General features: G+C 44.5%; 2 protein-coding genes across 9 annotated transcripts; both read right to left on the minus strand.

The window, feature by feature from the left end:
• Positions 1-4,094: 4,094 nt before the first annotated feature.
• CLEC19A (C-type lectin domain containing 19A) lies at positions 4,095-16,993 on the minus strand. Its single transcript, XM_083585432.1, has 5 exons — positions 15,880-16,993; positions 10,473-10,638; positions 8,910-9,003; positions 7,667-7,799; positions 4,095-6,604 (listed from the first exon to the last, which is right to left on the minus strand). Exons 1-5 carry the CDS (start codon positions 15,968-15,970, stop codon positions 6,525-6,527), a joined length of 564 nt encoding a protein of 187 aa, XP_083441558.1. The 5' UTR covers positions 15,971-16,993; the 3' UTR covers positions 4,095-6,524.
• Positions 16,994-21,395: 4,402 nt separating this feature from the next.
• On the minus strand, positions 21,396-57,016 carry SYT17 (synaptotagmin 17). Of its 8 annotated transcripts, none has more exons than XM_083585266.1 (9): positions 56,390-57,016; positions 41,571-41,588; positions 38,428-38,576; positions 35,641-35,792; positions 34,517-35,136; positions 32,392-32,512; positions 29,925-30,080; positions 23,955-24,762; positions 21,396-23,575 (listed from the first exon to the last, which is right to left on the minus strand). In XM_083585266.1, the coding sequence occupies exons 1-8, from the start codon at positions 56,483-56,485 to the stop codon at positions 24,566-24,568; spliced, it is 1,509 nt and encodes a 502-aa protein (XP_083441392.1). In that variant the 5' UTR covers positions 56,486-57,016; the 3' UTR covers positions 21,396-23,575; positions 23,955-24,565. The 8 variants fall into 8 exon arrangements, with proteins under 8 accessions (XP_083441392.1, XP_083441397.1, XP_083441398.1 ...); XM_083585271.1 differs by having other exon boundaries at positions 38,428-38,538; positions 41,571-41,593; positions 56,390-56,452; XM_083585272.1 differs by having other exon boundaries at positions 38,428-38,538; positions 56,390-56,408.
• Positions 57,017-63,710: the final 6,694 nt, after the last annotated feature.

Consider the following 63,710-nt stretch of genomic DNA (forward strand, 5'->3'; position numbering starts at 1 on the left):
TTAATGAGGGTGGATTTCTGTATTGGGGGTGGGGGTTATGTTGTAAATAAAATTTCCAATAAAAAATTAAATTAAAAATAGAAACAACAACTTGATGACAGGTGGGCATGCTTGCTAGTAGTCACAGAATGCTGCCTGTCAGTTGGAAAACAAAAGCCGGGAACTATTGGGAAATGATTTATAATAAACTGGGGAAAATGTTCAAAATTACTTCCCCCCCAAAAAAAAACCAGAGTCATTTTTGTTGGGGATAATCTAGACTTAAATGCCCAGGTGTCACAAAAGGTTATTTATGTATGCAACAACTGTGGCCCATGTTTTGTTAGCCCAAAAATGGAAAGTTAGTGAAGTCCCAACTAAAGACTAAATTGAAAGAATATGCACAACTTGCAGATTTAACATATAGAATAAGAGAGCAAGAAGAACATACGTTTAAAGAAGAATGGAAAACATTTATTGAATATGTGGAAAATAACTGTATACAGCTGAAAACGCTGGCAGCATTAAGATAAATCCAACAGAGTAAATAATTTTTGATGGATGTAAAAGTGGGAAACTGATTTGAATGGTTATAGTAAAAAAATGCTGGGATGTATGATATGTAAAATGAACCAGGGAAAGAGAAGATGGGAAGTCATTGGATATTTTAAAGTTTGTAAAATGTTTATTTGAAATTGTAAAATGGAAAATCTAATAAAAATTATTATATATAAAAAAAGAAAAACCGAAAACTTGCAGCAGGCAAGACAGGAAGGAAACAAAACAGCATGTTGGACAGCAGCATGACTGGGTGGCTGGAGCCCTGAATACAAGTACTGTATGCCTATTAAGAGGTGAGAATACACTCTGGCATTTTGTCGCAGGTTCCCCTTGTAGCCTTCTAATTGCAGCTGCCACATTTTAAACAAGCAGCAGAAGGAAACCTGTACCGTAAAACCAATAGTGCAACTCGGGTTTTTAATGCAGCACAAACAAGGTTCTTAAAGAGGTACAATTTGGCAATCAAAGTGACAGTGCGAAATGAGGTCACATTCACCGCAAGGCCTGGCCCTGTCAGACACACTCAGACCGGTTCCAATCAGGTCAATTAAATGGGAACCCAATAGCTTCCTCTTTTTACAGGAGTCAACGCAAATTACCAGTTCATTCGTAGAAGAGCTTAAAATTGGGGTGGGTGTGTGAATAAATACTGCATCCATTTAAGTCCATATCCCTTGCCACAAAATATAGTTTCTAGTAAAATAGTTGGGGGAGGGGAGGACACCATGTCTGTGCTATAAAAGTGTAAAAGCACCAAAGAGGATATTGTGTAGACTTTTCCAGTTTAGAAAGGACAGAAACCTCCAGACTGATTTGCGAAAATAAAGGCTGTATGGTATAGCAGTTAGATTGTTGGTACAGGACTCAGGAGTAGGGAAGGATAGGACTCTCTGCTTCGTTCAGTTATCCTCTCTCTGTCTAACCTAACCTAAGAAAGCAAGAAGAATTTGAGATCGTTCACATTTTAACGAGAAACTTCCTAATTCGCACTTATTGAACCAATTCACGAAACACAGTCCTCCTTTGGAACTCACACTTCTCTGAATTTCACAATACACTTCTCCATACAAATATTTTCGTATGATTCTCACAAAACATTTTGCAAAGTAAATTGCCTACATCATGCAATTGCAACAATTACTAGGCAATCACCATGACTGTCTGCGATGCTTGTAATTACTCCATGCATTGGATACGGCCTCCATTAAAAAAAATCAATCATCATCAACGTTGGAGGGGTTTGGCAGAGAAATTCATCCCTTCCCCAAGTTTCTCAAACAGCAGCCAAGAAGATGCAAACATTAAGCGATCAGGCAGCAAGTCGTACCTTCAGCAAAAGCAGATGGCTGTGAGAAAGAACCTTTATTATTACTATTAAGAGGTCTGGATCAGGCACAGTTTGCCTCTGCCTCATTTAGTAAATTATACAGAAAGGCAATGCCAAGTCATCTGGAAACTCAAGCTCTGTCATTTTCTGCCTCCACTACTACTGCTGTTTGTTGCCATGGTAGGGATACAGGTCAGCTTCTAAGTATGAGCAATACCAGCCAAAACAAGCCCTTCGTGAACACTGGCCTACAGAACACTGCCCAAAAGTACCTCATGCTCCACCAAATGGATCCTGTCACAAAATGGCGGCTGAGCTGATCTCAAAATGAGGAGGCAGCGATGTCCACTGGCTTGGATGCCTTTAAAAGCAGATTGGACAAATTCATGGAGAATAAGGCTATCAATTGCTACTAGTTTTTTTTTATTATTTTTTATTATTATTTTTTTTTTTGCTAATTTTGCCATTGCAACCCAAAGCAACTTCCAACAATAAATAAATAACATACAGTGATACCTCGGGTTACAGACGCTTCAGGTTACAGACTCCGCTAACCCAGAAATAGTACTTCGGGTTAAAAACTTTGCTTCAGGATGAGAACAGAAATCGCACAGTGGCGACGCGGCGGCAGTGAGAGGCCTCATTAGCTAAAGTGGTACCTCAGGTTAAGAACAGTTTCAGGTTAAGAATGGACCTTCAGAACAAATTAAGTTCTTAACTCTGGGACTCCACCTCTCTATCTGGTAGCACATACTATGTCAGGAGTAGGGCAGGAGGAAATGACTTGACTGCAACAGCCTAGCAGGCCAAAGGAGGAGATCTGGCAGGCCAAATTTGCACATGGGCCAGAGGTTCCCCACTCCTGTGCTAAAGGAACAGGATACCTGCTCTCCATCCCAAAAGAAGCAATTTTACCTCCAAGGATATCCAAGGTAAACTCAGTGACAACCACTCAAGGAAAGCCAGACACTGATCAAACATCTTCAACAGAGGCTATGGGGAGCTGCTCTATTTCCTTAGATCCCTGGCTATTGCCCATAAAGCGCTTGTCCTAAAATTAATCTTACTGCTATTGCAGCTTGGCTCTACTAAAGAAACATCTCCCAAAGCTGCAGGGGGGGAAGAAACAAAACAAACTCAAGATCCGGGTAGGTCTCCTTCCAGTTTGGCTCCAGCGTTAGATGTGACACTTTAAGGCAGGAGTTTTTGCGTGTGTGTGAGTCAGATGCCAAGATATTGCAATCAAGGGTCGCTGCTTAGTTACAAAACAAGCCCGCAGGTGCCGAAACCGGATGAATTCCCTCTTCTCTGCACTAGTTGTGAAGTGACCTCAGCAAATGAGCTTGGCCTGAATTTCTTATTTCAGCTTTTCTGGAGTTGGAGAGAGAGATCAGCCTGCAAGACGAGTGGGGCTGATATGATTGAATGCTGCTTTTCTAGTGCTTGTGCTAGTGCTACTGGACAGCTTTTAAGAGCATTAGACAGCTGCTTGTCATGAGAGCTGTGTAGTCAGTTCACTATCAGAGGAACCACAAGTCAGGAGAGGGCTGTCTGCTCAAGGCCTGCTGGGGGCCTCTCAAATGCCTCTAATCAGCTCTGAAGAACAGGATGCTGGACTAGGTAATCCAGCTAGAAACTCCTTAAAGCACCGGATTTAGGGTGGTGTGGTCCATTCCCCAGCATAGGGTGACAAGCCAAGGGGCCATAAAATATTATTATTATTAATGTAAGCCACTGAGAACATCCGTTCAAAAAGCAATTGTCCTAAAATGAATTGTGATGAAAATAAGAAATATGGGAGGGGGCCACCAAATGTTGTCCTCATTCAAGGTGCCGTATTACCAAAGTCTGCCCCTGCTCCTTATGTTCTTTAAGCTGGTAAGAGGAAAGTCCTCATTCACATGTAAGGCCCCTGAGATGTTACGATGAAGGGAGGTATATAAATGTAATAAATAATAAGGCATACTACAGTTACAGACCAAAGAGGGGCTGTACTTTTGATTGTGCCAACCACATCAGAACCACATTTCCCCCCCCCCCCTCAAACAACCAGACATGGAGCTCAGCTGTCAATATCGGAAGAGCAATGTGTGAGCACCTCTGGGCATGAATAAGCACCATGTGATCAGGACACCGAGATGCACAAAGGGAATATGTGCATATAGTAGCGAAAGCAGCATATGAAATACATTGCTTGCAAAAAAATGTATACATGCGGCCAAAACTGCTTACAAAAGTGTGTTTATTAGGAGGAATTTGCACGGAAATGCTGGTGATTTTTCATGAGGATTTGTTGCCATTGTTGTTGCAGATTGCTGCAGAAATGTGGAGAAACAGAGAGAACTGAAATTGACAGGTCCTCCCACCCCTACCTGGAGAGTGTCTTGAGGGCCCGAAAGAAATGCCCAGAGGGCCACATTTGGCCCCCAACCATGGGGGTTTTCCGCTCCTGGAGCAGATTTGCCATTGGTCTGGTTAAGGAGTCTTCTTATACCCCCCCACCCAAAGTTTCCCCCAATGTTATTAGGTGACCTCTCACTTTCACATTGTTTAAGGCCAGGTTCAGGCTGCAAGCCATTGGGATTACATCGAATCATAGCATTGCAGAGTTGGCAGGGACACCCAAGAGCCATCTAGTCCAACCCCTTGCAATGCAGGAATCAAAGCATCTTTCAAGCAATAAACATATGCCTTGGTGAACTCAAAGGCATCTCAAAGGACAACAGCACCTAACAGCATCCCAAGGTAGACCACAGCATTTTGTTATTCTGCAAGGAGACAGAACAGTAAAAAGCTGGAGAGACAAATCAGCAGAAAACACATTAAGTTTCAGTTCATTCATTTAATGTTGATTGTCTTGTTTGGTTAAGGTCTTAAGTCACTGTTAAACCAGGTTGATCTTTTTTTATGTTTCAGAAAAGCAGAAAGACAAGAAGGATCCTTTTAATTATGAGAAAGAAGCAGCAATCATGTAATAAGGGTGCTTCTGTGGAACATTCACACTCTAAACAGGGGAGGTTTGGTTCCATTCCCCCCCGTTTTGGCTTTTAGCTAAACAAATAAAAGTGTTGCTCCTACTACCTAACAGGACGTGCTATTCCTTCATTTCCCAGCCCTGGTTACACATCATGTCACCACTGGGCTTCAGCCCAGAAAGCCCATTCAGCGTCTGCATTCAGCTGCACCTGAGTATGAGTCAGCACCAAGAGTCGAGAGGGGCAGAAAGCTCTTGACATTAGCAGTGCAACAAACTGCTATGAAACAACACGGCACTTCTACACAAGGGAAGGCTGATCTAACCATATGGATGTTGATCAATTTTCCATTTGGCCCGCTGATTCATCTCGAAATAATCATGCCAGCGCTAATTGCCATCCACTCCGTCTAACATCTTGACACAGACATAAAATCAGAACTGTTTCCTATTTAACATGGGCTGACTGAGAAGGGGACTGTTGCTTTTTTACTCTGTTCCCACCCACCCACCCTGCCACCATGGCTCAAAACTAACTCGTTCATTGGCCCCAATATGAAAAAGTCGCTCGGGACAATCTGATTGTGCTGTGCTTCTCAGCAAGATCCAGGGATTCAAAAAGATGTGGGGAACCTCTGGTCCTCCAGGTGTTCCCGAACTACAACTCCCATCAGCCCTGGGAAAGCATGAGCAACGGGCAGGGATGATGGGAGCTGTAGTCAGCATCATCTAAATGTTCAAACTCTGCCCAAGAAAATAAGAGGTCCAAGCAGAAATAGGCACAGTGGTGCACACCCAAACAGCATGGCCAATGATAAGGGAAGAGATGGGAACTGTATTCCACAACACCTGGAGGGTACCATATTGCCTAGCTCTGGGGCCACAAACCAAGAAAGCAAACCTTAATAAAAACAACAGCAACAACAAAAAAAAAAACAATAACCACAACCCAAATCCTTAAAATTAAACCTGAAGTTGGTTTGGAAAGCAAAAACTGCCAGTTGCTAAAATCCAAGTGTGGGGAACATTTGGCCCTTGGAATGTTGCTGAACTACAACTCCCATCATCCCCAACCATTGGTCATGCTTGCTGCAACTGATGGGAATTATAGTTCAGCCACACACAGAGGGCTAAAGGTTCCCCACACCTGCTATAATCAATCTCACAATCTAAAAACAATGGCATTGGAAGATGCAGTCTGTTCATTGATGACAGCTGCACATTGCATACCGGTGGCAAATGTACCCCCTGCAAAAAATTACCTGGATGCAGCTGGGCCCCAGTGAATACACCAGATATGGGGCAGCCGTGGCCCTCCAGATGTTCCTTGACTCCAGCTCCCATCATCCCTGAGCATTGACCAGGTACAGAACATACACACACACACACACAAACTTGGTCATGATGACTAGCTGGAGCCTTCATTGAGTCAGATACAGAAATATGTTTATTAGAGGTGAGAGAATTATGCCTTAGAATAGCCTCCCACTAATCTAGTGCTCTTCAGATGGTTTGAACTATGGCTCCCAACCCCAATGGGATTTGGGGTCCAAAACATCTGGAGGGCACGAGATCGGGGTGCAGTGGGATGGGGAGGCAGGCTTAGAAAAAAAGTTGTAGATCCATTTCATTCCATGTTGTTTGGACAGAAGTTGAGTTGTTGCTTTTGTTTTGGGCAAACACTTAATCAGCAGCCAGGGATGGGATCTTGCACACAAATGGAAATTCTCTGCTGCAGCTATTGTCATTCCAAGACCTTAAAGCTATGAAAAAGAAATTGGGTGGGTGGGGAGGGAGGGAGGGAGGGAGAGGGAGAGGGAAAGAGTGAGAAATAAGGAGTGTGTTGGGCGGAGTTTTAAACCCCAGTTTCCAAGGAAGGAAGCAATGGCAGCATATTGAAGAGGCAAAGCTTCTGCTAGCTCAAACTCAGAGGCAATGTTCCACTGTACCCAATATGAATAATAATAATCCTGCACACAGGAAAGTAGCATGTCATGGAGAATACAAGACTTGAATGTAATCACTTTCTAACTTTAAGAACAGGTTCTGTTCTTAAGAACAGAACAGAAATTCGCTCACTTTCCTCTCCCCTCTAGCTCCCATTTTCCTTTCGTGTCAAACTTTGTGAGATCACTTCCCCTTTGTGCCCTGACAGGAAGAGGGCATGGCTATATATGGTCCTCGCTGCTAATGGTGGACCTATATTTGGGGGGCCCTGAAGCTTGAACTGTTATGGGGGGGAGCCCATCACAACCAGCAACAAGGTCTGAATAACCACTTTTGTATCTGCTTCAGTACTTTTGTGAACTCATGGTTATTCCTCTAGGGTCTTGACCTCTGCTAATAAGGGGGGCGGGGGTAGGATACATTTGCCACAGCCAACTTACCACAATGTTCCACATTTACAACATCTGTGCCGCTGATTCGCAAACTTTGGAATTGCTGAAATATACACAGCAAAAAAATCAACCCATTTGAGTCATGCGACTCAAATTGGGTCTACTAGACCCCCAAAATTTAAGTAATGTGGACTAAAGTCATTAGTTTCATAGTAGATTCGCCCCTGCTCCCTGCCTGGGTAGACTCTCTTTCTGCTTTTTTTCCACCATATCTGCAACATGACAACATCTGCATCTCATAAGCATGTGCTCTGTCGCTGAGTTGTGAGGCACTCAGGAAACAACAACTCTGCTCCATCATTTGTGTGACAGCCACTCAGATATCTGAAGGTGGCAATCATATTGCCTCTTGCCTCTTCTCCTGCCTGAGCATCCCCGGCTCCTGGGAAGAGGCCATCTCTGAGATACATCTACTGTACCACCTACCACTGCTGTATCTGTACCAGATCTGCACACAGTCTTCATCTTCCGGTTTAGAGTGGATCCCGTCATCTGGTTGATTGCCATCCCAGTAGTTATAGTCATATGAGGAGCCATCTGTCCATTCAAAATTGCTTTCCTACCAAATACATCACCAGGGAGTTAGTGCTAGGGAAACAGACAGGAAATGGCACATATTCAATCTTTGCTGTTAACCAGCATAGATGGAAGCATTTGGAGCAAGGGATGGAGAAGAAATGCCATTCAGTTTACATTTCAAGGCGAACCTAGCTAACTCACGCTTTCCAAAGCGATACACAAGCCAACCGCGGTCATTTTTTCAAAACTTCTCTGAATTTTGACAATGCAGTTCTCAAGCGAAGTTGTGGGTACAAAAACGCACGTACAGTGGCAAAGTGTGCATAAACGTGCATGTATTGGTGGAAAAACTGCATTATATTAGGAGAAAATGCTTTGCAAAAAAATGGTCAAAAATCACATACAAATGTATGTATTAGGAGAAACCCACATTCCATTGCTGGTGAATTTTCATGAGGATTTTTTTAAAAACAAGCAGGTGTGGAAATGTGTAGAACTGAATTTAAGGCTGGAAAATGGAGAAACGGAGAAAAATCAAAATGAGCAGATTCACCTCTTCTTGGTTTTGAGATACCATTTCAGCTGTCATTACAGCTGCTCAGCAAACCTGCACAATTGGTTTTGAAAAGCAAATGCCTTGCCCAAGAAGGCAACTTTGTCAGTGTGTGTGGTACATATTTGTTGACTGAATAAATGACTGTTGTTTCATTTCGAGACCAGCATCTGTATCAATTACAGGTGGGACTTCCGTCATGGGGCTTCTGTATTATCAAAAACCCAGAAACGAGATGGCAAACTGATTTGCGGGCATGAGTCATCTTCGTGTACTTTTTAATGTACTGAAATCAGTTGGTTGGATCCAGGCTAAATTGGCTGAAGATAAATTCAATTAAATCAATGGGGCGTGGTTGTGATTTTAACTTAATTTGCATTAAATCCAATAGGTTTAACCAACCTATTCGCCTAATATACCGTATTGGCCCAAATATAAGCCGCACCCACATCTTTAAAACTGGGGGGGGGGGGGAGGAAAAAAAAGAAAAAATACCCGAATATAAGCCACTACATTCCTCGCTGTTCCTGGCTGCAAACAGGCCTGATTTTATGTGCCTGATGAGAGGTGCAGCATCTGGTACAGTTAGGTTCTTACCTGTCTTAGATCATTAAGTCCCATCCAAACATCCGTCGGTATTCCAGGCACTCGACTGTTTACCAGGTCGTAGACGAATACATTCTCTTCCCAGCTGCCAATAGTCGTATGTAATTAGGAATGCAAAGATCTGTTAATACTTATTTCTTTCTTTCATTGCATTTACACCCCCACCTTTCCTGCAAGGAGCTCAAGGTGGCGGATATGGCTCTCCCTCTCCTCATTTAATCCCCACAGCAACACTGCAAGGTAGGTTAGGCTGAGAGGCAGTGACTAGCCCCCAAGGTCACCCCAAGGTGAGTGCAGATTCAAACCCTTACTTCCCCAGGTCCTAGTCCAACGCTTTAACCACTATGCTGTGCTAGCTCTTTCTTTTTAGTTCTCTATGCTTCTCATTTTTCTAACCTCAAATTTCAGCACTCTGCCTTTTGCAGCAATGTGCAATTTCAAATTCCTCTCAAAAGTCTTCAGCATTTTAGTGCAACAATCTCCTAATAAACAACTTTTTATGCACTGTTTTGACTCATGCACGCCACTTCTGCAAGACTTTTCTCCTAATATGATGCGTCTTTGTAGGTTATTTTCACTAAGATATTCATCTTAAGCACATGTTGACCTGACATGTGCATTTCTGTAAACACGGGTTGGTTGGAGAACAGCATCGCAAAAACCATGACGGACTTGGGCTAACCAGGGTAAATAGCGATATTGCTGCCAGGTAATCAATGAATCATATAGTTAGGAGGGGGACCTCAAGGTTCATGTAGTCCCACCCTCAGTTGATGCAGGAAGTCAGGACTACATTCTATGCTTAAAGGTAAAGGGACCCCTGACCATTAGGTCCAGTCGTGACCGACTCTGGGGTTGCGGTGCTCATCTCAATTTACTGGCCAAGGGAGCCAGCGTACAGCTTCCGGGTCATGTGGCCAGCATGACTAAGCTGCTTCTGGCGAACCAGAGCAGCGCATGGAAATACCGTTTACCTTCCCGCTGGAGCAGTACCTATTTATCTACTTGCACTTTTATGTGCTTTGGAACTGCTAGGTTGGCAGGAGCAGGGACTGAGCAACGGGAGCTCACCCCATCACAGGGATTCGAACTGCCAACCTACTGATCGGCAAGCCCTAGGCTCAGTGGTTTAGACCACAGCGCCATCCGCGTCCCCATTCTATGCTTAAAAACCTCTAAAAATCCACCAACTTCCAGTGCAGCCTGTCCCACTGTCAAACAGCTCATACCATCAGGAAGTACTTCCTAAGGTTAATCTAAATCCTTTCCCTTGCCATTTGAAGCTACTGGAGCAACAGGAAAACAAATTTGTTCTGCCTATACAACAGTCCTCTGGATATCTGAGGATAGTATAGTCTCACCTTTCAATTGTTTCTTTTCCAAACGAACCATCTCCAACTCCTTCAACCTTTCCCTCACAGGACTTGGTCCCTAAACCGCTCGCCATTTTTGTCTCCATCCTCTGAACACATCCCAAGTGTTCCACAGCAACAAGGCACCAGCGAAGGATGATGCATTAGGGCAAATGGGGCAACGTTATTGCGTGATTCTTACCTGTGAATGGAAGCTAATTTGGCTGATTTTAGGCCGATGGAGAACTCTGCGCAATACAAGTCAGCCTCCGCCCATGTTTTATTGATTGGAAAGTATCTATAGCAAAAGCCTTCATATTCAGTCCAAAAGAGAGGGCAAGAGTAAGAGAGAATTGGCTCTGGCAAAGCTAGAGAGAGAGAGGAAGGAAATAGGTTAGAGAGGCACATATCTCAATACACTTCCACTTGTCAGATTCACTTGCTATCAGTCCTGGGAGCCCAGAAGATTACAAAGGTCAGGAAAGCCACCTCTGTCTCAACAACAGTTGTCAAAAGAGACGAGCAACAGCTGTCATTTCCATGCATCTTGACACCATTGGCTGCAGGCAATGCAGAGCTGGGAGGGGGAAGTGCTCAGGAGAGGCATGTGGAACGAAGCCCACAAAAGAGGAGATTAGATAAAACCCACCATGCTGGATAAACAGCCTTGTCCTCCTATCCCCTCTAGCAAATACCACTTCAGCAGGCGACGTCATGTCTCTTAACGTGGGAAAGAAGGACCAGAATTGTGTCCCCCACCCATCCCAATGTCCCTGACTCATTGCCAGTTTGCTACCAAGCTAGGCTCCTGTTCTTGCGCTAATTCACAAAGATCTAGCCCACCTTGGTAGCTCAGTTGGTAGAGAGCATGAGACTCTTAAATCTCAGGGTCGTGGGTTTGAGCCCCAAGTTGGGCAAAAGATTCCTGCATTGCAGGGGGTTGGACTAGATGACTCTTATGTTCCCTTCCAATTCTATGGTTTTATAAACGGGGATCCAAAGCACCTAAGGAATTCTTGATTCCTTATGTTCTACCTTGATAATTGAGAGTTTCATCTAGCCCCTGAGGTTCGGTCAGCCTTTAACTAAAGACCAAGTTTTTAGTGTGGCAGGACCTGCCCTGTGGAACTCCCTGCCACTACAGATTCAGCACAAATCATCCCTGCCTTCTTTCAGCCATCTCAAAAAAAGCTGTGCTATTCAGACAGGTCTTTCCAATGTGAATTTCTTTTTATTGCCTGCTGTTTATTGATGTTTGTTATTTATCTTTCGGTGAGTTTGTATACTGCCTGGCTGTATCTTTTTTTTAAAAAAATGAAAGTGTGGTCTATAAATATTTCAGTCAGTGAATCAATCAATGAATGACACCACTAAAAGCAGGGAGGGTATGTTTCTGGAGTGTGGCGAAGACATGAGACAGAAAGTTCATTCTCAGTATTAAATATCAAGGGCAGATTGGGGATACTTTTGGTCCTCCAGATCTGGCCAAACTACAACTCCCATCAGCTCAGCAAGCACAGCCAATGGCCAGGGATGATGGGAGTTGTAGTTCAGCCAAAGGTTCTGCACACCTTACTGGAAGGATGAGTCAGGCCCCAGTCGAAGCTTTCAAGCTGGTTTTCCCCCTCCAAATTCCTCTTCAGAAAACAGACCATCGTCTGATGGAAAATGAAGCTGTCTGAACCATTCAGCTTGTTGAAATTCTGTACCACTTGCCCCAGTAGGTAACATTAATTTGATTAGCTCCAGTGCACCAGAGGTGCCTGAAAGAATTTTAAGGTTAAATGTGCAAGAGGAGAGAAGGCGAAGCAGGTCAACCCCCTAATTAGCACCTTTCCTGTTCAGTTGCCAATGGCTGCGTTGGCCCAGTCTTTGAACGATCGGCCAGTAAGCTTTCAACTCCCAGGGCTGAGGTAAATCAAGGATGTCATATTCGCCTCAGGGTTTCTTTGCTAGCTGTACTTTTAAAAGGAGAAAATAATATAATATGCTAGTCAGAGGCACCAGCTTGCAAGGGTGATTGGGGAGGGGGGCAGGCGCCACACGTGTGATCTTGCGATGTCCCAACGTCATGCGTGTGACGTCAGGAGGAGCCAGGGGTGGAGCCAAACATGGCGGACACACGGCTCAATGGCCAGCAGCTCCTCCTCCGCCTCTTCTTGGTGCCGCCACTGGCAGGAGGCTGCTTCAACCCTTCTGCCCCTCTGTGGCAGGAGGAGGAAGGGCACTCAGCTCCACGCTTATGGGACATCGGGGGGCAGCCCCTACCCCAAAAATATGGGGGGCCCTAAAGGGTTTGGCAACTAGGAACCAGTGCTCCTGATGCAAGTTAAAAGGTCTGCAAAATTTGATGGGTTAAGGTAGTCACATGTCACATGAAGAAACAGGACAAATAGGTACTGATGGAAATAAAGAAGTAGCAATGATATCTATTATTTGTTTATTTATGTGCTGGGCATGTGGGCTCTGGGAGTATGGGGATTTTCTTTCTCTCTCTCTCTGCCTTCCTGGTAGCTTTGGGGCGCCTCCAATGGTTGTCACATAGAGGAGGGAGAAAGGTTGTTTTCTGCTGCTCCAGAGAAGCGGACACGGAGCAATGGATCCAAACTACAAGAAAGAAGATTCCACCTAAACATTAGGAAGAACTTCCTGACAGTAAGATCTGTTTGACAGTGGAATTTGCTGCCAAGGAGTGTGGTGGAGTCTCCTTCTTTGGAGGTCTTTAAGCAGAGGCTTGACAACCATATGTCAGGAGTGCTCTGATGGTGTTTCCTGCTTGGCAGGGGGTTGGACTCGATGGCCCTTGTGGTCTCTTCCAACTCTATGATTCTATGATTCTATTCTATGATTCTATGATTCTATGGTTTGGGTATATGCTATTTTTATGTATACGCAGGACCCTTAGAACCAAACCCCCGCATTAGATGAGATCATACGGTATTTCAGTGAAGCTCAGATGTACTCACTTTCTCTAGAATATGTTCCACCAACTTCAGTGGCTGAACTGTGCCAACACCGAAAGAAAGTGAAATTAATTCCTTCCATCTTTGGTCACATGGCATCAAGAGATAGGGGAGAAATTCGATTCTGGCCTCATTTGAAGCCAGAGCTATTCAATCTACAACTTATAAAATTTCATGAGAACAGAAACACAGCTATCCTTTGAAATTTGCCCTTATCCAATTTTGCAATGCAGATCGCCAATTGAAGAATGTTTACAAAAATGCAAAAATTGAGAAATTGTTTGAAAAATGGTTATTAGGAGAAATTTGAAATAAAATCCTGATTAATTTTCAGGATGTTTTTTTAATTGCAAATTTCTGCAAATGTTAGAATAGGAAAAATGAGAAACTGAAAGCCAAAATGAGCAGATCCTTCAATCCCTAAATCCATCCAAAGTAAGGTTAGTTATATTGCAGTGGAGCTCAGACACTTCTCACCTTTTTCTACTTTACACCCCAGCAGTTGAATCCATAATAAGTTAGTTGTGTTTAATTCCCATTCATTTCAGTGAAAATTACCGTATTTTTCACTCTATAACACGCACCAGACCATAACACGCACATAGTTTTTAGAGGAGGAAAACAAGAAAAAAAATATTCTAAACGAAACAGTGGATGTATTATTTTTGTGGTTCATGCTGTGGCCACAGACATGTGATCTGATAGTGAGTTTGGAGTAGCCCAATGCAAAAATCCTGAGGATCCATGTGGATCCATGCTTTGTAACCACGTTTTAAGTGGGGAGGGAAGGAAAAGCACTCAAGGGACAAGGAGCACGCATGGGGTGTGTGGAGAAGGATGCTGCTAATAATGCTATTTAGCGAGCTGAGTGGGGAGGAGAGAGGGACAGAGAGCCTGCTTGCTTTAAAGGAGCCAATCGGACAGCTCTCCTCTCCCACTTTGCTCCTTTAAAGCAAGCAGGCTCTCTGTCCCTCTCTCCTCCCCACTCAGCGGCTCTTCTCCCGCTTTGCTGTTTCAAAGCGAGCCACGGAGGAGGGAAGGAAGGGGAACCATGGATCCTCTGCTCACAACTGCAGCAGATCCCCCCGCCATCCGTAGGCATTCGCTCCATAACACGCACAGACATCTCCCCTTACTTTCTAGGAGGAAAAAAGTGAGTGTTATGGTGCAAAAAATACGGCAAGTTAATATCATGACTGCCATCCCTTTGATTTAATTGGGTTTAAGTTCAACTATTTTAGCCTGAATCCAACCCATTAATTTGAGTAAGTTTTTAAAAAAACAACCAAGTACACTATAATCCCTAGTGCCCATAAATCATTTTATCATCTCATTTCTTGGCATTTCAATAACACAGAAGTTCCACAACAACTTAATTATGCAATCAAATAAATCCACATAATTTGTACAAATAGTGGTCTGGAAATGAAATGACAGTGAGTAAGTATACCACAAACTCTCAAACAGTTTAGCTGAGCCATAATGACGGCTGAGATGCTATCTGAACATTAGGGATGAATGAATCTGTCAATTTCTATTTATTGCTGTTTGTCATGTTTCCAATCTTCATTTCAGTTCTTTACACGTCTACATCAGTTTTTTTTTCATTTTAAAAAATCCTCATGAAAATCAATCAGCATTTTTGTGTGAATTTCTCCTAATATACACATTTTTGTATGCATTTATGACCAATATTATTTTGTAAAGTGATTTCCTCTAATAGAATGCCTCTTAAGGTATATTAATTATGCATATATATATATATATATATATATATATATATATAGGCATTTTCATGCACACATTAACCTGGTATATGTATTTTTTGACACATTACTTGACTGGAGAACTGCATTGCAAAATTCAGAGAAGTATGAATTTCAAAAGCTAGCTGAGTTTCAGTTTACATACTGTTTTGAAAAGTACATAGGTTTGCTTTTAAACGGAATGAATTTTCTTCCCTATTCCTACTGAACACAGGCTGCCACCAAAACTGGATTCAGCGATAAAGTTGGAGCAAATTGTCAATTTCGTCGATAACTTTCAATGTTGCCTTTTCATCAAAGCCTTTTGATTCCTGATAAGCCACCCATAACTCCCAACTTTTCTGACTTAATTACAAAAAACAAAGATCATCTATCAAAGAATGGCATGAGAGAATATGGGACCATGTTTCAACAGCAAACTAACTCACTTTATTAGTTTCAGAGAGCAAAACCTAAGAGAAAATAACTTTAAGTAACGACGGATTAATTTCAGTGATCAATATAGGAGATACGGGCTGCTACCAAACATATATAGTGGGCTTACAGTGTTCTGATACACTTATGTTAGTTTGGGTCAATAGCTGCTGTGCTACACAGGAAATTTTGACTGGATGTATGCAAATTCATAGGAGTCACTGAACATTCTACCCTTCTGCGTATCTTTTATTTTCTAAAGTTTATGCAATTTGTGATATAAATGGAATCTATCTATCTATAGCTCTATTTAGAGGATTTTCTCAAAGGGGGAGGGAGACAAAAACCAAGAAGTGATATTTAGGACCCAAGATTAAACCTCAACCTGATTAAAACCCCAAGCAAAATTACCTTGGCTTCAGGTGTCCCAGTTTTGAGTATTTGATCGTCGGAGATGGGTACTCACCTTGACTGATTTTAATATTGGTGTGTGGGAAAGCCTGGATGGCGAGCACCACGCCAGAGAAAGTAGCGCAGAAATTCCACCTCGATATCATAGCTGGTCGAGAGCAAGTCTCCTCTACGAAGCTGCAAAGAACTGGCTGCTCCGTGTTTTTCCTCCCTTTGTAGTGCTACTGAAGTCACTGGAGCAGCTGCAAAGAGGCTTTGTAGACAACTCCCTCCCTTGTAAGGGCAAACTTTCAACAAGATTTGCACAGGATGCTGGCCGAACGCCTCACGGCCTAACCTCCCACACCACTGGCCACTCTTTCTCACTCCTCCAGATGACCTGATTATTGAGCATCATCTGCTCATGCAAAGCTTGTGCGGCGTTTGGACTATAAGTAGTCTTTATTTCACATCCGTCTCTGGGTAGTTCTGTGACAATGAGCCTGCATCAAATCACCCTCCATTTGCTTGTAAGGTCCTTATGCATCTTCCCATTAGTCATCCACGAGAAGTCCGATTATTTCTGTTGCGCAAGGGCAACAGAGCACCTCAAAGGTGCGGATTCTGTATGCGCTTGAACCCCTTCCTTAACACACTGCCACACAACAACCCAGAGTGTCCCAGACAAAACCAAGTTGAGGTTAAAATGGAATAACTTGCCCTCGTCACCCAGCAGTAGAAATGACCTAACAACCCCTTAAGATGATTGCTATGTGACTTAGAGGTAAATCCCAAAGGCGATTCGCAGTTCCAAAAAGCAATGTGCTGGATTTTACAACATAAAGCCACTTCAAGCTTTCTTTTAAAAGCTTTCCATCTTGGTGCTTTTAAAAAAAATACTTGCCAGGACTGTCAAAGGCGGAGGCAGCTCCAAGTCTCAGAACTGCTAGGTCTATGAAGGAACACAGCACAGTGAAAGATATGTGGCAATATACTACATTTTTAAAAAGACCAGTAAGGGGTGTTCCTACAAATCGCCCAATGCACTCAATTTAACATGTCAGGTGGTAGTTGGGGATGAATCCTGTCTATACTTCTCCCATGTTGATGCACACACTGAGAGATGGCATTTCTTCAAAGGTTCCCCCCCCCCGAGGAAATTTATGAGATTTCTTTTTCCTTTTCTCAGCCCCCAAGGTGTGTGTGTGTGTGTGTGTGTGTAGAGGGGATTGCTCTGCACAGTGTTTTCTCCACTACATTGGGTGGGGGCCGCCATTCCTCTCCCCCCTTCTGAACACACACACACACACACACACACACACACACACACTGTCATGGGGCAATGCGGAAACATTGAGGAGGAAACAAAATGGCAGCCAGGTGGCTGACAGAGTTGCTCCTACTACCCAAGAACCAGTGGGGTGTTAGTGGTTAGTACTGGACTAGGACCTGAGAGACCAGGGTTCAAATCCTCACTCAGCCATGAAACTTGGTGGGTGACCTTGGAGGTCAGTCGCTGCCTCTCAGCCTAACCTGCCTCACAGGGTTGTTGTGGTGCTAAACATACATTAGAACATCTTTCCTACTGAAACTTCGAACTGCGGCTGTGTCTAGTGGCAACTCATGTGACCCCACCCCACTCCCCAACTGCCAGTCCATATGGGCCCACTCAATCTGCAGAACTGGCAGTTATACAAGTGCCACATAATGTGTGTCTTCCACACTTGTGAGAAATCAATATTTTTGTGTGGCAGCATGTATTCTCTGAAACTCCCCTCCCCACTGATATTACACAGCCTCCCCTAAAAATGCCTCTGCTGTGATATTTTCGATGTCAGCTAAACCATTTTCAGGGGAGGCCGAGCCTATCCACACATATATTTTTGGTATCATTATTTTATTTGGCCATCTGTCAGGGATTCTTTAGCAGTGATTCTGGCATTGCAGGGGGGTTGGATTAGAGGACATCTGAGTTGCTCCAAACTCTAAAGTTCTATGCTTGTTGATTTTATCTATATTTAAAATTATAATGTAAGGTCCTGGAGTGGGTTACAAGTTCTTTATTCCAATATAGATACAAACACTGAACAAAACTGAAGTACTGTGTAACTTTATTATGTCTACTGTTTTTAAGGTTTGTTTTATTGCTATTTTTTAAATATTTTATAACATTTTATATAAACCACTTTTTTAAAAATTGTGTGGTATCTAAATAGTGAATAATTTCACACACACACACAAATACTAAAACTCCCTGAATGTAGAAAATTAGCACATCAGGGAGAAGGCTAAGTTAGAACACTTGTCCCTGACATTGCTAGTTTTCTATATACATGCATGACTGCATGGATTTGCTATATTTATTTATACCCTGAATATCGAAAACAAGCACATCAGGAAGTAGACCAGGCCAGGACCCTTCTTCTTGGCATGCTGGTCTTTTTTATTTGGGAAGTGAGTGATCAGTTGATTACCCCTGCTACTGCTCCCCTAATATAGAAAGCTAGCCTGTCAAGAAGACAGTCAGGTTAGGGCCCTTCTCCTTGATACACTAGCTTTCTCTGTGCAGGGATTTATTCATTCTCTCTTCTTTAAAAAAAAAGGGGGGTAAGCAGGAATGTTCTATCCCACACCTGCCACCTGAAGCATTGCAGCTCAGACATAGGTCGGCCATCTCAGTAAGAACAAGGCCACAGATGAACATGAAACAAAAGACTTTGGATTAAGATTGTTTTGGCTGGGAGGCGCTGTGGATTTTTCTATGGTTGATGGATCCCAGCATGAGTCTATTGCCAAGGACAAGAAGGAATTTACAGCTCCCCCAGGCCAGTAATCCTCAGGCTTCCAAGTGGAATGAAAAGGAGAAGAACAAGCTCATGCAATGCCACAGACCTTTAAACGCAGAAATGTTCTCCCCACTGCATGGGTGCGCAGATGCTGCGCGAGGACCGCCAAGCAGCGGCCAGAAAAAAACGTGAACGTGCTCCCATCCCTGCACCACCTCGTATACTCTCACAGTTCTGGTTTGGGTGAAGGAACACAGTCTCTCTGTAGCAAGCTTTGTCCCCAAACAGCCCATCTTTATAACAACATCCTTAGAAGACGTGTGTGATGCACAGGGGGCCAGTGGTTATTAAAAGGGGATTACAGGGGTGACTGAGACTGACAGGTGAATCAAGGCTCTTTGACTCTGCAACAAGTACAGGACCAAGACTGCCTCGTACCTTGAGGCCCTTTTTTAAACCTTAACCAGGGGCGGTTAACTACAAGATCGCCTCACCGCACATGTGCGCTCACTCGACCGCTTCAATCCACGGCAGGGAAAATAGGGACATTCCAGAATCAAATCAGAAGCCAGAACGGCTTTCGTAATTCCAGCACTGCCCCTGGAAAATCAGGGCACTTGGACAGTGTGCTATTGTGTCGCTTTGTTCCCAGTTCTTGGATTGCAAATATTGAATGAAGAGCAGGCTATAAATACTGGAAATAAATAATCAATAAAATTACCTTTGAGCAGCAGGTTCGTTTCTCCACATTCACACATCTCTACTCAGGCAAGCAGGCACATTCAATGGCACATTCCAGCTAGGCAAAAAAACTTGGGAGTGGATAGCAGGGCTAGGGAGCATTGTGGCCTGTCAAGACTTCCAAGAACCAAACACAGAGGCCCAGAAGGCTGCATTTGACACCCCCCAGGCCTAAAGTGCCCCACCCTCAGTGTAGGGATTGTCAATATGGTGGCCTCCTGGTGGTGTTGGGATTGCAATTCCTATCTTCCCTGATCATTGCATACCTTCCAATATTTTCTCTGATGAAAACAGGAACATCCTATTCAATAACAACAAACAACAACAGCAACTCTATTATTTATACCCCACCCATCTGACTGCGTTGCCCCAGCCACTCTGGGTGGCTTCCAACATATATAAAAATATAATAAAACATTAAATATAAAAACTTCCCTAGAAAGGGCTGCTTTCAAATGCTTCTAAAGGTCGCACGATTCCATGCCCTCCAACATTTGTCCAATGAAAATAGGGACCTCCTAAGGAAAACTGGGACATTCTGGGATCAAATCAGAAACCGGGATGGCTTCTGTAAATCCGGGGCTGTCCCTGGAAATAGGGACACTTGGAGGGTCTGTCATTGGCCACGTTGACGGAAGGACTCCAGTAATACTTGGATTTCCCATTTGCTTTCGCAGGGTAACCAAAATGCTTGTTTGCAAAGCTATTGTACTACCAACTTTACTGTATGCTTGTGAAACATGGACCACTTATAAACACCATCTCCAACTCCTCGAAAGATTCCATCAACGGTGTCTCTGAAAAATTTTACACATCACTTGGGAAGACAGGCGAACTAATATCAGTGTACTGGAAGAAGCAAAGATCACCAGTGTTGAAGCAATGATACTTCAACATCAGCTTTGTTGGACTGGTCATGTTGGGCGGATGCCTGATGATCGTCTTCCAAAGCAACTACTTTATTCCGAACTTAAAAATGGAAAGTGTAATGCTGGTGGTCAACACAAGAGGTTTAAAGACTGTCTCAAGGCAAATCTTTAAAAATGTAGTATGAACACTGACAACTTGGAAACACTGACCTGTGAGCACTCCAGTTGGAGACTAGCCTTTACCAAAGGTGTCATGGGCTTTGAAGACACTCAAACTCAGGATGCAAGGGAGAAACGTGCTAAGAGGAAGGCTTGGCAAATCTACACCGTGATCAACTCCCGCCCGGAAACCAATGTCCCCACTGTGGAAGGACGTGTGGATCCAGAATTGGCCTCCACAGTCACTTATGGACTCATTGTTAAAACCGTGTTTATGGAAGACAATCTTACTCGGCTACGAGTGATCGCCAAAGAAGAGGAAAAGAAGAAGAAGACGACTTCTGATACAGTACTGCTGATCTGCAAGTGTTTTTTAGTTAACATGATGATCTTTTTGTTTTATTTCTAAAAAATGTTTAGGAGTACTCTCATTTTGACTCAAGAAAATCACCATTTGATAGTTCAAATCAGGAAAAATAAATACAGTAAACAGACAAAGATTCACAAAATGTTTAGAAGTATGCGTATCCCTGCGTACCCACAGAAAAAAGCACTGGTTTTAGTTCTCTCTTTTAAATTCTTGAAATCTTTTGTAATCTACCTTAGGAGGGTTTGTCCCTAAAAGATGGCCCAGAAATATTTTAAATAAATAAATGTAATGGAGGGGAGGGGTCAGCCTGGATGATCCCTTCCAAAGCAATGATCCTGTATCTGTGTGGGTTGAATCTGTAAGAGGAAACCTGCCACATCAGTTTCCTTGTCAAGGTAACAGCCTTAGCCGCTCAGCCAGGTACACATCACCTGCCTCTTGAAAGAGTGAGTGCTGTTGCCATAGAGACAAATGTGGTCATCTGTCAGGGGGTTTGACTAGATGACCATTGGATCCCTTCCAACCCCACAATTCTATGATTCTATAATTCTGTAGCACAAATAACCACAATGCCCCAAGAAACTCACTGCTGAAGGGATGTTGTGCGGTCATCCAGAACACAGGTCATCATTCTTGAGATGAGTTGCTTAAAAAGAGCACCACTTCATTCTTATTTGACACAAATAAACAGATCTTTATTTTTTTCCATAAATATACCTCCTTAGACAGTATGTTTGGGGTTGGGGAGAATGTACAGAAGCATCTAACAAAATCGACAGAATTTGCTGACTTGTCACGTCCATCCACTGCTTTGGGAAACTATGGTTTTAAAATAAGGAGGAACCAAAACCCCTCCATCGGGCCCAAGATCCAACAGACACGAACATTTCTGTCAAAGTAAAGTCAGCCCGTGCCGGCTTTGATAATAGATGCTGGCACATCAGACATCTGTTGCATGAATACTGCAGCAAATGCTCAGATTGTTGTCTCCATGTGCCATGGTTCCATGCATATATTTTTTTTTTAAAAAAAGGTTTTGCTACTTATAAAAGTTAACAGTGATATACTAAGTTAATTTTCATACAGGAATATTACACCTTATAAGAACCAAATTTACATTCTTTTTGGGGTCCCAATACAGGTTCTCTTTGTAATTGTACAAGAGTGTTAAAAGGCCTGTGTATCAGACAAAAGGCCCATCTAGCCTAAATTCCCATTTCCCACAACGACCAATCAGATGCCTCTCGGAAATCCCACAGGAATCTCCTCTCCCACAGCGGATCCCAGCAAATGAGCTGTTCAAGTGTTCAATCTCACATACATTCAATTTGCTCAGGTCATCTATTCCAGGGGTGGGGAAACTTTTTCAGACCAGGGGCCACGTTTCCTTCTGAGTGACCTTCCAGGGGCCACATGACCAGTGGCGGAGAGAGGGCAAAGGCAAAGGAGAACAGAACAGTGGGCTAGTTTCTTCATACTCACACATACCTTTCTCTCATCTCCACCTAGGCACACAAGAAGCATTATCAGAGTTTGAGGACACGTCTCAGCCAGACAAAAACAGTATAGAAGACTGCAAAGCAGGGCAGGTGAGCACTGTGACTCAAGAGGGTGTGTGCCCTGTGGAGACGCCTGGAGGGGCCTCTCTGGCAGCCTGAGGTTATATAATAATAATAATAATAATAATTTATTATTTATACCCCACCCATCTGGCTGGGCTTCACCAGCCACTCTGTGCGGCTTCCAACAAAATATTAAAATACAGTAGTGCATCAAACATTAAAAGCTTCCCTAAACAGGGCTGCCTTCAGATGTCTTCTAAAAGTCTGGTAGTTGTTGTTCTCTTTGACATCTGGTGGGAGGGCGTTCCCCATCCCTGATCTCTACAGTATTACAGAAGGTTCAACCTACTTCCCTACACCTTTTCTGTATGTGGCAGGTAAATACACAGACATTTGCTGACTTAACACTCAAGACCAGTTCAACACACTGAAATACAAAGTGGGGGGGGGGGGTGGAGAGATCAACTTGACTATCACATGTAAATGCAACTCACACGGCACTAGGGCTTTTGTGAACAGTGCCACAAAAGGCTCCTAAAATGTGGGGGGTGGGGTGGGATTTGACACAAACAGTTCTCTGAAACCTTCAGATGCCTCCACTTTTAAGTTCAGCCATAGCCTTTAGAGGGACATGTGCCCCATTCTAACGATGTGCCGGGAGTGTGGTGGATCCATGTGCATAGAAGTCCCTACTACAGCTGTTTTGAGTGAGGCAAAGCACAAAGTGGAACCTGCCTCCTTCCAGAAGCTGATTGGGCCAGTGGCTGAACCTGATTTCAACACCCTCCACTGTCCTGGAGGATAGCAGGTAGACTACAGGGTGCAACTCCTTGCACCCTCAGCACCCACCTCACTCTGCTGGGTGGTTGGCTCCTCCGTGCCTCCACCGCTTCCAAGGGAAAGGACAACTCCACACGCACTTTGCACTCATGGAACCTGCACCGTGGAAACAAATTGGGCAGCTCACACATCCCAGACCATTGCACACTTCTGGAACTAGCACTGCAACTAGGCTGCCACCCACCTTCAACGCAGGAGTCTTCAGCCTTTTCAGACCCAGGACCCACTCTTAAGTCAAACATGCACACACCCCAATTCTGGTAGTAGTGCTACCATTTCAACCCAACCAGGTGATGGGTTCCAACCAATCGGTTTTAAGGGGCCTGCTCAAGGGTGATCCAGCTGTGGACTGCAGCTTTCATAACAGTACACCAGCGGGTTCTTGAATGATGCAACATTTTACAAAATGCTAGCATGTGTGATTGAGCAGGAAAGAGACGACTGCCTCTGTTATGTACTGAGTTGAATAGGATCCAAACTGCAGCAGTCTGATTGGTCCTAGAACAATAGGATCCAAAAGGCAGCAGTCTGATTGGTCCTAGAACAATAGGATTCAGAATGCAACAGTCTGATTGGTCCTAGAACAATGCAGCAGTATGATTGGTTGGCAGGAACCACCCAATCATGCTCCAGATAGAAGTGAATCCACAACTTGATTGGCTTACAGTAGAATTCCGGAATTAGCCAATCATGTGCAGCCCATTGTGTAAATAATGTATATAAAGCAGATACTTTGAGGGGACATTCATTCATTCATTCCTCCTCACCACTATGAGCTGAATAAAGAGCATGAAATCACTTTGCGACTCTAAGTATATTTCAGCCTCCATCCCATTCTGCCCAAGGGCACAGCTCCAGACACAGAAGCACACGTTATATCTGATTTGGTTAAGCTAGTACAGTGACAAAGGAAGGACTGGGTTTAGACGTGTTTACACCATACACTCTACCGCTAAAACAACATCCTAGTAATCTACCACGCATTCACCACGGATAACACACAGGATCTGATACCTTCCGATACAATAGCTCACACGAGATGTAGAGTATGGCATAGTGGAGAGGAAACCATGAAGCTTTTCCGCAGCTAACCAGTCTGCTATCTGCACTGCACTATGACATAGCAGGCAACAAAGGATTTCTGAAAAGGTATTAGCAGACAACCCTTTGAGCAGCTTCCACTGTCCTACACAACAGCATCACCTTCTGATGTGGATGTAGTGGTTGATATGTGATCCTGAGTAAAACACTCAATGGGGTGGATGAAATAATAGGTAGCACGGAGGCTAATGCAACCATTTTTTTCGTTGCCAGTGGCCATTAAGAGTTGCTGTGGATTCCATAGTGATTATGTGCAAGTGTGTGTGAGTTTGTGTGTGTGTATGACTTGTCTTGTATAGATCTGCTCAGTGGCTTGCTAGCAGCATTGGCGTCCTCACGTCACCTCCAGGGAAGCCGGGGAGACGCGGTCGCATTCAGCGCGCGACCGGAGAGTGTGCCACTGCTCCACAGCTGTGCGGTGGGAGTTCAGCATCCGCCGCCAGTGCTTGGATTCCGAAGAGCCTGTGGAGTACTGGCCAATCACAATCCGCCCAATGAAGTCGTTGCTGCTCTTCATGTTGTGGCCAAAGACTGAAGATAACAAAGAGAGAGGCAGGGAGAAAGAAAGATGGGGTGGGGGTGAGGGAGTAAAGACTGAAAAAGCAGCTGCAACGCCAATCCTAACTCTCAGATCTCTCCTTGACTGGAACAATTATCTAGAGAGCTCTCTAGCAAGCATAACTGTGACTGAATCCCACCCAAAAGCACTCAGAGAAAGCAGTGACTTCCGATTGCAGTGGACGGAACTGGCAGAGCTGCAGAAATCATGCCAGAAATTGTCTTCCTTCTTTCCTGTCAATAGATTTGTACCAGGATAAGTCTAGCAGCAATGAAAGAGAAAGGGAACACTGCTGAACAATTATCTACCTACAGAAGTGGTACCTGCAACAAAATGATGCAGAGTGGAGTGTTTCTGACCAAAATGCCAGCCAGACAGCCATGTCCTTTTCCTTTCCATTCCATTCACCACCCTGCCCCCATTTCCCTTCCCCAACAACCAACATGCCGTATCCACTGACCACTGTCTTCATTGAGCTGCATTTAGTTCCAACTCCATTCCTCGCCATGGGATTATTATTATGTTCTTCTTCAGAATATTTGCACTTACGCAAACCTTGTGTGTAATCTGTATTGTTTTGGTAATGAAAATGCTTTTAAAAATAAATTATCAACTAGAAGCATGGGTGTGTGGTTTTATAGTGAGGTTTTAATTCTGTTGTGTGCTGGTTTCAGTTTCACAACAGTTCTTGCCCTTTTACAGGTTTGTTCATTTTGGGTTTTTCAGTTGTGACTTTGTTGTTTTATTATTTGAACTGCTGATCCGCTCAAATAGTTTTGACTGAAGATAGAACTGAGACTGCAACACAAAGAGCGTTGGAATTTTGGGTGCAACTCAGCTTGCAAATGAGGTGTTTTGCAGGGGTTAAAACAGACATTGTTAGGGACCTTCAGATTCCCAGACTATCCCTGTATCTTTAGCCTATCAGCTTGCTTCTCTATCTTTTTGATGGTAGACTGAACAACTTTTTCTTAGCTACAAGCATATGAGACCAGCCTGAGCAAAACTTAGTTGGAGACAACCCTTTTTTCCCCATTTAGATTAGTCACTGGGTGAAATCCAAAATAGACTTAACTTAGTGGTGTTCATTCATTTCAATGAGCCTACTCTGAGTAGGTCTAGCATTGAATTCCACTCCCTATTTCCAAGTTTGCATCTACACGTATAAATAAACATGGGCCAAATTTTATGAGAATCTGTGCCCTCTCTTCTTTCTGGGTGATGCATATCCTATACTGTACAGTATATTATTGTTTCAGAGATAAGTGGCCATTCTATGGCTCACCTTCCCTACTCTCTTTCTGGGCTACAGAGACTGAGCAACCAGGAGCACTGCTGCCACCTGCTGGTTCACTTCCCCTCCCCTTGGTAAGGAAGGAGAAGGTTCAGCAGCTCCAGCAGCCACAAGGAAGGCAACCAAGATGATAAAGATGGAAACCAAGCCTTATGACAATTGGTTGAGGGAGTTGGGCATGCTTTAGCCTGGAGGTGATATGATAGCCATCCTCATATATCTGAAGAGCTGTGACATGGAATATGATGATGATAGTGGTGGTGATGGTGATGATGATGATGAAATTTGTATACCACCCTTCATCCATAGATCTCAGGGCGCTTCACCACAGGCAATACAACAGGTTCACAACAGGTTAATACAAGAAAAAAGCACAAAACACATAATAAAAACAAGAACAAACAAAAAAAAACCCACACAAACCAATGACCCCTTTCTCCCCTTCCCACAAACACATTTAAAAGGGCATCGGATGTTAATCAACCAAAGGCCTGGTTGAAGAACGTTTTCGCCTGGCGCCTAAAGGTGCATAATGAAGGTGCCAGCTGAACCTCCTTGGGGAGAGCATTCCACAAAACAAGGAGCCACTGCAGAAAAGGCTTGTTCTCGTGTTGCCACTCTCTGGACCTCTTGTAGGGAAGGCACACAAAGAAGGGCCTCAGATGATGAGCAAGCTTGCTTTCTGCTGCTCCAGAGGACTGGACCAATGGGTTCAAATTACAAGAAAAGAGATTCCAGCTAGACATTAGGAAGAACTTTCTGATGTTAAGAGCTGTTTGACGGTGGAGTGGATGGTAGGTTTTTAATCAGGGGTTTTGAAGCAGAGTTTGGATGGCCATCCGTCAGGGGTTATTTGGCTGTGATTCCTGCTCTGTAGGGGGTAGGGCGAGACAGCCCCTGGGGTTCCCTTCCAACTCTACAGTTCTATGATTCTAAGTGCTCCCCCTGCTCCAGTCTAATCCTACACAAACTTATTTGCACACAAACATCCTAACACATGTTCCCCCAAAGCTTTCCATTTCATGTAGATTGTTTTCCTGCTACATATTTCAAAAGCCTTTCAATAATTAAACTGTTCGCCTGCAACTGCTCTGCAAACCCAGCCTGCCAATAAAGACAACAAACCATTGCTGGTCTTGTGGCCTCTGTAACAGTGAATAAAAGCATAGCTGCGAGGCCTGAACACATAACTGGGGAACAAACAAAAGCACAATCTACAATGTGTACTTATTCCATAGCCTCAGAAGCCTATTCACTCAGGCATCAGCTAGGATCAGTCTTTGTCTTTCCACTCCCAGAGGCAATAGTAATAGTAATATCAATAACAGTAGTAGTCATCATAATAGCAGCCTAGGAAGTTGTCTTATACAGCACCAGACCATTGGTCCATCTAACGTTGTGTTTTCCCCCCAGCCCTACTCAAGCCTGGCCCTAAGAAACTAAATTATTTCAGATCACCATTCACATTTAGATTGTGAATGGAATTCCTTACTTAAGCCAACACTGAGCAAACATCTAGGGGCTGCATCCCTACACACCTCTGTAGAGGAGAAATATCTCCTCGAAGGTGTGGAGAAAGCAGGGCTCACTGAACATGCCAATTAGCTGACTGGCACTGCCAGCGAGTCCCGCTTGCAAAGGGAGAATCAGAAGCTAACATTCAGCTTGCAGCGACAACCTTAACTGATGTCAGGTGCTGGGGGGGGGGCAAATGGTTGTGGGTTGAGGGGAAATTGCCTTGCATGCCAAACAGGAACCTACAGACTGGAGGTTCCCAATCCCTGGTTTAACACATCCTTTCACAGGCCCAGACTGAAGAGCCAAGCCCAAGGAAGTTCTTATTTAAGGCCAGCAAAGCTTCTACTGGCTCCCCAAGTCGCCTGATTCCTGATGGCCCAACTAACTTCAGTTTGCAGTCCTGCTGGCAGGGACGCTGTAGAGCAACAAGGCTCAGGCCAGGTAGTCCTTCCACCTGTAATGTGTCCCAGTCTAGTGGAATAAAACACTCAATTCAAGCCTGGTAGGTAACACACCCACAGGAGGTCAGGTGTGACAAGGATCTGGGGAAAGGGAAGAGGACAACCATGAACAGATATAGAATTGTAGATCTGGAAGGGATTCCCAAGGGTCATCTTGTCCAACCCTGTGCTATAGGAATCACAGCTAAAGAATCCCTGGCAGATGCCGACCCAACCTGTTTAAAAACCTCCAAGGACCCTTTCTAGGTAGTCCATTGCACTTTTGAACAGCTTTCACTATCAGAAAGTTCCTCCTAATGTTGGCATCTCCTTTCTTGTCATTTGAATCCACTGGTTTGGTTCCCACACTCCAGAGCAGCAGAAAACAAGCTTGCTCCATCTTCCATGTGACAGATATTTAAAGTTGGCTATCAAATCTTCTGTCAGTCTTCTCGTCTAGATCCTACATACCCAACAATCGTTCTTCACAAGGCTTGGTTTCCAGACCCTCTGTCATCTTACTTGCCCTCCCCTTCAGATGTTCCAGCTTGTCAAGTCTGTGGAAGCCTGGGGATGGATTTACCAAAAGACAGCCTGCGAACCTGCCCAGGGCCTGAAAGCTTTCTTGGTGGGAACTGAAATGCTCCACACGCCCTCCTCCACAACCCAAAGCTGTGCAAAAACACTAATCATAATAATAACACAGGGGAAACAATTCTTCTTAATAAAGGCAACTGACTCCAGACAGCTGGTAATGTTTATATATTGTGGGTGCGAGAGCGGGAGGAGGAGAATGTGGCTTAGGTGACTGTCTTTTTCTGTTTCAGAATAAGGCCCTCAATGGATTACAGGAACAATTCCTTCCTCCCACACCTGATCTAGTGCGTTCAAAACTATGCATGCTGCCTTTTCCGCAGAGGAAAATTTCTGTACATCATGCTTGCGATTTAAATTGCTGATGAGCATCGCTTTCATTCGGAAATGTTTGGAAACAAGCTAATGGGTTCTCATTTCAGCGTCTCGTCTCAACAGCAACATCTGTTTCTACTAGGGTGGGTGTGCACAGAGGATAAAATCCCTTCAGATCTCAATTGGGTGCTTCTGAGAGGGGGCTGCTTTTTGTGTGAGGGGTTTCGTTATGGTCCACTTCAAAAGAGAGGCGTTTCATTTGAGACCTGAGACAGAACCTTGCTTTCATTTTCTGAAGTTCTGGGCATCGTGGGGCAAGATCAGGGATGTGCTGATTGCCAGATGTTGAGGAGGAAGACAACTCTCAGCAGACTGAGAGGAGATTTTGGAAGCTGAAGAGGCTTCCGTCACACCCTGACCCAACTGTGGGTATCATTCAAACCACAAGACGCATGTTTATTCTTTAAAACCATTTTGTTCCTCACTTGTACATAAATGAAGATTTAGGCTGCCAACCCAACCCTACCCACCTGGGGTAAGTCCTACTGGAGTCAGTAAGATTTACTTCTGAGTAGATATAGTAAGGATTGCACTGTTAATAGGGAGAATTCCAACAACAACAGAGGAGAAGGAGGAACTCTGCAAACAATATGTAATTACTCTCTCCCCCCATGGTTTTGATGTTTCCTTTAAGTTACGTATATAGCTACACACCTGATTTAAATAGTAATGCATCTTAATTAGTGGACAGTAAGATGAATGACATAGTAGTTGATGGAAACAAAGCTGCAGCAGAATGGAGACAGTGCTGATTGTGACCAACACAGGTTGGTCACAACAGAAATCTCTATCTTCTTACAACCCTAGCTGTTAGTTGATTAATTGACGGAAAGTCACATGAATTCATCAGCCAAAATTATTCAACTGTGTGGCAGGCCTACAAACCATATTTGAAAGAGATACGTGAACATACCTGTGAAGACTAAACTGGCACTTTCAAGTTCTTCTTGGGGCACTTTGAAACTGAAGGACTCGTTGTAGAAGGGGTCAATGGTAGCCCTCTTGCAAGAAGTCTTCTTTGTTTTCGCCAGTTTTAAACCATGAACAAGTTGGATCTTCACAAAGGGATCTGAACAGAAAACAAGCACAGCTTGATCTTCCAGAGAGGATTTTGTTCATCGGAAAATCATTATTTCCTGTCACTGCCCAGTTCACGCATTAAGTTGGCCCAAGTGAACTCCTTGCCCCAATGCAGCCTGGACTCTGACCCAGACAAGGAAGGGAAAGCCCATTAAATTGGATTCGGAGAGAAATAGGCGCCAGATACAAATCCAGGCCCTGACATCTTGACCAGCTTTGAGCCTGGACTCAAGCCGATAAGCAAGGAAAGCCCAACCCTATTATTGCACAGAGTGACATAGTTTGCCTCAGGTGGCAGAGTCTGGAGGGAAGGGAGTGGTAGCAAAGTCCTGTATTTGTAAGTTTCTAATGTCTGATGTTTTATTATGTTTTTATATGTGTTGGAAGCTGCCCAGAGTGGCTGGAGAAACCCAGCCAGATGGGTGGGGTATTATTATTAATTATTATTATTATTATTATTATTATTATTATTATTATTATTATGTTGGTGCTCTGTAGACCATGCACTGCTTGCCCTGCACCCGCTAAGCTGGGAATCAGAGGTGGGGAGTGTTGTTGAACCCCGGTCCTGTTTACCGGCTCCCCGTAGGTAATCTGGTTGGCCAGTGTGAAAAGAAGATGCTAGAGCAGACAGGCCTTTAAGAGGATTCTTGTATTTTATAGACAATTTTCATGTATTTTATACTTATTACTGGGGAGCATTTTAGGGTTTTTTAATTCTGGTCATTACACTTTTTACTGTTTGCTTTCTGAAAGAGTGACTAATAAATATAATTATTAATAATAACAATGCTCAGAAGCAGTGGTGAGTCTTCGGCCTCCCTCTTTCGGCTGTAACCTTCTTTCCCTGCTCGCTCCTATGAAGATTATATCTGCTGAAAAGAACCTGCTCTCTCTCAAAAAGAACAGCGTAGCTGACCTTCCTTCACCAAGGCCAGCCTTCCGTTGTTCGCAATTGAAAGTAAACAGGGTACATTTTGACTTCTGCTTCTGAGGAACAAAAATGACTCCTCTGGTGATTCCAAGAATGGTTGGGAAAGGGCAGCTTCTAAACGCCACTTGCCTGCTGATTTTCTCCATACTGAAAGTAAAACACACACACGCACAAAATCTCCTCAGGTCTCCCACTTATACAGTATGCAGTCTGGAAGAGGATTGATGGAAGGGGGGGGGGAGCTTAAATATAGATCCATGTGCATTTGCTGGGAAGACTTCAGGCTTTGGGGATCTATTTTGCTTTCTACTGGAACCCCGAAATCCACAGCTGGAGCCAGGTGCATTAAAAATTGGGGTGGAGGTCACACATTAAGAATTAAGAATCCGGGAGCTCTGAGCATATGCTCAGTCCGGGATTATGAGTTGTGAGAATTGAGCTCACAATCCTTTCACACAGCAATCCACTGCCAATTCTCTCTCCTGCCCCTTCCAGATTTCTCCTGCCCCTTCCAGCAGCTAGGTTGTTGCCATGGTGATACAAGGGCTGAAGGCCATACTGGGGTGGGGTGGGGTTGTGGGGTGAGCTCTGCATGTTGAAGAGGTGGAGGCTGACCGGTAGCTCTGTGCTGAGGACCCCTTGAAAGTGCCCTCTTGCACTATCCCCCAACAAAGCCAGCTGGATTTGTGCCTTTATGGCAGGCACCACCTCACCCACCACAAAGCGGAAATGTGCCCTCCTGAGGCCCAGTACACGAGGCAAGAGGCACAGCTGTTTGGACCTCTCTATTTTCAGCTGGGCATAGTTAGAACTGTTTTTATTGTTTTCCAGTTCATGGTTATTTTTAGGCACCCCTTAGGTAAATTGCAGATGCCGTCTTTTAAAAAAATCAATACATTTCCCACCATTATTCTGTAGAAACACTGGCATTTGGATGTGCCGGTGGCATTTCTCAAATCGTAGATGTCTGGTCTGAAAAGGTCATAGAGGTAAAGTTCTTCAAAGACTGTGGAAGTCAAAACCTTCTCAGAAGCCTCCTCTGATTCTGAATGCTCCGCCCCGCCCCTCTCAGTACAAGTGGAGGCTGGATGCAGCAGTGAGGAACAGACATTCTCTGCACGTGCTCAGAGACACACTACTCCTTTGTCGATTTGCATATCCTGGCACTGAAAATTTCCGCGGGGCGGGGGCTTGGTTCATATTAGGACTTTAGGGCTGGGATTTTTCAGAGCTGCTTTGGGGAATGATAATATCCTGTTCCCTGTTGGAAACATCCACATCTTTCAGAAATCTTATACATCTCAGCAGTACCAGAGCACCTCCGATTAAGTGCAGCAGTCATTATTGGAAAAGCGCCAGTCCGTACCTGAACCTTGGCTCATATCTGTTTGAAGCAGCTGTTTTGCTCTAATGATGTCTACATTCAGTCTTCCTGCACTGGGAAGGTAGTTTAACGACAGCAGGAGCTCTCCCAGTTCAACTTCATTCTGCAACAGATGTGCCAAAGAAGGAATCAAACAGGACAACAGGTGGGGCGTTTGAAACAAAGGGCATTACTAGCCATGTCCAAGGATCACAAATGTCCTTACAGCAGGTGTGGGAAACCTCTGGACTAAGGGTCAAACGCTGGCTCTCCAAGCCCCTCTATCTGGGCAAGGACCTCTGCTGATGCGGGGAAGCACAGTGCACCCTCCGCTGCCATGGAGAGGCATGGCAAAGCCCTCTGCTGCTGCAGGGAGGTATGGCTGGACCCTCTGCCGCCATGGGGAGGCCCAGTAAGGCCCTCCACCACCACAGATATATATCGTGATATATCGAGATATTGTGATATTTAGCTGGTGATATATCACAGTGTTGAAAATCAGATATCGCCCAGCCCTAGCCTGGGCCACTTCCAGCATTTGAGGCCCCTAGCCATAATCAAAATTAAAAATGACAACTCACAAGAAACAAATTAACCTTCCTCCCCCCACAACCCAAACATGAGTGGTTTATTTACATAATCGGCTGATCTGAGAGGATATTGTCTAGGTCTAATTTTGTGCTGCCAGAAAATATATTTTTATTAATATTTGTGAATGTTTAAACTCTTCGGCATGACAAAAACTATGTCAGTGAACAGAAGAAAATGATGTATTTTCCAAATCACAAATCTTATTTCCTTAGATTTGCAGCTCTAAGCTGAGAGTGTTGTGTTATGGTCCAATGCTCATAAAAACATGTTATGAAACTTATCAAAGGCTAAAACATTAACAAGTGTCTAAATCTGAGGAGCCACCCCCACCCCCCGTGCTTGAGATCCAGCCCGAACAGCCCCCCTGTCCTCCACACACCGTGATTGACCCTGAGCACCACAGAGCATAAGAGATGGAATCACCCAGCCAGGACCTAAGCATGGTGCACGACCACCAGTATATAAAACAGTCAGTAAGACACACAGCTATATCCCTCTGGCCCCACATGTCAGACAATAAGAATTCAAAAGTAGAAACCTCGGATGACAGAAAACCATGGAGGAAGAGCGTTTTGCACAAATAACCATAATAAAGCACTACAATAATCAAACAAGCACTTAGATCTTATTATTAACAGCAACTTAACATTTGTACAGCATTTCCAAGTGTTCAGAACACTTCCCTTGCATTATCAAGTTGCAGCCTTGTAAAGGAAGACGATATTATGATCTCCGAAATTGCAGATGGGGTGGTAAGACTGAGATTGAGAAAGGGTAGCTGGCCTAAGGCTACCTAAGGAGTTTATGACAAAGGCAAAATTTGAATCAAGCCCTGTCTGAATTGTAGCTCACTCTCTTAGCCGTTTCACGACACCAACTGTCATTATAAGATGACAGTTTGTGGCTACCCTCCCCCCCAATACCCCCCTAAAGAGCCAAGTCTTCACCACATACCCTAGGGTTGGGGAACCTCTGGTCTTGGGGTACAATGCGGCCTTCTAAACCTCTCCATCTGGCCCTTGGGAGTCAAGCCAAGCCACACCTCCTCCCTGGGCCAAATGTCTTACCAGTCTTGCTCTGCACTATAATAATAAAGTGGTACCTCCGTTTACGAACTTAATCCATTCTGGAAGTCCGTTCTTAAACCGAAACCGTTCTTAAACCGAGGCACGCTTTCTCTAATGAGGCCTCCTGTCACCGGTGCCCTTCCACCGTTCAAATTCCATTCTTAGACCGAGGTAAAGTTCTCAAACCGGGACACTATTTCCAGTTTTGCGGAGTTCTTGAACCGAATCGTTCGTAAACAGGACTGTTCTTAAACCGAGGTACCACTGTATAGTGATGGAGCCTGTCAGGCTTCCCTAGGGAGACCGTTCAAGAGCTTCAAGGCCACAACCAAAATATATCTCTGTTCCTTGTACCATTAAACCACTGCCAGTGTTAAATCACAATCAGAAGGAGGGAGGAAATATACCCAACCAACGCCACCAAGAACAGTAATAACAGTCAACATGCTGTGTTTTGTTCTGAAACTTACTTGAGAGCTGGGGACCAGAGCTTTCCACCAATGTCCTCCCTTCACAAGGTCCACATCACTCAAAGGCATCGACACTTTACCAATGACACAGTGGCGTGAAAATTTGTCAAAATCCACTGTGGTTAACAGCAGGGTCCGCCTTTCGGCTTCTAAAAACGGGATGTCAAATGTGTACCTCTCCTCAAAGACCGGGCTTTGGGTTTTGCGCTTCACTCCAGTCTGCTTGGAGTTTTTCTGGTCCGGCAAGAGGCAAATCTTCACGTAAGGATTCGAGTGGGCCATATCCTGCCTAGTGCCATCGTAGGAAATTGGGGGAGGCAGATCCCTCGCCTCAATCACCCTGACAATAAGATAATTGTGCAAGAGGTCGTATTGCGTGCTAAAATGAAGCATGCCCAGCTGATACTTGGCCAAGACTTCTTCGTCCGTCAAGGAGTCCACGTCTTCACTGTTAGAGTCAAGGGAATATAGTCTTGGCTCAAACTTCCTAAAATAGTCATCTGGAGTATAGGTTTTCCTCAGGATGGACGGTTGAACTATTTCCTTTTTGGATCCTAAAATCCCAAACTCAATAGGTTTTATGTCAATAAGCGGAGAACTTGGACGCCTCAACTCAAGACCTGCATAACAAAGAGCAAATGGTGGGACAAGGCACTAATTCACACTGACTGCAGAGATATAACGTGTTTTTCACTCTATAAGACACACTCAGACCACAACAACATCATGATGGGTTGTGCTGATTGTGTTTTACCCGCCCCCAGCCCCAATGCGCCTTCCAGACACTCCCCGCTCCCCCACAGGCCACATGTACAGCCACTTTGAGTACAAGCCCTAAATAAATGCTGATATTTGTGTAGTGCTTCTCCACATAAAGGGGACCCATCTGCGTTGCCTCCTCACCTGGAAGCCTCTAATATACCTACATCGCACACAGGGACCCCTTTTAAGACACCCAATGAACAGAGTGGAGGGCAGCCCTGGGGGGCAGCCCCATTCCTCACGGTCTGAGGAGGTATCTCTCTATCTCTCTCTCTCTCTCTCTCTCTCTCTCTCTCTCACACACACACACACACACACACGTGTCACCAAAATGCCAAAAAGGTGGTTCGTGGCAAACCTACTTGAAATTCGTCTTGTGAGGCTGTAAGTGGATCGGGATGTATCCGAAGACGACCGCCTTCTGTCCAGCGAAACGTCCTGAGGGGTTGGAGGGGGCTCGCTCGTTGTAGTGTTGTCAGAGTCGCCATCCCTGTCGTCGCTTCGATTGCTCACCCTGTCGAAATGAAATATCTTGAACTCTCTTCCAGGATGAGCATTGCATTTCTTCCCTCAATTGAATTAACCTATGAACGTGGTGTTTCAGAACTTCATTGCTATACTCTCTTATTATTTGCACCACAAGCCTGTATGGAGAGCCCTGTTTCTTAGTTTATTACTGCAAATCATTTAATTGTGCACATTCATCACCATCATCAATAACATATCATGCCTCTGCCTTGCCCCCACCCCACGAAAAATCAGATCCATTTTGTCCTGTTTATGGGCACATTTTTAAAAAAGGAAAGGGCATTAAAAAATCCCCCCCACTTTTACAAACAAAATGGTACTTATGAGGCACAAAAGACGTGGCCCAAGGGCTACCTCTTTCTTATTTTTTAACTCCTTAAAGATTCTAAGCTACTAATACATATTTATATCCTGGCTTGTTCTGAAGCACAGCTTCCTAATTCAAATGAATTTATAATTAATGGAAGGATTTTTCTGTTTTGCAATTGTCCAATTTCTGAGAAATTGTTGGAAGAGTGTAAAAATGGCAACACAATCACACTCAATGCCTCTGAAATTAGACAATAATATATTTTCATTCCTCTCTGCCCCCCATTCTATTTCTCTACTACAGGGGTAGGGGAACCTACAGCCCACAGGCCAATCCTGGCCCACCAGATGCCCAAGTTGGCCCATGATGCCATTCCTCCCAAACCATGCCCCCTGTGCATCAGCTGACATCAGGGGGACATTAATTAATGGGCAGGAAGCTACGCTGCAGAGTACTGCTTCACCAACATGCTCACCACAGGGAAGTGGTAGTGAAACAGACCCCTGCAGCCAGCAGGATCCTGGGGGAAATGTGCTAGTGAAGCAGACCTTTAGCTCCCTCCGCCAGTCAACCTGGACATGTGGGTGGGACCTTGATGACACCATGGCACCAGATTATTGACATGTCCACTTCTAAATCCTGGCTCCTTTCAGAAGAGCTCCCAGTTTTTCTTTAATGTGGGCCACCAAAAAAGAAGAACCAAGCTGCAATTTCAGTTTAATCTCACCAAGTATTATTCTTTTAATCATTTTGAACACCCGTGTCACACATTTTGTAATTTGCAAAGCTGAAGAGCACCTACCGCTCTTTGCTACAATTTATCTTTTCCCAACAAAGCAGGAAAGCAAATATTAGAGAGGAAATGACAGGAAGGTGTTGCTGCCATGTGTGCTAAGTCAACATAATTAGATTAGTTGTAGCAAGACAGCCAAGTTGCCAGCTCTGTATGGTACAGTAAGAACATCATTATTCTCCGTCTTGAATGTTGGAGATGAAATTATTTCTAGAGTTCTGTTCCAACTCTGAGTCCCCATGCATTAATAGACTGGTAAAACAATGAAGCCTTGCTAGCTGAGAGCACAAGTTACCTTGCTCGCTAAAGGTTTTGGAAAATAAATAGCTTTTGTAGACAAACAAAGAAGGTTGGGTTGTCACTACACGGGGGCCAGGAACCTTTTTCACCTGAAGGGGCACAAACCAGAGGGGAGCGGTGCCAGTAAAAGAAATGGAGACAGTATTGACTCTTGTCTTTGTTTAGCAGGTTACAGTCCAGTCATGGTTTTTATATGTCAGGGTTTTTATACTCTATCTCCTGTTTCTACCCTAAAGTTCACCTGTCTCACCTCCAATGACACCAGCAGCGGGAAAGGTGTAGGTGCACTGATTTTAACCAAATTTCACATAACGGTTCCTGAGGAACAAGGAGTAGGTTTGGATCTATGTTTGGACACAACTGGAAGCCATTTTGAATCAAGATGGTGGACTGAACTTTTCAAAACTGCACTGATTTGGGGGGGGTTCTTATAATTCCTGAGCAACACTAGGTATGAGACTCTTACCGTGGTATACATAAGAAATTTAGTAAGAGAATACAAATATAAAATTCATCTGAAGGATGGAAGTGGGTAGGAATAACCAGAACACCACGGGATATCCAACACTTCACACACGTTAATGGAGGTGACCTCTACTTGACTCAAAAGAGGCATCTCCCCAAAGACAAGGCAGGGATGGGCTAATCTGTAAATTTTAATTTCTCTCAGTTCTTCATTTTTCCAATCTTAAATTCAGTTTTCCACATCAGTTTGCAATTTACTCTTGTTAAGCCCTTATGAAAACTCATCAACAATTTAGTGCAAATTAGTCCTAATATACACATTTTTGCAAAGCAGCTTTCCCTAATGATAATGCATTTTTCTATGTTGTTTTCATTAATACACACATTTCTATGCAAACTTGCCCTCAGCAGATGCATTTTCATACAGATTACTTGGCTGGAGAACCACATTGCAAAATTCAGAGAGAATTTCAAAGGATGACTGTGTTCTGGTTTGCGTATTGTTATGGGAAATCCGAATTAGGTAGCTCACCTTTAAACGTGAATTGAATCGAATTTCTCTCACAACCTTAACACAGGGCCAAACGACAGCTTTGCATTTAACATGCATATTGTTGTTTTTCTTTTTGGAAAAAATGCAAATTGTCGATGCCTGTTAGAAACAAGCAACCAATCCAGATGGGAAGGGATCTTTGTAAAAAACCGAAGTGAAAGGGGAACAAGCGGGATCCTAAAAGCAGAATCCAGACTTACAACCAGGAAGGCGTCTGTGCTGGAAAAGGCCCCAAGATTTCTACTTCGTCATCGCTCGACTGGCAACAGCTGCAGTCATAACACTTCTGGCAACAGTTCCGGCAAGTCCATCTGCACAGCAAGAGATCCGAGATTCTAGACAACAGGCCCTGAGGCCGTTGGAAACCAGATAGCAAAAATTACAACCAGTTGGTGGCTGGCAAGCATAAACACTCAGTTGTAATTGAGGTGCAGGGCTTGGATTTCAGCTGGGTGTGCCTGTGTGTTGTTTCTGCTGCTTTTCTTTCCTGCAGCGGACCTGGAATTAATGCCTTCCTATGTAAATGTCTGTAGGGAGGAGCCTTTTCCACATATAAACTCCCTTTTGAAGACCTTCTTTAATTTGGGGGGTGGGGCAGCTCAGTGGCAGAGCAGAAGGTCCCGGGTCCAATCCCTGGCATCTACAGGTAGGGCTGGCAGAGACCTCTGCCAGTAATCCTGGAGAGCTGCTGCCAGCCAGTGTAGACACTACTGAACTAGGTGGACCAACAGTCTGTATAAGGCAGCTTCCTATGTTTACTCCATTGATGTGAAAGAAGTGCAAGTTACTTATCTAAGGGTTTTTTTTCCAACCAACCACCTTTGGCTTTTCCAACCAACCACTGAAATCAATAATTATAAGTTAATTTCCTGTCCATTCATTTCAATTGAAATACTCTGATTAGGGTAATACTAGACACAGCCCACAGCCCCAACTTAAGATATAAACAAGAATAGTGTGACCATGTGTCCTATTTTGCAGAGGATATTCCTCTATTTTTAAGGGCTGTCAAAAGGCAGTGTTCTATTTGTAGCCATTTCTATTTGGTTGAAAGGAATGGGGGTCCATGCATATTTTTTTGAGTGTCATTGTTCAATACATTCCACAAATACTATAAAAGGAAAAAGCAAAGCCATGCAACATATGCTATCAAATCCATAAGCGAATTTGAGAACGTCAAATTCTTGTCACATATTCACACATCAGTAACCAAAATGAACATTTCTTTTTGCGTATTTTCACCGCAAGTTTAAATGGCTTCATGTCAGTTCTAAATTCTGTACTTCAGTTAAGCTCTAACTGAATTGAGTATCTTACTCTATATTTATATATTTCTATTTATGACTCCACTGCTTAGGTAGGCAGATTTTATCCTTAATTAAAAGAAAAGAGTATTGTTAATCTCTCCTGTTAGGAACATTCTTATGTCTGAGTAGAGCAATTCAAATCATACAGAACATCCATTTGTGGAAATAACAACTCTGTAGTACAACTGTCTCGGCTTCTAATTCTCCCCCACTCACAGCTAGCTTGTCTCTTTTTTTCTTTTGTCTTTATAAAGTGCGTTAATTTCACCATTATAACAAGCTCACAGCACTTGTGAATCCTAACGGAGACCTGTTCCTACGCACCATGAAAAAAATCCCAAAGTTAGGATTATTTTATGTAAGTCCATTTCAGTGAACCTGCTCTGAGGATGACTATCAGATATCACCCCATCAAAATCATTTAATCATAATATTTGAAGGGACCATCTGGTTCAACTCCCTGCAATGCAGAAATGAACTAATCAAATCAGTATAAGACACATAAGATGCTTTATTCTGAACTCAACAGAATGAATTTGGGGGTTGTTGTGTTTTGTTTTACAATTAATCATAAGAACCTACAAAGACTTTGCTGGATCAGGCCAATGGCCCATCTAGTCCAGCATTCTGATCTCACAGTGGGCAGCCAGATGTCACCATTGGAAGCCCTCAAGCAGGACCTGAGTACATCAGCCCTCTCCTCGCATATATCTGGGAGAATCAATTTGGGGGAACAGAACAAGTATGGGTAAGTGGCAAGGAGGCACACACTTTTAGGGGAACAGAGTTGCAAGCCAGGGATGAAGAACCTGCAGTCTTTCAGACACTGCTGGTCTCCCATCGTTCCTGACTGTTGGGCCATGCTGGCTGGTGCTGATGAGAGAAGGAGTCCAACAACATCTAAAGGCCGTGGGCTCCTCAACGCTGATACAGACGATGAGGTCCTGCAATGAAACCGTGCAAAGTGGAGTAGATAGTTTGCGCACAGAAGGGACCTGGTTCAATTGCTGGCAACTGCAGTTAAGCGTAACTGCATACAACTTGGCTGGGGCTGATGGGAATTGGAGGCCAACAACATCTGGAGGGCACAAACTTCCCCATCCCTGCCATAAGCCGTGCAGGAGAAGCAAATATCTATGGGAGTGTCCCATTCTCTGCTATTCTTGAGGAATGAATGCTCTTCAGACAGAAAGAGCCAGACAGATAGGAAGCTGACATACAAACTCCCATCAAACCTTCTCTCCCTCATTTGTCACCTGGGAGCAGGCTGCTTCAATGGGAGAGCTGGGAAACAAGGCTCACTCCATCAGCTCTGCTGTGACAGACCAACACCATCAGGACTCTCCTACGCCAAACTGCACTAACTGGTCATTATGTGAACAGCTATTTAAGAACAGGTGCAGTGCCTGAGATTGATTTTTTTCCCTCTTCCCTCCCTGCCCCCTTTCCTTGTGTGTTGTTGTTGTTGATGATGATGATAATGATGATGTTTTTAGGCTGTAAGCCTGAGGACAGGGGCTGTCTTAATTGATTGTATGTAAGCCACTCTGGAAGACTTTTTGGCTGAAGAGTGGGGTTCTAATGTTCTAAATAAAATAAATATTTATGCTCTATTTAGGGAAAGGTTTCTAGTCAACAGAGGTGTTTATGTGCACAAGAGACATCACAAGCACATTGAAACATGTGACAATTAACTTTAAAAGTATGAGGGCAATAACTGTGCTTTTTAAAGTGAAGATTCCCGTGCAATCCAGATTTGGAATCTAGTACCAGATACTGCATGGAACATCTGCACCCAAAGTGACTGAAATCAACCTGCCACATGATCAGCAAAGGCAATTCACATTTTGCACTAGAAAAGGAAACTAAGGAAAAAGAATGTGCCCTACAGAAATCAAGATGCACTTTGCCAAGGAAGAGATTGTGCAAGCCAGACACCAAAGACAGACAAAGCAAACGAGCAGATGAAAAAGCACAACCTCCCTCTGCCTGGGGAGAGGCAAGAGAAGGCAGAATGAGTCACCAGATTAACTCACCTCATTTATTGGTTCCAACTGTCCTTTTAGATATCCATGATGAAGCAAGGGGGAAGAAAATGAAACAGACAAGACCAGTTTAGCAAAGCTCTAATGATCCCCAAATACCTGCCCTCCCTGCTTGGTGCCATGGCTTTGATTTCTAGAAAAATGATACTATTTTCAGCTCTTATTGTCCTACATATTTTACTGAAGTTGAAAAGGATCTCCGGGGGAAATCAATTTATTCTGTGCACTTTCCCTACCAAGCTGCTATTTCTGTTTCCTTTTGAAAGAGCTCACCTGATCCCAAATTTCCCCCTGGGTAGTCAGCCCTGGCTTTGACCAGGCCACCACAAAGTGAATGTGCTTAAGGCTTTGTTCTCCTGGGTTCTAAGACTACAATCCTTACCTGCTTTGTACTTGTTCATTGCTGGCTTTCTCCAAACTGGTGCCCTCGGGTATGCAACTCCCTTCATACCCAACTATGGACCGTGCTGAGTGGGACTGATGGGTGTTGGGGTTCCAGATACATTAGGAGGCCGTCAAGCTCCCCATCCCTGATCTTTGGGCAATGCAAATGGAATCAGGTTGCCAATCGTGCTATTCAAATGCCTAATTATTGAATGCCTATTTGTTATTTAATGCCAGAACACCAGTCACGTTATTTGTAAATGCAGAATGTGCGCTGTTTGGTTGATTTTCATTTGCAATGATTTTATTTCCCGATGTTTAGACAGGATACTTTGTTCAGCAACCTCTGCCTCGATAAGAGCAAAGGGATGGAGTGAGAAGCAGAAATGACGTACCTCAGCACAGAAAATGGGCCATGCCTCTAATGGCATCGTCCATGCATCTAATCCACGTACGTCACACAAATTTGTGGCCGATGCACAGAAACATTTTGCATGCACACACGTTTTTGTGGCTTAACTGTGGGTGTGTCCAAACCCATCACCTGATCAGATCCTGATGAGCACAATATCATACACCCAAGCATGTCTTCTTAATTTCGGATGAATGCTGGCATTGTGTGTGTGTTTTTTTTTATATATAAAAAAGTATTGCAAGTAATTTGATGCATGACTCATGATGCGATAAAATTTGATCCATGGATGGTTCTGCTGAATTATTTCCAAGACTTTGCTCAACCTGCACAGAGACTGCTTACTGAAAATTTAATTCTTGATGGAAAGGCAATTTCAGCCATGCACTGAAAACTCCTATCGATCCCAAAAGAGCAGCAGAAGGTCTACTACAGAGCAAACATTGAAAAAAAACATACAGCAGTATCACAGTGTCTTCACTCAGGAATCTCACCATACCAACCAAGCCATGGTTTTATTGCAAAATGTAGCTAGAAACCATGGTTTGTGCTGCATTTCTTTCTCTTGCCTGCCTCCCCCAGGAGTCCCTGGATATTATCCAACAATTGCTCTGCCTTAACTTACTCGGAACAGTGGTGAAGCTCCTGCTTTCCATGCAGAAGGTTCGAGGATCAATCCTCGGCATTTCCAGGAAGCTGCCTTATACCAAAATGAGACCACTGGTCTCTCTAGATTAGCATTGCCTACACTGGTTGGCAGCAGCTCTCCAAAATTTCAGCCAGGGATCTTTCCCAGGACTTCCTGGGGTTGCCAGGGATTGGCCTGGAGACCTGCTGCTCTACCACTGAGCTACAGCCTCTCTCCTCTGGTACCTGTGGAAACCTGAAACGGTACAAACCAATCTACCACCTCAAGGCCTCACAACCTTATTTCACTAGGTGTGTAGCTTTGAGCTCCTGCTGGTCTTGCCACCAGCTTCACCAACCTCATTGTGCTGGGTGTGCAAAACAGAGGCCCTGCACATTTTCTTACATCTGGTGGGGGAAACCAGGGATTTTTTCAGCCAGAGCTCACCAGAACTCATTTCTGGTGCCGCTCAGGTGGGCTCCTCTGCAACATTTGGCACCCAGCTTATATATCTGAGTTTCTAACACTGCCCCTGAAGGAAGCCTGCAAGCAGAAACTGAGCACAACAGTCCTTGCTTTACTTATTATTCCCAGTAACTGGCATTAAGAAGTTCTCTCAAATGGGTGTTGCCTGGAGAACCTAGTCTGGAGACAGAAGGACAAAAGCCCTTTGTCTGCTCCCAGCCTTTGTCGAACATGTTGCTCAATTGGCGCTGTCCATGGTCCAGCCACCTTTGACCAGTCCTGCCTGCTGCTTTCCCCATGCCTTCTGGCATCAAACCAGAACATGGCACACAGCTCCATCAAGTCCCGCACAACAATGTTCCGTTCTAGATCATTATGTACCCTATACAGTATAACGGAAGTTCAAATGCTGTGGCTCCATCAAGTCCCATAAAACAAAACCAAGCTACATCTCCAAAGACATCTTCTTTGAGCACTTAACACGTTCTTGAGTATGGCAAGAAAGCCAAATCCATCATGAAGCACTTTGGAAGCTCTGCGGGTGACACACAGCAGCCCCAATAACAACATGGGGCCATTCTAGCATAGAGGTTAGAGCACTGGGATAGAAGCAGGAAGTATTGGCTTCAAATCTCTGCTCAGCTAGCAAACCCACTGCTGGGCTGGTCGCATTGCCCTGGCCTCACCCACCTCATGGGGTTGCTGTGAGAATACAGGGGAAGACTGCCTGCATGCCGCTCCCCTCTAGGATCCTTGGATAAACATGCAACAAATAAACACGTGGGCAATTAATAAATAATAAATTTTGTGGTACATATATGCACCCAAAATGTCCCCACAGTTAAATCCTAGGCTCATCTCCAGTTACAGTAGGGAGGAATAACCAGTGTAAATTATACCTTTGTACGGTAGGTCAGTTTACAAACACACCTCCCCATCGCCCATCCATCAGAGTTCAATGGCACAAGCAAAAACACAATGGGTGCAAAACAGGAAAGGATGTGGCCAGTGGAGATCTCTGAGGGCCAGACAGGGAGGTCTGGGGGGCCACACTCACTGTCTTGGCCAGAGGTTCCCCAGCCCTGATCTAGTCTACTGTGGCACAGCACCTGTTTTCTATGCAGATGATCCACACGCTCAATCCCTGGCGTTACCAGGTAGCGCTAGCAGAGACTCCTGTGGAGAGCTACTGCCAGTCAGTGTAGATAATATTGAGCTTGATAGACAAACAGCCTGGCTTAATGTAAGGCAGCTCCCTATGTTTCAGTGCTTCACAGGGGCTCAAGGAGGAGGTGAGAAGGCAGCAGCCCTCTCCCGCTTGTTGCTATCCATCGGATGGCGTTCAGTACCACGCTGCCTCTGCATCTAAAGGACAGATTCAGTATCCCCTTGGGGTGGCATCAGTGATTCATCTATTGAAACTAGTGTGGGTTTAGGGCATTCAGAGTAGGCTGTAAATGTCACAGAATAAATATATAGCCTCAGATGTACAACAGTTAATTGGGTGGGGGGGGGAGAGGAGCCTTGCGGAAAGTTCACAGTTCGGTATTAAGAGTATCTGCTTTGGACCCAGGTTCCAGTCCAGTCCAGGAAGAGCTGTCTAAAACCTTGCAGAGTTGCTGCCAGTCTGTGTTGGATACACCGAGATAGGTGAGCCAACAGTGTGGCATAAGGCAGGCTTCTATGTTTCTATGCCGCAGTCTACCTTCCCTGCACCATTTGCAAGGAAAAGAAAATATTCCAAAGATGCCAGAAATGGTTGTGGTTCGGAATTTTCTGCACATGCTCAGGACTACTTTGTTTTAACTGCGTGCACATGAACCTTCACACTCAAAATCATCTTTGGCACAATCTGCTAGTTTCTACGCTACCCTGCAGTTCCCAAAATCCCTAGCCACTGGCCATGCAGGCTCATGGGCACTGGGAGTCCAACAACACCAGGCAAGCATCATGTTGGTTCCCCCTGTGCCTGCAACATCTAATCCTATAATTAAGCCTAAACTGTCTGTGGGGAGGGCCATAGCTCAGTGGTAGAGGATATGCCTTGCAAACAGAGGGTCCCAGGTTCAATCCCTGGCTTCTCCAGGTAGTGCTGGGAATGTCCCCTGTCAGAAATCCTGCAGAGCTGCTGCCAGTCAGTGTAGACAGTATTGAGCTAGATGGACCAACAGCCTGACACAGTATAAGGCAACTTTCCCTTTTCCTACAAACTCCTTCCCAGATGAGATTTGACAGGCGCCCTCCCTGTTGGCTTTCCAAGCGCTTAGAAATGACCTTTATTTACCATTTCATAGAAACAGAGAAACAGAACCATAGAGTTGGAACGGGTCACGAGGGTCATCTGGTCCAAACCCTACAATGCAGGAATCTTTCGCCCAAGGTGGGTCTCGAACCCACAGCCCTGAGATTAAGAGTCTCGTGCTCTACTAACTGAGCTATCCCACTAGGCATTTTAAGAAATTCTTCTGGTTTTATAATTAATTTTAACTGATTTCAGCTTCATTGTACCGTTGTCCACCTCACTTTACAGTGCTTAAAGAGACTGAGGTGTTAAGCAGTATAAAAGGTAAAGGGACCCCTGACCATTAGGTTCAGTCGTGGCTGACTCTGGGGTTGTGGAGCTCATCTCACTTTATTGGCCGAGGGAGGCAGCGTACAGCTTCCGGGTCATGTGGCCAGCATGACTAAGCCGCTTCTGGCGAACCAGAGCAGTGCACGGAAACAGCATTTACCTTCCCGCCGGAGCAGTACCTATTTATCTACTTGCACTTTGACATGCTTTGGAACTGCTAGGTTGGCAGGAGCAGGGACTGAGAAACGGGAGCTCACCCCGTCGCGGGGATTCAAACCGCCGACCTTCTGATTGGCAAGCCCTAGGCTCTGTGGTTTAACCCACAGCGCCACCCGCGTCCCGTTAAGCAGTATAGGAGTTGTTAAAATAAATAAATAAAACACATGCAAAACGATACATCTGCATATTGCCTTCTGCTTTGCCACTGCCTCCCCTTCACCTGTTGCTGCTTCCTCTGCTGAATTTCAGGTTGCAATCTCCTTGGGACAGAGAACTGCGCCTCTGGTACTCCATAAAGCACCTTGCCTTACGACAGCGTCATCTAAATAACTCTTCTAGGGAAGAAAAGGGGACCCTGTGATCCTTCAGATGTTGCTGACGAAGGGTCATAGCTCAGCGACAGAACACCTGCTTTGTATGCAGAAGGTCCCAGGTTCAATCCCCGGTATCTCCAGAGGATGGGCTGACAGATGACCCAGCTTGAAATACTGGAGAGCTGCTGCTAGTCTGTGTAGGCATTACTGAGCTGGGTGGACCAACAGTCTGCCTCAGCATAAGGCAGCATCCTATGGGACTCCAATTTCCATCAGCCCCAGGCAGTGGTCAGGGTTTGTGGGAGTTGGAGTCCAGCAACATCTGGAGGGCCACAGGTTTTCTGTCCCTTTTGTAGGGATTGAATGCTGGCTCAATGCAAAGCCACAGTGTGGCCTGGTGTTTAGCAAGTCTGAAAAGGTTGATCTGAGGTTTGAGCAAGTCAGGCCTGGCGTTTTCAGAGGAGAGAAGTCTGCTACCAAGCTTAGCTACCACACAGACTACAGTGGTACCTTGGGTTACAGATGCTTCAGGTTACATACGCTTCAGGTTACAGACTCCGCTAACCCAGAAATAGTATCTCAGGTTAAGAACTTTGCTTCAGGATGAGAACAGAAATTGCACGGTAGCGGGAGGCCCCATTAGCTAAAGTGGTACCTCAGGTTAAGAACAGTTTCAGGTTAAGAACGGACCTCCAGAATGAATTAAGTTCTTAACCTGAGGCACCACTGTATAGAGAAGGCAAACAAACCATGAGAGGAAGAACAGAAGAGCCCTGCTGGATCAAGCCAGAGGCCCACCGAGTCCATCATCCTGCCCTCATAGTGGCCAACTAGATGCTTCCAGGAACCCCATAAGCAGAACCTGAACTCAAGAGCCCTCTCCCCACCAGTGAGTCCCTTGTACCAACTCAAGGTGACCTAAATCACCAGTGTGCACAGTGTGATCCAAAGGGATGGAAAGACCTGCCAATTTTGGCTCTCCCAATTTCTCATTCTTTTCCCCAATCTTAAATTCAGCTCTTCACATTTTGCAAAAATTTACACTTGGGAAAAGAAGTCCTCATGAAAACCCATCAGCAGTTTAGGTGCAAATTTCTCCCAATAAACCTATCTTTATATGCAGTTCTGACTCGTGCACACATTTCTGCAAGCACTTTTCCAAGATAATGCATTCTTTTATGTCATTTTTACCAGTATATATATTCATTTTTATCTTCACATTCCCCCAAATAAATCAATTTCTGGAAACACTGCTTGGTGAGGAAAGTGCATTGCAAAATGTGGATAAGTGCAAATTCTGAAGGATACCTGTGTTTCGGTTTGCATATTGTTTTGGAAAGTGTCACTTTGATAGACTAACCTTTATATGTCAGTTGAAATGAATTTCTCTCTGGCGCCTTCACTACCTATCTTTAGGTATCAGGCGAAAACATTTCTCTATAACCAGGCCATTGGCAGGTTAAACATTCTATGGCCTTTCAAATGAGTTGTAGGGAAAGGAGTTATTGGTTGGTTTAGTTTTTTGTGTTCTCATTCTGTATTTTTTTGTTGTGAACTGCCCTGGGATCGTCAAGTGAAGGGCAGCATACAAATTTAATAAATAATAATAATAACAGCTCAGTGGGAGAGCATCTGCTTTGCATGCGTAACATCACAGGTTCATTCCCCGGCATAGTCAGGTAAGACTGGGCATTACCCTTGTCTGAAACCCAGCAGAGCCTCTGCCAGTTAGTGTAGCTGATACCGAGATCCGGAGCGAGAAACTTTTGACCCTCCAGATGTTGCTGAACTACAGCTCTCATCAGCCCCAGCAAGCATGACCAATGGTCAGGGATGGTGCAGGTTCAGCAACAACTGGAAAGGGGGGCTAAATGTTCCCCTCCCCTGACATATTGCATTGGTATAAGGCAGTTCAGAGATGGATTTGGTCCACATGACCGGTTCCACCACAAGGGGAACCGAGCCTAGGGGGCACCGCAGAGCACCACAACCATGACACAGTGAATTGAAGAGGACGGAAGGTGAGAGGCAGGGCACCACCAAATTTTGGGCTCACATAGGATACCCTTGAAATTTGAAAGTCTGCCTTGGAAGAAAGGCTAGCTAATTAATAAATGTTTTCCTTAGTGAATTGAATGCTCACAATAAAATCAATCAGGAAAATTGGGGGTTTCTTTCTTAAAACGTCTGAGGACCCTTTGCCCTCCTTGCAGACAGCTCCTGCTTGATAGTGTTTTCACCACCTTTACGCTGCAGAATCCAGCAACCTCATCCATGCACCCCAGCAGTGAGTTTGACAGATGGACATCCCACCTCTGCTTAAAAGCTTTCAAGGGAGGAAAGACCACCTTTTTATTACTGTCTTGTTTAACGGTAACCTTAAGCGTCCCTTAAAAGGAGGGGAAACACAGTGTTGCCATCACATAGCCTGCAGCAGGAGTACCAGTTTGGCCCTGTGGCCGTGGGTGCCTGGGGCCATGGGTGCCATGCAGCGTGCATAGCCATGGCACCCAAATTTGCGGCTGCCCGGCTCCTTCATGGAGAATTTTGTGGGTGCCCGGGCACGCAGGGCCCCAGGGAGTTGGCGCCTATGGCCTGCAGTCAAAAATTCTGGACTGTCACAGCAAAGTGAAATCCAAAAGGAGTTTTCACACGCAAATAGGATTCACCTGCTTTACTCCAGAGCCCCGAGTGCAAATTGTGTTCTATTTACATTTCTCTCACACACCCTCTCCTTCAGTTGCAGGTTTCCACAGCATACATGCAAGTCGTCACACAACCACATCTCTGGGAGGAGAGGAGGAAAGCCTCATGGAGCACCCAGAATCACTAATAGACACGTAGCAAGTATTTTTACAAAAACCACCTATCCACATGTCATTATTTATATGCACACATATTTAAAGACCCACGGGGTAGCAGCCATGTACACATTTTAAAGTCATGCACAATACATATATATAAATGTCTGTCTCTCTCACACACACTTTCAGCATGATTTGAGAGACCTATTTCTCACCAAACCCCATTTGTGCACGCAATCATTCCATTAACTTTGAGCAGCATCTCAGGGACTCATTTCCCACCTCCCACATAAAAAAAACCACCCTTGTTTTCCCCCCATGGAGCTCTTCCATTAACCTCCAAGTGCTTCTCCCAACCGCCAGCAAAAACAACGGCTTTTATTTTCCTACTCTGACGATTGCTAGTCAATAAAATTGAAAGGAGGAAGGGAGGGCAAGGCAGAATAAAATCACAGCCAGCTACTTTAAAAAGAAATGTATGCTACAGGTTGCAATTTCTTCCAGCAAAGTCAGCAACTCGAAAACTCACAACTCGAGTCGCTCAAGTTTCAGAGTAAAGGGGATCCTCCCTTTTGCCAGGTACCAACTAAGGAGAAAACCTCGACAGCTTTTTTTTGTATTAAGATTTTTGCCATTGTTTTAGTTCTGTTCCTTGCAAGCAAAGGCTGCCCTCCCTCCGCCTCTCCCCACACCGCAACCTCGGGGTCTGCAGCCACCGCCACCCCCCAATAATCTCTCTCTCTCCCCCACTGGTGCTGCTCAGACCTACCTGTATATACGCCATCTTCCTCGGGTCTCTCACATTAGTCCCTGCACAGGCTGTGCATGGCGTCTGCCCTCAACAATAGAACACAGACGTGCCTGGCTTGCTCAATGAGGACTGTTTGATTGACCATGCCGGCTCCCAACACCAACTCGTTGCTTTTGCTCCTTTTGCATTGGCTTAACTGAGGGTTGCATGAGCTGGATTCCCAGGGGGCTGGCTGGAAGAACGGGTGGTCACTCTGTACCTCCTTCGCCGGATGCTTTAATTCAGATTTCTTTTATATCTTTCTCCTTTAACAAGCCACCTTCTAGACATGGTCAGCAATCTGCCTCCCAGCCTTCTGCCACACCCCTCCCGGGGGGGGGGGAACCTCTTGATCCCCCGACCTCTCCAGCCAAGGGGGAGGGGAATGACCTTTACAGGCGAGAACCGGGGAAGGGCAAACGAAGAGAGTGGGTGGCTTCTCTCCCTTGCCTGCAGCGTGCAACACGTGCAGCGTTAAGCAGCGGAGGAGAGCAGCCGAAAGAGGAATTCTCTGCAAGGATGGTGAATTTTAATACTGTATATAATATATATATTGCACTCGCCGCTAGGGGGAGCGAGAGAACCGCACGCGCGGCCGGAGCAGCAGGCGCTGAACTGAAACACCGGGTGTGACCCAGTCATTTCTATAGGGCAGCCTTCTCCAGACCAAGACATCTCACCAGGTTGCTATAGGCTGGTATATGGAAGTTTTTTTGTTTTTTGTTTTTAAAAAGAAGACATAATATAGGGAATAAAAATATTTTAAATCCCAGAATTCAATCTGAAGCATCGTTGAGCCCACCAAGAAATGGATTTCATTATTTAAAGGTGCTAGTGCACAAGAGATTCCTGTAATGTTTAACCAAAATATCCTCCCCTATAACTTGAGCTCATTAAATCTTGTTCTGCACCCAGCTGTTGCTGAAGGTGGGGTACAGCAGTGAAGAAAGGTGTATCCAGAGCATTGCTATTTTGGAGTGATATTCAGTATGTGTTACTATTAGTATATAAAGCGGGGGATCAGTAAGACTTGTGTGAGCCCCTTACCCCATATATGACCACTCAGCCATTTTGATCTGTGGAACATAATACTCATTCCACGCTTGTCAGAAATCGTTTTTTCAGTGTGGCAGCTCCTAACCTTTGGAACTCCCTGCCTATTGACATTGCCACCACAGTCCTCTTTACAGTGCTTGCTAAAAACATTCTTGCTTAGACACTGCTACCAATATGTTTTCAGCACCTGCTTAAAACATTTTTTTTGTTTAAGCAAGCCTATGTAGACATATAGACATTGCATATGTTCTATCTCTGTTTAACTACTGTTGATTTTAATAACCTTTCGAATATTTTTAAATACCTGGGTGGGGTTTTTTTTTTTTACAGGTGTCAGTACAATCAAACAGTAAATTGGGCTGGATCTGGCCCAATCACCTTCTAAATCCGGCCCACAGACAGTCCGGGAACCAGTGTTTTTTACATTAGTACAATGTGTCCTTTTATTTAAAATGCATCTCTGGGTTATTTGTGGGGCATAGGAATTTGTTCATTCCCCCCCCCCAAAAAAAAAATATAGTCCAGCTCCCACAAGATCTGAGGGACAGTGGACCGGCCCCCTGCTGAAAAAGTTTGCTGACCCCTGAGCTAGTTTCTAAACACATAACCACCATACCACACCCCTCTCTATCCTCCATCCAGACAAGCTAGATTGATGCATTATTGGAGTTGAAGAAGACATTTCAGCCGGGGGGGGGACCCACTTGGGGTGCAAAGTGGGGCAAGTAAGGGGATGTGGCTTGGGGAGAATTTTGAGGGCCAGATAGAGAGAGGCCTTGGGGGCTGTATTTGGGGCCCCAGGCCATGGAAGTCAGAAATTTTTGCTCCAGGGTTGGGAGCAAGCAACTTTCTCACATATTTTAGAATGTAAAACGCTATTTTATTTATTGATTGGTTTTACCTTGTGGGCTTATAGCCGAATAAAGTATTATCTATCTATCTATCTATCTATCTATCTATCTATCTATCTTCTCACAAAAACATAAGAAGAATAGTGCCTGTACATTTTTGCCTCATATCTCAGGTTCCACGAATGCTAGAAACTTGCTCTGTTTTTAAAATGAAAGCTGAGAATCTGGAGTTTACTGGGGTTTATCGGGGCTGACGGGGGCAACTACCATTCCCTGTGGACTGATGCCCCAGGTCTGAGGCTCCCCACCGGTGCTTTAGAGCAGAGGTTCCCAAGCTTTTTTCAACCACTACCCCCTTGGTACATCCCCAGTGCCCCCTAACCTATTAATATATATATATTCAGAATAATGGTTTGCATGGCCCACTAAGGAAGGTAATCCACACAATAAAATTCAAAACTGCAACAATTTTTCCATGTATAAGACTAGGTTTTTTCCCCTAAAAAATAATGTCAAAAATTAGGGGGCATCTTATACTCTGGTCCATCTCCCCCCATTTTCTTAAATCGAGTCCCCCAAAATAGGGGGCGTCTTATAAATGGGAAAATACGGTAATTGCACATTCATTCAACATCTAGTTAAAACTATTAAGTTTAATTCAACAGAACTGATGAACTTGACACAGAGATACCAGCTTTTCAAAGTATGAGAGACATTTACATCTCCCCTGCCTCTCCCTCGCCTTTTAGCACCCCCAGATAATCCCATCACCCCCAGGGGGGCAGACCTACCCACGTTGAGAACCACTGCTCTGGAGCAAAGCAGATGGGACACAGAGAGGTGCTATAGGTCTAGGCCTCCCTTATCACTCTTTTACTACCCTCTGTCTATGACAACAGTGTCATAACTATATGGGATAGCTCAGTTAGTAGAGCATGAGACTTTTAATCTCAGGGTTGCGAGTTTGAGCCCCACCTTGGGCAAAAGATTCCTGCATTTCAGGGGGTTGGACTAGATGACCCCTATGGTCCCTTCCAACTCTACAATTCTATGATACCGAATGTAAATGAACCATGAAAAAGACTCAATGAATTGAATATGGGGAAGCTATATGTACTTTTCCTTGTTTGTTTGTTTTGTAACACAAGAAAATCCTTAATAAAAAACTAATTTAAAAAACTATAAACTGAAATAACGATAGGCAGAGCAATCCTACACCCACTTATCCAGTAGTAAGCCCCATTGAACTCCGTGGAACTTACTTCTGAGTAGACAGAATGGCCCTGCAGTTGGTAAATGCCCTTCATATGTTGCTGGACTCCCAACTTCCATCAATAATAGGCAGCACAGCCAATGGTCAGGGATGATGGGTGTTGGAGTACAGTAATATCCCATGAGCCACAGGCCATGGTATTTGGCCCACTTCTGCAGCCAGATTTTTTAAAGCAAGAAAAAGTGTGCGCAGTCTAATTAAAACAATATTCATTGCTTCTGTAATTTACAGTGGTACCTTGGTTTGCATACATTTTGGATTATAAACACATCAAACTCGGAAGTGCGTGTCCCGGTTTGCAACTTTTTTTGGATTACGAACGAATTTTTTTTGGAGGACCCATTGGCAAAAGCCCACCTTGGGTTACAACCTGTTTGGGTTTACCAACAGACCTCCGGAACGGATTATGGTTGTAAACCAAGGTACCACTGTATTTAATTACTTAAAACATTTCTACATGGTCCTCCCCGCCCCCATCTGAGCAGCTCTCCAAAGCTGTTTGGATAGAATGTCAACAGACAGCAGCGACAACGCCATCAAACGACAACTCAGGAAATTTATTAAAGGGATCCAATTATTATGACACTGAGACCTTGCTAGGCCAGAGAAGCACAGGCTCAGTCGCGATCCTATGCAAATCTAACTCAATAGTAAGTCCTAAGCATTTCGGTAGGGCTTCCTTCAGGGAAACAGGCTGTTGAGAATCTGACTGTGGGAATCCTTTGGAGATGGCATGGTGCCAAGTCAGAGTGCTGGTCTATCTAGCTTGGCACTGTCTCTAATGATTGGCAGCTGCTGTCCAGCATTTTAGACCAGAGTCCTTCTCAGATCTACTTGGATGTGCCACGTGTTGAACGCCAGACCTTATGAATTCAAAGCCAGTGTGATATCAATGCCAGTAATTTTCAGAGACTGCCTCTAGCAAAACCTGTGTTTTCCACGAACCCAGGAAAAGGGTTTAATCTGAGTCAGGAGACCACAAGCTTCAGCCACACAAATACTGCCTCTGCCAGGCAGATATTTTTAGGGAGAAATGAGCCCAGCGGCTTGGGGATTATGACTAACGATCAAGAGTGGCAATACAAAGACAGACAACGGAACAACAGCATTTTGAAGCTGCCTTACACTGAGACACTAGTCCAATCTAGCTCAGTAGTGTCTGCACGGACTGGCAGCAGCTCTCCAGGATTTCTGGGAGAGGTTTCTCTCCCAGCCCTACCTGGGAATGCTGAGGATTGAACCTGAGACCTTCTGCATGCAAGGCAGATGCTCCAGCACTGAGCTGCTGCCCTGAGTCCCGAAGCTTGTCTCCCTCCCTGCAAAGCTCAGCCACAACACCCCTTACCCTTTTGCCTTCTGGAAACAACTGTATGCAACCCCAGATAAGAGCAAGTACTCACAATTCCAGCTCTCTCAAACACAGAAGACATTTAGATCTATCAGTCCCAGAAACACAGGCAGAAAAGAATGTGGAGACAGGGAATAAGCATGTCGTTCGGGCTTTGCCAAATGCATACTGTATAACTGAGCATGCTCGCACCTTGTCTTTTTGCTCACACACGAGGAGGCAAGTGCCAACAGCAGCTCAACAGCCCCGCCAGGGCTGCTGCCTCCTCCAGCCGCCCACCCCCCACCCCCAATGTCAGAATGGAGGACATTAGAGCCATTGGGAGATGCCTCTCTGGGTCCCAGGTCTGAGAGACAATGAAACCCATGGAAGTTTGAGGCTGCCTCTCTGTTTGGGCTGGCTGGCCCTTCAGTTAGGGGAAGGGCTGTAGCTTAGTGGTAGGGTACAGTAGTACCTCAGGTTACATACGCTTCAGGTTACACAGTGGCGTAGCGTGGGGGGTGCAGGGGGGGCCGGCCGCACCGGGCGCAACATCTGGGGTTAGGGCAAATCCATGGGTTAGGGGGCGCAAATCCATGGGTTAGGGGGCGCAAATTACTTGCCTTGCCCCGGGTGCTGACAACCCACGCTACGCCACTGAGGTTACACACTCCACTAACCCACAAATAGTACCTCGGGTTAAGAACTTTGCTTCAGGATATGTACAGAAATCGGGCTCCGGCGGTGCAGCGGCAGCAGGAGGCCCCATTAGCTAAAGTGGTGCTTTAGGTTAAGAACAGTTTCAGGTTAAGAACGGACCTCCGGAACAAATTAAGTACTTAACCTGAGGTACCACTGTATCTGGTTTGCATGTAAAAGGCCCCAGATGAAATCTCTGGCATCTCCAGGTAGGGCTGGTGACATCCTGATTAGTCACTGAGCTAGATGGATCAATGGTCTGACTCTGAATGATGCCTCTTCCTAAGTTCCCTCTTGTATGCATACCCTGCAAGTGTCCCGTTTTAAGCAGGACATCCTGGATCGCAGAAGCCAATCCCAGCTTCTGTTCGGACCCCGGAATGTCCTGTTTTTCAGTCTAGTGTTCTGCTGTGACCCTGCTGACAATCACCGGAGTGCCAGACTGGAATGCACGCCCCTCCCGACGTCCCAATTTTAGGGACGAAAATGTTGGAAGGTATATTGTACCTTCTCCTAGATGAGCTATCTTCCCAGGTGAATGAGCCCCATAGTGCTAATTCCGCATCTCTTTCTTCCAGTGTGAGATGGAGTCACCAGTTTCTCTTAGGTCAGGGCCAGGGAACATTTTCCAGCTCAAGGGCCACATTCCCTTGTGGGTAACCTTCTGAGGGCCACATGCCATTTGTGGACACGGTGAGAAGCAAAAGTGGGCCGAACAATGCAAATTTTACCTTTGTACAGCAGATTAGTTTCAACAAACTGTCCCACAGCTCCCTCTAGCCTCCATCTAGACAAGCAGGAAGCATGATCCGCATTCTGGGGCACCTTCCAGCCAGGCAAAGCTGAGCCAGAGAGGGGTGTGGCCTGGCAAAAGATCTGAAGGCCATCTAGAGCGGCCTGGAGGGCCTAGTTGAACATGCAACTCATCCACTTGGTCCCAACCAGCTAACCTCCATGCTGCACCTGCTTCCTGCCCAGAACACATCCTTTTCTTCCCAATATTACTCAAGACCTACCTGCATATATCTGCCATCTTCTTCAGGCTTCATCTTCGCCCCCAGCATATCCAGATCCTGGTGTCTCTCTCTGCCCTCAACAGCCAACAAAGACATGATTTGTTCGTTCAGTAAGGATAATCATCTCTCCTCTCTCTCTCACGAACTGGGCAGCCACCTGCAGTCCTCGTAATGGATTTCACTTTAGGGTCCACTCTCTTGTTCCCTGTCGCCCGCTGTTCCAGGATGCAAGGCTCTCTCCTCTTGGAGGGGTGGGTTCCCCCTTGCCCCCAGTCACTGCATGAATCCACAGACACCCATTTCTTCTTGCTTCTCCTTGGCACGTGGCAAATTTCCCCTAGCTTGTATTGGCACCCCAAGTACGGTGGGGTTTTTTTGGAAACTTGGATTCCCTTCTCTCTCCGTGCATTTTTTTTTTTTTAAAGGAGAACTCGGTTTAAAACCCCAAGGATGTATCAGGAGGAAGCATCTCCTGGAAACAGAAGCACTCCATCTGTCTGTTGGCAGATGGAGGAGTTGCCAAATAGCAACACGTGGGAGGGTCAACGCAGAGAGGGAGAGGGAGTTTGAAGGGACGTTTCGGCAACCAAACAGGAAATCTTGGCTCCCTGGCAAACTGTCATGGATACAACAGATTGAGAACGATTGGGGTGTTAAAACTATGCAGAGAGGTAACCAATGTGAAATTTACATACAGTTTGATCCAGCTCAACTCATTTAAGTACTGAATTTGTGATATGACAGCAGCAGAAGCCAAATCTACTTGATACTTAGAGCCCATCCAGATGTCTTATTGTGCATTTTGCGTTCATGAAAGCATCGGGGCAGGTATCCGCAATCCCACACTTTCTTTGCACCTGCAAAAGCTTTAGGGTACACATGCTGCTTTGTTTGCCAGTCAGTGTGTGCCCTGTAACTTCCTGCTGTAACTTTTTACATCACAACCGTTTGTAAAATGTATTTCGTAAAATTCACACATCACTTGATTGCAAAAGGCCTCAAAGTGGCTTACAAAAAAAAATACACCAATGAAACTGTTGGTAAAAAACAAAACAACTATTTAAAACATTGAAAAAATTTAAACCAGCAATAAATTAAAAGCACACCAGCATTCTAGATATCTGGGTAAGTTTGTCTGAACAAAAATGTTTTTAGCAGGAGCCAAAAAGAGTATAGTGAGGGCGCCTGCCTGGGATTCATAGACGGGGAGTTCCAAAGTGTAGGTCCTGCCACATTAAAAGATTGATAACAAATATGGACCACAGACTGAAGTGTTTGGGTTGAGTGAACATATAAACAGTAAGGCGATCTGGCAGGTAAACTGGTCCCAAGTTGTTAGGACTTTATATACTAATAGTAACACCTTGAACCTGGCCCAGCAGCAAATTGGCAGCCAGTGCAGATTTCTGAGCAGATATGTCATGTGCTGACAAGGGACCATGAGGATCATCTAGTCCAATCCCCTGCAATGCAGGAATTGCTTTGCCCAACGTGGGGCTTGAACCCACAACCCAGAAATTAAGAGTCTCTTGCTCTATGACTGAGCTATCCCACAGACATTCTGCACCAACTCCAGCTTCCGGATCTGGTGCAAGGGAAGCCCCACATAGAGCATATAAACTATTCCAGTTTGTTTTGTCCCACACTATAGTGAAAAAGTGCCCCCTCCAGGTGGCAATAATGCAGCAACACTAGGGAAGCATTGCAGAACAACTAATAAAGCACAATGATGTGTTGGCTATCCAGAACGATGTGTGGATGGTCCACCATGAATTCATTATTGCTACATCAGTGGCACGTTGCAGAATATACCGTTTGCTTGTTTTTAAGAAGAAACCAGTCTGGAGGGACCTGCAGTAACCTCTTACCTGGAAACTCTTCCTTTTCCAAACCAAGACTGCAGTTGTTATTCGTAGTATCACACTAATGAACATGTTCTGGATATGACTTATTCCCTTGGGGTTGGTCTGGAGGCAGCAGCTGATGCAGAACACAGCAGCTACATTGCTTATGGGGACAAACAGCCGTGACTTCCCCCAAAGAATTCTGGGAACTCTCAGCACCCTTAACGAACGACAACTCCCACAATCCTTTGGGAGCCATGACCTTATAAAGTGGTATCGCAGCACTTTAAATGTTTGGTGTATCTGTGGCCTTAGTCACAAGGGACGCAGGGCTGGTGGGCTGGTCTCAGGCCTTCTGCCCCACCCTTGCATTTGACCTCTCCTCAGCACCTTTCATCTTTGCTTTTTTTTTGCCAAGCAGAAAGGGAACACCTTTTCTCATGGGTATTCACAAACTTTGATTTTTCTTTTTCTTTTTTAATAATATTTATTACTTTTATAGATTACAAAAAGGGAAAAGAAAAAAAGAAAAGGAGAAAAAGGAGAAAAAGCAAAAGAGAAAAAAACAATACAATACAGTATATAGACAATGCAAAACACAACCTAAACTCAAAACTAAACACATTAAACTAAACTAAACAAAACCCACTCCCTAACCTTAACCCTAAATAAAACAAAACAAAAACAACTTAAAAACATACATCATCCCTTTTCCGCACTCTATCTTTCATTCCCTTGTTTCCTCGACCTCCTCTCACCTCCCTTTTTGTATTCCACTTCTATTAATTGTTTCAGCAAATCCTTTCCATCTTTCTCCATTTTCTATCATATTGTAAATAACATATTTTTTAACCTTATTTTCCATTAAAACTAAAATACTTATATATGCTTAACTCCTTGTAACATTTCTGCTAAGCCCATAAAAAATCATTCCACCATTTTTCTATCACTCATTAGTTTTACCATATGTCTATATATAAACTTTAAATTTTCCAATCTTCTTCCACCATCTCCTCTCCCTGGTTTGTATGTGTGTATACACACCAGGTTTTGTTTTGTTTTAAATAAGCTGTTAGTTGACACTATTGCTTAACACAGAGAAGGGTAGGATTTCCCACTAGTTCTGCTCTTTCTTGTGGACTAGAAGAGTGCTTTCAAAGGAGCCAGTGCAGCACCTCTGGGGACCGGATTGCAGAAGGGTGACATCTAGAGGAAAAAATACTGAGCTGCACAGAGCTGAATTTTCCCAACTCCCACTTTATACTGAATGGAGGTAGCGAACCACCAGGTCTGGTTCCAGGTTTAAGGGAGCTGTGGGCAAAGTGCCATCTAGTGGGGCCCTCCCTCCTCTTTCAATGGGCTCTGGAGGGCATAGGTGGTTGTGGCAGCCATGCTCCAAGCATCAGAGGGGATGAGTGAACCTGCCAGGTTCAGTTTCTCTCAGCGTCTCATTTTTCTAGCCTTCAGTTCAGCCTCCACATTTCTGCAGCAATTTGGGGTTTGCTTGCTTGTTTTAAATCCTCGTGAAAATTCACCAGTATTTTATGGCAATTGTCTCCCAATAAGCACACTTTTCATGCAGTTTTGACTGGTAATACGCATCTTTGCAAGCCATTTCCCCTATCAGGAGGCACTTTAGTATGCAATTTTCACCAGTGTTGTGCATACATTTCCTTAATATATTATTACACGCCACCCCAATCTCTTAAGAGTGAGAGGCTCCAAGCTCTTTGCCCAGGGTTTGGTTTCCTTGGAATGAAGGTCAGCATAGTCTGTGATGTCTTTAGGATAGATGCTTTTATCTACATAGCCTAAGCATAGGATGGAGTGGGGATCCAAAGAATCTAACATCATCTAGAGGACTATAACTCCGATGAACCCCAGGCAGCATGGCCAGTGGTTTCGGATGGTGTGCCTTGTACTTCAGAAACATCTGGAAGGTTCACCATCACTGTTTTAGCTCTTCCTTGCCACTTGTCATTCCCTCAATTCCTGATGTTCAGACTAAAGCGCTTATACTTAAGCAGCCAAACCAGCACCAGCAGGGCCTGTGCGTCTCATTTTGCCATCTGAGGCAAAATGGGGAGTGCCGCCCCACCCTGCCCTGTTGCTGGCAAGATCTTTCCACCTCAGGTGGCTGCTTCATTTTGCCTCATGGTTGGGCCGGGCCTTAACACCACCCAAGCATTCATATATTATTATAATTATTATTACATTTATATACCACTTTTTCTTACAGGGAGCTCAAGGTGGTGTACATGGTTCACAGTCACCCAGTGAGCTTCATGGCTGAGTGGGGATTTTAACGCTGGTCTCCCAGGACACAGTCTAACACTCTAACCATTACACCACATTGTTCCAGCAGCTCTTTCTGCCCAGCACTGGGGTTTTTGAGCTGGAGCCGCTGGAACCATATTCCAGCCTCAGCTGACGCCTATCAACTCCTTTTCCTCCAAAGGTCTCCTTGAGAGGAGGGTCTCACTTCTCAGGACCCCTTAATCCCAAATAGTCCTTGTTTGTGGTCAGGTGCTTCTTTGGGTTTCCATCTGCCTTTCCCTTGGGCTTGGGACCTGTTTGGCCTCAGTGTCACTCTGGGGGCAGATCACCCCCTCCTTGGCATCGCCACAGGATCCCGACTCCTCAGCCCCATATGAAGACTGATCCAGAGCTTGGTGTAAGGCTGGGGTCTCCAGGTCCTCCTCTGATGAAGAATGCCCTGGCTGTGACACGACATTGATGGACCATTAGTCTAATGCAGAATTACAGGTGTAAGAAGGCATCTGTTTTCTTTTCAACCAATGTTTGCTGCATGCAGTGCTGTTAACAACAACAACAACAAAGCTTATTCATCTTGTGGCATAATTTTATGAAATTAATCACATTACCATTATGTTATTCTACCCTGAGGCATCTGATCAAGGCCTGTATTTTAAAAATGAGCTTAAAGATGTTTTTATGCCAGGCAGAAGACCAGATGGCTAAAAGACTGGCAGATGTTTATCTTCCTGGACAAAGGCCCCCCCCCTGATTTATTTATAGCAGGAGCCAAAATTCTCAAAGTTGTAAAAAGGGAATTACAGGCTGAGAGCAAAGGTTACTAGGTTACTGACCCTACAGAATACAATCAAGCTGCAAAAGCACTAATTAAGAGTTGGTAAATAGTAGGATTCATTGTTTAACAAAATATAATACCATGTGTCTCCCATTAGAGACTTGAGCCACAGGTTAAAGGGCAAGAGCTAATGGGAAAAGCAGCTGGCCAGGAAAGGGGGGTTGCTTTTGGAAAGTGTTTTTTACTAAGTTCCTTTTTTACTTAGAAAAGGCCTTTGCTTCTAAAAATCTATATATGTTATGTATGAAATATATTGGCTTAAATGTAATTATGCAAAGGATTTAGAAAGTAAGAAATGTTAGATTCTTATGTTAGATTCTTATTTCATAGAATCATAGAATCATAGAGTTGGAAGAGACCACAAGGGCCATCGAGTCCAACCCCCTGCCAAGCAGGAAACACCATCAGAGCACTCCTGACATATGGTTGTCAAGCCTCTGCTTAAAGACCTCCAAAGAAGGAGATCTTTCATTGATGGTGTGTGAGAATGTGAACCCAAGATCTCTGACCTCTGTTTAAGATAAAAATTTAAAACCATTAGCCATCTGTTTTGAAGGGCAAAAGGGCAAGAAGGGCAAGAGGTGATCTGGTAATTAAGGTGCCTTGTTGAGGCAAATGTAAGATATATGGCTACTTGTTTGCCATTTATAGATAGAAGGAAATATAGCTCTTTGTCTCCCATAAAAGGTAATAGGAAATGGGTGTATCTTTTATGATTGGTTCTAGCAAACAGCCAATAGGAATTTCAACCAGGCTGATTGGACAGAGGCAGCCAAAGGAGGAGCAAGGGGGCTGGGCTAAGGAAATATAAGTGCTGACCATCAGGGCTGGAGTGGGCAGAGCTTTGGTAACCATATACCACTGTGTCTCTCATTTATTTGTCTGACAAATAAATTATTATTTTAATTTCTCTATTGCTGCGTTGAATATTTCATTCCAGCTAAGCGTTAACCACAAGCTACAACCCCATTCTGACCAATGGAAAGAAAACAAAATGGCGGTGGACGGGAGGGAAACATAATCAAACACGTATTGTTTGTCGGCAGAAACAGCAACAATAGACAATACTGATCGTATTCCTGGGTTAGTTTCCATTCTGGACATGGGATGAATACAATGAACACCATTTGTCTCCACATGATTTCTAACGCATGCACACTCTCTACCCTCCATTGAGACATGCAAGAAGCATGATCAGAGTACATGGACATATTCCAGCCAGGCAAAAACACTTGGCATGCCCAATGGAGCCAGTGAGGGGATTGGCCTGGAGAGAGACCCAAGAGCCAGAGCCAGAGGCCTAGAAGGCCGCATCCAGCCCTTGACTTGAGGTTCCTTGCTCTTGTTCTAGTACCATACTATCCTCCTGCTGATTTTCTTTTCTGCTTCTTGAATTCTGCACATTAATAAAGCAAATAACAAGTTGGCCACATTCTGTCCCCTTCCTATGTCCTTTTAATGATGTGTTTTAAACCATGACCCAGTTTTACCACAGAAGCTGCCTTAGCGTTGGTCCAACTTCTGAGATGGATCTTGCTTGTTATCAGGCCATCCGCCACATCCTAATTGGAGGTGCCTGTGTGTGTTTTTGTTTAATCCTCTTTTCTTTCAGCAGCACAGTAAAAAGTATCTTAAATACGGTTTCCAAACCACAGGTGGCCACTTTCCTGTATTCCCTTTCATAAATCACAGTGATTCGTCTCTTTTTCGTATTGCCATTCCCCACTTACTGTGCTCTTAACTGTTCTCTCAGTGGAGACAAGTTCAAACAATTCATGACTCACACTGAAAATCCGGCACTCGTTTGATAATATAAATATGTGAAGCATCAACCACAGGCAGATCACTACCTCATGGCAAATATCCCAAATGTAACCCATCTTGCGCACAGATAAAAGCAGGCTTCCTCAACCTCAGCCCTCCAGATGTTTTGAGACTACAATTCCCAGCATCCCTGACCACTGGTCCTGCTAGCTAGGGATCATGGGAGTTGTAGGATAAAAACATCTGGAGGGCCAAGGTTGAGGAAGCCTGGATAAAAGGATTGATCTTCAGTGATTCGGCAATGTTTTGTAGGAATAATAATAATAATAAATACCCTGCCCATCTGTCTGGGTTTCCCCAGCCACTCTGAGCAGCTCTCAACAGAACATTAAAAACGCGATAAAAGATCAAACATTAAAAACTTCCCTAAACAAGGCTGCTAACTTCCCTAAACAGGGCTACTTATAAGCCTCATGTGAGTGCCCAAACCTTTCCCTTTGGACTGAATCAGAAACATGTCACAAGTTCCACAAAGAAACCAAATCATCTTAGGACAGTAAGACACTGAAGCAGCTTCTGAGGTAAAACCAAGTCACAGTTT

This window comes from Podarcis filfolensis, assembly GCF_964270895.1.
Source record: "Podarcis filfolensis genome assembly, chromosome: 14".
NCBI lineage: Eukaryota > Metazoa > Chordata > Lepidosauria > Squamata > Lacertidae > Podarcis > Podarcis filfolensis.

Excerpts from the sequence above, each read along its gene's own strand:
- CLEC19A (XM_083585432.1), bottom strand. The coding sequence starts at position 15,970 with ATGATATCGAGGTGGAATTTCTGCGCTACTTTCTCTGGCGTGGTGCTC. Across the intron at positions 9,004-10,472 it reads AAATTAGCTTCCATTCACAG|CTGGGAAGAGAATGTATTCG; the intron begins GTAAGAATCACG and ends GACTATTGGCAG. Across the intron at positions 6,605-7,666 it reads CTGGTACAGATACAGCAGTG|CTTTAAGGTCTTGGAATGAC; the intron begins GTAGGTGGTACA and ends TCTTTTTCATAG.
- SYT17 (XM_083585266.1), bottom strand. The coding sequence starts at position 56,485 with ATGTCTTTGTTGGCTGTTGAGGGCAGAGAGAGACACCAGGATCTGGAT. Across the intron at positions 35,793-38,427 it reads GCACAGACGCCTTCCTGGTT|GGTGAGCAATCGAAGCGACG; the intron begins GTAAGTCTGGAT and ends TCATTTCGACAG. Across the intron at positions 30,081-32,391 it reads AGATATGAGCCAAGGTTCAG|ATCCCTTTGTGAAGATCCAA; the intron begins GTACGGACTGGC and ends TTTTCTGTTCAG.